This window comes from Ostrea edulis, chromosome 7, assembly GCF_947568905.1.
Source record: "Ostrea edulis chromosome 7, xbOstEdul1.1, whole genome shotgun sequence".
NCBI classification, from domain to species: Eukaryota; Metazoa; Mollusca; class Bivalvia; order Ostreida; family Ostreidae; genus Ostrea; species Ostrea edulis.
The window spans coordinates 1119238-1191326 of NC_079170.1; the positions used below are offsets into that span (position 1 = coordinate 1119238).

A 72089-nucleotide genomic window follows, 5' to 3' on the forward strand; every position below is an offset into this window, starting at 1 on the left:
GGCCTTCTACCGGTATAATAAAATGCACGTGAGATTGACAGGTAATTCACACATTTCAGAGAAATTATTGCCACCAAAAAAAATTATTTAGAAAAAGGGGGTAGTGATATCCATACTTAAGGGGGTAGTGATATCCATACTTAAGGGGGTAGTGATATCCATACTTAAGGGGGTAGTGATATCCATACTTAAGGGGGTAGTGATATCCATACTTAAGGGGGTAGTGATATCCATACTTAAGGGGGTAGTGATATCCATACTTAAGGGGGTAGTGATATCCATACTTAAGGGGGTAGTGATATCCATACTTAAGGGGGTAGTGATATCCATACTTAAGGGGGTAGTGATATCCATACTTAAGGGGGTAGTGATATCCATACTTAAGGTGCCTGTGGTCAGATGTACGAGTTTGTATGTACTACATGCATGTCAAATCTAGCAATGTACGCCACTTTTCAGCGGTACTGTTTGGAAAATGTAGATTAATATTGATAAATAAATGGATAATACGAATATTGTCACGCTTTATACTACATGTGTATGATCAAGAGCGTCCTCATATAATTTGTATCTATTTTATGTACGTGTTTGTACGTTTACTTTTAATATTAAACTTTGAAAACTCGAAATGAGGTACCAGGCATCTCTTCACATTTTCGACATCACTCATGATTTTGTTTATGTTACATGTTGATACGTGGAACCCTGCCTAACACTCGTGTCGATGTTTTATTGTGTATTGCAGTGTATTAGGGGGAAACTCCATGAGGAGGTTCCGGTACAGTACCACTTAACTAGCGGATACAAAATAAGACAAAACTCAATCTCCAACTTCGTGTAAAGTCCAATCTTACTCATTATTTTTAATTGTTTTTGTTTTTAGATATGAAATTAAATCTAACACCATGGTTACATTCGGTAATCTCAATGTCTGTGTACAGTTGATGTGTACAAAATGGCTACCTTATTTGTTGTGGCCTCATTTTACTTTTATGCAGTTTCATACTGTATCCCCAAACTCCTCGGCCCTTGTATTGAAAATTGACTAATGTATACGGGTATCGGACAACATATTGATTTGGGTTAGAATATTTTCACGGTTTTTTTGTCGTTGTCGTTTCATGCAGTTTTAAATTCTGTACAAAATACGAATTCTACATAAATGTTATCGTTATGGTCAGGGCAGTTTTGACCTACAATGAAAATAGCGAAAATTAAACAGGTCAGCAAAAATAAGACTGACAATGACTTATAATAAGACTGATAATGACTTATAATAAGACTGATAATGACTTATAATCAGGACTACTTTTGCATTTCTGTGATGTTGGAAAAAAAGTTTCGTGATACGAGTATCATATAGCATGTTTGTAATATTTTAATGTAGTAAGAGAAGTACGATGTTTTTAATACAATTTGTTTATAATTGTAAAGTTCATGTACATAAAAGTGAAGATAACAAACAGTGAACAATCTCAGAAATCCTATGAAAAATAGAGAGCAGCGCAGGGCGAACATGGAACTCTGGAAACACCAGAGGTGGGATTGGGTGTCTGGGATGAGTAAGCATCCCCTGTTGACCGGTTACACCGATAGCCCTATATCATGATCATGTAAACGGAGTAATCCGTAGTCAAAATCAGTAGGTAAAGAACAGCCTAACAATTGGTTGAAACACGTCATACAACATTCGAGCTGATGATAGATTGTATCATTGCAACGGCCATCGAATAAGCTAGCTGCAGAACTGTAGCTCTCTGAAAGAATAGTTTGACATAACAGAGAGCTACATATCCACCCTTTATAAAAACCTTCGATTTACAGCGCACAAAAAGCTGCGCACGGTTGAGGCCTTATATCGTTGTATTCTTGAGTTGCTGTCTCATAAATTTAATATCAAAAAATTCTTAACATATTTTCCTACTATACTTATGTCTAAACATACCTTCAAATATTCATTAAAGCCCCATACGACCTGAAAACTCCCAGCTTCAAATGATTTCGTTTGTTTAAGTAGCCATTAAAATACTCAAGGGTCCTTTTTGCTAGGAACGGCTCATTTTAAGAAACTGGAATTTCCTCTATGTCAGAAAACGTTCATGTTAAAGTTTTCTGGCCCAGTGATCCTTGAAAAGAAAGAAAATTTTTTAATGACCCCATCCTATTTTTGCATTTTTCTTGATTATATCTCCCCTTTGAAGGAAGGGTGCGTGACCATACATTTGAACAAACTTCAATCCCTTTCACCCAAAGATGATTTGTGCCGAGTTTGGTTGAAATTGACCCAATGGTTCTGGAGAAGATGAAATTGTAAAAAGTTTACAGACGGACGGACTGGCTTCCGGACAGACGACAGACAAAAGGTGATCAGAATATCTCACTTGATCTTTCAACTCAGGTGAGCTTAAAATAGAAGAAGGGGGGGGGGGTTACCGTCATTGGGGGGACAATTCTATATTGAGGGTTCTGTGTGTGTGTGTGTGTGTGTGTGTGTGTGTGTGTGAGGGGGGGGGGATTCTATGCTACTATACAACACTGGTACCTGTTTAAGAAACAACGAACTAAGAGATGAATTTAGAATGAGAGAAAATCGTGATCGTATTGCTATAAACATATGTGCAGATGCGTAGTCGCGAAAATAAAACCGGGTAAAAAATGCTTCAGTTTGATCATTGTTCGGTGTGAACACGGGTTGTCCGATTCTTCTCTCGGCACAGGACGCTTTAATCGCATGACTATCAGAGTGGGTGTGGTTATTCCAAGGAGTGCTGGGCTGGATTGGACAAGATTCACCACATGACCGCTAGAGGTGAGCCGGGCGAATTAGGCTATATGAAATTATGTTTATATACCTTGTTCGTCACCAAATATAATGGCTATAGAAATGACGGATTGGACTCCGAGGGATATTTTGATTGTTTTTTTTTTTCTAAAGAAGCGCAAATATGTCATCAGCTGTAGATGAAGGGTCACAAAGGACTCGGGCCAATACAGACAGTATTCTGCCTACCGTGACGTATGACCTCCGTCTTAAAGGCATAGGGTCTAAGATATTGGTGAAATTTTGCATGTTCGAAAAAGGTGGCGAAATTTAAGATCATAATTAGAAAATCACAAAACGTTCTTCAGAATGTTTACAAACACATTGGATACGATAGTAATTACAAAATAATTCCCTTTTCTCATTTGCCTAAACTGGTACCCTGTTGACTTTGCATCTCTTATATTTGTGTGTAGCCACCAATCAGCGGGGCACCAGTTTAATATATTGTCCTCCAGACAAAAAGTTTATAAAAGGCTAAAGATCAAAATGACTTCAATTTCAAAGCGCTGCAGCTATAGATAACTCATAATTAATACTACAAATTTCTTAATTTTTTTTTTTTTTTGAGTTCTTCTTGCAAAATATTGTGATGTCATTATTTAGATAATAGATAGACCCTATGCCTTTAAAAATGACAATGAAAGAAACGCGGGTTTCTCATTTGATACTGATAGCTTAGTTACACGAGGGCCTCGTATTACGGAACAATCGTTGCTGATATATTGTTAAGACGACAGTTCTCTTCTGCTCAGACGCATGACCTTCTAATCCCGGGACAAGCGCTCTACTAGCATACCATCGTGACCATTCATTCTGTTACGTCTTAGTATTGGAGACATGATTTTCCTAGTAAAAGTCCGAACGTACAGGCTTCAATTTTCAGCAGAGGCTACGACCAGGATACGTGTGTAAAAATGTCGCTATTTATCTGCGTTTCAAAAACTTTCAAATTCATTTACAGTGTAACAGAAGTGTTGCTAGAATACCAATTCGATTAAAGTAATATCATTTGATCTGCTCACTTATATCACAACCTTGTGTAGCGAAACATACGCGAGCGGATCAGGTGATCCATTTAGATTAGATTGTAGGTATACAATTGCTGGAATATGAGGTGTCAACCTTGAAAATCTCTTTTAATGTATTACTCTTCCTGACGTTCGTGTAATAATTTGTATATTACACATACGAGAAATACTATGTATATAATGTGGTAGTATCGGTCTATATTATCTCCATTTCATTATTTTCTACTTACTTGTCTACGTAAATTCCTATCTTCGTATTCGAGTTGTTTATTTCATGAAACAGGAAGAGAGTTATCTTTTATTTTCAAACGTATTTTATTACAAAATTTCTCATTGGTTACTTCTAGATTTATTATCAAATCACATTACAGGTAACTTTTACTTTCATTCTTTTGTTAAGAATAGTATTTAAACCCGAGCACAACCGTGCACGGGGCTTCTTCTGAGCCAAACCTTGCAACAAAGTAAATATCAGGAGTTGCCTCACCCTGTATTTTTGATTATTGTTTCTTTATTTTTCCTATTTAGTTATATTTTTCTCTCAAGCCACATTCATTCCCCTGGATTATTATTTTGGTATTTATCATATAATTGTTGAACTTTATTAAAGGTTTAAAACTTTATTTATTATTTTATTGCTAGCCTCACTCTAGGCGGACTCAAATTTACCTGGAAAAATCTAAAGGGTTGAATACTTTATATAACACCTATCATCATTAAAAAAAAAACCACAACGCGAAGTAAAAAGAACATATCAATAGTAGTGGCAGAATGCCCAACTACTACAGTGGTGCCGTGACCAGGATTTGAGTCAAGTTTGAATGTTGATTGAATGTTGAACTTAAAGTGAAGGTCTAATTTGTTTGAAAATGGCAACATTTGGTCCTTCGGGTAAGGGCAAACATGATGAATCAAATCGCGATTTTGATAAGTATGTTGAGGACATATTAATACAATTAAAAGACAAAAGCGACAGAAAATTCCCCTTTGACACTGATTACAATTCAATCAGCGGTGCTAGACCGAAATTGAAAAGACGCGTTCGAATGCGTCCGGGAATAGAGACCTGTCAAACAGGTTTGTTAGTCAGTCTGATCGCCATCGTTTTGATGACAATAGCCGTTTTGTAGATCCGCCACGACGCGGTATTATTTCGGATAGAACTCGGCACGAGGAGTGCAACACTCCCAGACAAACTTATGAATATTTTTCAATGATAACAATGGTTTTGTAGATCCGCCACGACGCGGTATTATTTCGGATAGAACTCGGCACGAGGAGTGCAACACTCCCAGACAAACTTATGAATATTTTTCAATGATAACAATGGTTTTGTAGATCCGCTACGACGCGGTATTGATCGGCACGTGGAGTACTATACTCCAATCCATTTTTAGTTGTGAGGCATGTCAATATGCTCTTGACTTTATATGTCAAAACAGTTGATGTTTATGAATTTATGTAACTTATTTTATTTCAATATAAATAGTTTTTGTAGATGGACGTCCTGGAAATAGAGGTGGACAGTCAGGAGCTGCAACAGTTCCATGAACTTGAATCTGCAGATAGAGACCATAAGGAACTGTCATAGTTCCCAGAAGAAAATGATTCAAGGTAGCAGTGGTGTGGCCTGGGAATGGAGTGCCAGGTTCCGGAATGTCAACCACTGGGGAAATTCTCTAATTTTCGGAAGTATATGGCCCATTGGGCAAAAGTCCATCGGAAATACGTTCCGCTATTCAAATGTACCTTATGTGGCAAATCCCGTTAGCAGAGGAAAATAGGACCAACTGCAGAGATGAAGTAATGGACATTTTCCCTGGCAAAAACAATGAAAGTACTCTTGTGATTAAAAGTTTGTTGGATAAGGAAAACAGGAAGATGCGTGCACAATAATGGACGAAACGTGCACCATTCCAGATTTTTGAATTCAGTGTCTATATTTATTTTGTGTTGTGATTTACATGGACTTTAAAATTTATATACTGTATATTGTTATTATCTATTGTCAAAAATTCTATTATATTCAATTATATATTTTTATAAATAAAAATATAGTAATTGTCTAAGGGGGGAAGAATGCGGTAGTATCGGTCTATATTATCTCCATTTCATTATTTTCTACTTACTTGTCTACGTAAATTCCTATCTTCGTATTCGAGTTGTTTATTTCATGAAACAGGAAGAGAGTTATCTTTTATTTTCAAACGTATTTTATTACAAAACTTCTCATTGGTTACTTCTAGATTTATTATCAAATCACATTACAGGTAACTTTTACTTTCATTCTTTTGTCAAGAATAGTATTTAAACCCGAGCACAACCGTGCACGGGGCTTCTTCTGAGCCAAACCTTGCAACGAGGTAAATACCAGGAGTTGCCTCACCCTGTATTTTTGATTATTGTTTCTTTATTTTTCCTATTTAGTTATATTTTTCTCTCAAGCCACATTCATTCCCCTGGATTATTATTTTGGTATTTATCATATAATTGTTGAACTTCATTAAAGGTTTAAAACTTTATTTATTATTTTATTGCTAGCCTCACTCTAGGCGGACTCAAACTTACCTGGAAAAATCTAAAGGGTTGAATACTTTATATAACACCTATCATCATTAAAAAAAAAAAACACAACGCGAAGTAAAAAGAACATATCAATAGTAGTGGCAGAATGCCCAACTACTACAATATTACACATATTTCGATAAAATTATATCCCCCCTCAAACTATTTAGGATATTCTTCTGTTATATTCTTAGAATTGTTCTACGTCCAAAGAATAGCATGATATTGCATAAAAGTTTAAAACCTCTTACAAAGAATAAAATATTTTGGAGGCCCTCGAATGGGTGTAATGAACAGAAAGGTTAAAGCTAAGGTCCTGCTTAACACTTGATGTATTTACTGTTAGTATGAATGATTTCTAAAACCGATCAACTTTTGGAAAAGCTTCTCCGACACAAATGAAATTAAATTCCTAGTTTTCATGTCCGTTCTACCTAAATACATGTTATATTCATCGAGTTTTGCAGACTATTTTATATATCCCTCAGTATGTTGTAAAGTCCATACATGAAATTACTTTTTATATCAATTAATTGTTCAAGAGACAATATTCTCCCCACAAATGTCCTCCGATACTTTTGTTCCTGGTATTCCTCATGATAGATCATCAATGACATGGATGGCAATTATTAATTCAGCAAAATACTGGGAGTACATAATTAAAATATCAATGGTTGTGCATGAAATTTGGAAGGGAAAAAGTGATTATTGTCACCTAACAACATTCGTACTATGGGATTCTAGGACGGGGGAACTGGAAGGGATATAAATATTTCCTCAAAAAGTGTTGCAGTGACCTTAACTCAAATTAAATAATGAATTATAACTTATCACAAACCATCAGAAAGTTGAGCAGGATTTTAATTATATTTTTAATGGTTTCACAACCAGCATTCATATTTCGAAATATCATCATGTCTTGTAAAAAAAAAGGTTTCTTTAATCTTCGTACCAAATTTAAAAAATAAATATTACCATAAAGCAGATATTTTAGATTCAATCAATACATGTTGAAAATGTTGGCACCCCCCCCCCCCCCCCCCCCCCCAATTACAAATACTCAGCACATGCTTTTATAATCTGTCAAAGATGAGAGACGTACATACAGCAGGTCAGTATTGAGGTGAGATCAAGTGCCTAGGATGAGTAAAAATCCCCTGTTGACTGGTCACACCCTCTATCATAATTAGGTAAACAGAGTAATCTGTAGTCAAAATCAGTGCGTAAAGAATGGTCTAACAATCGATATGAAACATGTCAGACAGAGTTTGACCTGAAAACAGTTTGTATTTGCAAATAAGATCATTATAACTATAATGACCATAGTATTTGTGAAATGCTGACTTCGAACGAGCCTGTTGAAACCCTGTAGCATTTAAAAATTTATTATATGAAGAACATGCTCTTGTGTTTTGAATCAGTTGAGAGACATTAACACTGTATGAGATGATAATGAAATACTGCTACATGAATACTGAAGTAATTCCATTTGCCGTAAAGTTGATTTGTATACATATGCTGCTCACATTTATATTCAAATTTCTAAAGGAAGTCGGCCATTATGAAAATGTACCATTCCTCCTTAATCAGTTTTAGGCAGTGTCTCTGACAATTCTCACACTAAAAAGTCCCGAGGTATTCCATGCTTTATAGAAGGTTTCAGTCTTTCATGCTGTGTAAGAAAAGTTTACATGTAATAAGAAAATAATTAAGTCCAAATTAAATTGATTTTGATATGTTTTATAGAAATACATGGCTGTCCAGCAGCCAGATGGCAAAATGTGTGGCATATATAATAAAACACAATATACATAGGAAGATACAACTCAACAACAAGATACACAATATCTAAAATACAAGAGTTGTACATGAATCTAACGAGCAGACTTAGGCGAGTATCAGAAATAATATAACAGAAAAACAGACGTAATATTGATATATTGCACAGATAATGCTCCTTAGGAATGCAGATGTCATACACGTATATCTAAAAACATTTTGAGAAACATTTGAACATACAAAATTCCTATCCACTCATACTCTGGAATCAATATATTTCGTGGGGGTTCATAGTTCACGAGTAAACTATCCCACAAACTTAACGCCTAACTGAAACAAAAAAATTATACAGCATATCAATACACGGAATCTAAATCCGCAAAAAATCACACCCTAACGAAATTAAAATATTGTTGAGTCACGAAAATTAGGCTTTGATTCCACCGTATTGGCAAAGAAGAATGATGCAGAACGTGCTAAATAGCATTACACATATACAGTACTAGATTACGCCTAAACAAACTCTCTCTCCATGAAATCGAACAATCAATAATTCTAAGAGTGTAGATCATTTTACTGTTAATTCAACGAGTATTTATTAAAAAGTGGTCACATTTCTATGTGATATGTAATGCATGTCCTTTATTGAATGAGTTTAATTACCGTCATTAAAAACGTTAATCTGACAAACACTTGCACATGTAAAATGGAAGATATAAAATTATAAATAAGTAATCTCAAACTTGGTATAACAGAGCACACGTATCAATACATGTGAGATATTTTAAGAACATCTAAGATTGACAAACACTGGTATGACTGCAATTATGACAAAGCATTGCGAAAAGCAGAGTGCACAATGTTTTAACAAAGGACTTGGTGAACTTATGGGGATAAAAATATATATATATATATATAAAGCATGGACTTTAACCCGTAAAGTTTATACATACAAAATTGAAACTTTGGAATGTTTTTCTCAGTGATATGTGGTGAATATCATAATGATGAAAACGCAGAACAAGATGACCTCATGTCAGTTATGCAAATACTGTATATTTTTGAGAAAAGATTTTATTATCTTAAATTCCCCATTACCCATTTTGTGCTACACAAGAGCAATGAAGAGATTTGAATTAGTCAAAGATGTGGGCGAATTGGGCAAAAATATAATGTATAATGGAAGTGAAAATTTTCCTGTCAACAGTTTGCATTATCTCCTCACCCCCCCCCCCCCCCCCTCTCTTATTTTATATTTATACAGGAATTTCTATCAAAACAGTATGAATAATCAAAATTAAAAAAACTACAGTCAACTCTGTTTTGTATACATGTCAATGAATCATAATAAGAGACTTTTTGATTAAATAACAAACGACTTTGATCTACAGCACCCTTCAGCTGAATGAATGAACTGACAATACTACACTGGCCGTCTTTGGTGATAATCGTCCCTGATAAGATTACAGAGGCTGTCTTTGTGATAATCGTCCCTGATAAGATTACAGAGACTGTCTTTGTGATAGTCGTCCCTCTGCTTTACACCTTATTCTGCATTGATCTTTCAGCCTTCCTCGCACCACTCTTTAGTTTCTGAAATCTTTCTGGATTTCTTCTAAAATACACGATTGTGGCTACCACAACCAAAGCTACCACCACACAGGCCGCCACAATCCCGATGATGGGGCCGATGTTTTTGTGTGACCTTGCCACATAGACACCGCCTTGGTTCGCCTGGAAGCTGGCGGTTCCTCCGCTGACTGAAGATGGAACCTGTGTCCAAGTTGCCATGTCCTGAGATTTGGAACTATAAATTTCGACGCCACTGGCATCGGGGTCAATTTTCATTTGCACTGTGAAGGTGGCACCATTCTGGGTCATCACTGTTTCTGGTTGTAGTACGATGAAGTTACTGGCGTAGTCATCTCCACCCTGTAGGGAGAAGTCACAGTTAACATCTGGTGTTCAGATTTTGACTTGGCTACGACACTATAAGTCATCAGTCAAAATACTACAGCAAAATCAAAATCTGAGATTAGGGTAAACAGTACACAATGACCAAAATAATAATAGTTAGAAACTGAATTTAGGAATACAATTTCTGTAAATACAAGCATTTTGTGTTAAAATTTCTTCACTGAAAGTACAATAAATGCTCATTATAATTTTGTGTATTATTCTAAACATTTTCCTGCCAGATAGTACTCTTATTTTACAAATTCAATGTTTTTATGTACAGTACGACCCACTGACCGGTTCACTGCGGAGTCGGCCAGCTCCCAGCGCCTGTTCCGGCGACCATTCCTCCATTCGTAAAGCCTGCAGTGAAGAGAAAACACCTTGCTTCACCATCACTTTGGCTTTCCTGAAAAAGAAAGACCACGACTTGTCATAAACATTGGCCACTCCCATACTTCAACACTAGCGAATAAAATTCTACATGTATTAAATTGAAATTTTCTTTATAAATCATTGAATAAGGAACTCTTTTATTAATTTTTAAGGAATTCTTAATTAAAAGCTCTCTGATCTGCTCCGTTTTTTATATCGTCTCATGTAGCAACAATAAAAGGAGTGAATCCAGGAGCTGATTCTAATCAGACTGTCGATATTGTAATCAGATAGTCGATATTCTAATCAGACAGTCGATATTCTAATCAGACTGTCGATATTCTAATCAGACTGTCGATATTGTAATCAGACAGTCGATATTCTAATCAGACAGTCGATATTGTAATCAGATAGTCGATATTCTAATCAGACTGTCGATATTGTAATCAGATAGTCGATATTCTAATCAGACTGTCGATATTGTAATCAGATAGTCGATATTCTAATCAGACAGTCGATATTGTAATCAGATAGTCGATATTCTAATCAGACTGTCGATATTGTAATCAGATAGTCGATATTCTAATCAGACTGTCGATATTGTAATCAGATAGTCGATATTCTAATCAGACAGTCGATATTCTAATCAGACTGTCGATATTGTAATCAGATAGTCGATATTCTAATCAGACTGTCGATATTGTAATCAGATAGTCGATATTCTAATCAGACAGTCGATATTCTAATCAGACTGTCGATATTCTAATCAGATTGTCAATATTCTAATCAGACAGTCGATATTCTAATCAGATAGTCGATATTCTAATCAGACTGTCGATATTGTAATCAGATAGTCGATATTCTAATCAGACAGTCGATATTCTAATCAGACTGTCGATATTCTAATCAGATTGTCAATATTCTAATCAGACAGTCGATATTCTAATCAGACTGTCGATATTCTAATCAGACTGTCGATATTGTAATCAGATAGTCGATATTCTAATCAGACTGTCGATATTGTAATCAGATAGTCGATATTCTAATCAGACAGTCGATATTCTAATCAGACTGTCGATATTCTAATCAGATTGTCAATATTCTAATCAGACAGTCGATATTCTAATCAGACTGTCGATATTCTAATCAGACTGTCGATATTACTTGTGTTTTTACATGAGAGCGGAGAACTGAGAAATCAATCTTACTTGTGTATTTACGAGAGTGGAGAGGTGTATTTACATGAGAGTGGAGAGGGGTATTTACATGAGAGTGGAGAGGAATGTGAGAAATCAATCTTATTCGTGTATTTACATGAGAGTGGAGAGGAATGTGAGAAATCAATCTTATTCGTGTATTTACATGAGAGTGGAGAACAGAGAAACCAATCTTACTCGTGTATTTACATGAGAGTGGAGAGGTGTATTTACATGAGAGTGGAGAACTGAGAAATCAATCTTACTCGTGTATTTACATGAGAGTGGAGAGATGTATTTACATGAGAGTGGAGAGGTGTATTTACATGAGAGTGGAGAGGAATGTGAGAAATCAATCTTATTCGTGTATTTACATGAGAGTGGAGAGGTGTATTTACATGAGAGTGGAGAGGTGTATTTACATGAGAGTGGAGAGGTGTATTTACATGAGAGTGGAGAACTGAGAAATCAATCTTACTCGTGTATTTACATGAGAGTGGAGAGATGTATTTACATGAGAGTGGAGAGGTGTATTTACATGAGAGTGGAGAGGAATGTGAGAAATCAATCTTACTCGTGTATTTACATGAGAGTGGAGAGATGTATTTACATGAGAGTGGAGAGGTGTATTTACATGAGAGTGGAGAGGAATGTGAGAAATCAATCTTACTCATCAGCTAGAGCCAGTGTTCCCCCTCCCCAGCCGATGGCCTGGTTTTGTGCGAGGTATGGCAGAACCATCACTCGACCCTTCTGATCTCGGTTGGAGAAGTCATTGTTACGTGTGCACATGTATTGGTACGTCCCTTCCTGCGAGATCATACGAAGTCCAAGGTCAAAATACGTCCCAGCGTCGTCAAGCTGGGAGAGCTCGCCGCCAAAATGTCCTACAATCAAATTAATCCGGTTAATGAAAAGTATGTCCCAGCGTCGTCAAGCTGGGAGAGCTCGCCGCCAAAATGTCCTACAATCAAATCGATCTGGTTAATGAAAAGCAATATCAGCACTGGCAAACATTTGTTGGCTGTCTATCAATAGACTTTGTGGAACCACGGAAATGTTTGGAGTATAGAAATCTTGACGTTTATTTTCAATAATGATTCACAAGTCAACCTCGTCTTTTGTCAGAATTTCACTTTAATCCAAATCTGATGACAATGTTTTAACAATACAAACATTATCAATACAGTTGTATAACATGATTGAATAATTCTGAGCTACCTGATTGGATGAGATGCAGGACCATATTGAAAACTAGTGTTTCGCTAAATATGAAATCCTGGATAAATAAAGGCTTTATTTTTATTATTATGAGATACAACAAGTCAGAAAAAATACAATGCTATATTAACCTTCACATGCCATCATGGTGAATATAACATTTGATTTTTCCAACATCGAACCAAAAATAAAGTGGGAACATGTCTGGTAACCCTTCGTCAAATGAAACCTTACGTTTCTTAACTCTTTTAACTAGCTTGCACTCTAACTGTAAACAAAGATGGCAGACCAGGTACCATTTAACAGGCTCTAGTAGCTGGCTTCAGTGTTTTGAATTATTCAATCACATAATGACACAATTATTGATATTTTTAAATCACCTCAAAAATATCCATAATTGTATAATATATATCTGGGTATGTTTTACAAGAGAACTTATGCCTTACGACCAACATTACATACTGGAATGTTCTTAAGCCTCAGAAAAATTTCAATTCATTCACTTTTTAAACTAATAACTGTGTAATACAATTCAAGACTTGCGACTTTGTCATAAAATGAGGCCCTGGACCAGGAGTGTATTATCTAACACACAGTTATACGTACCCGGGGAATTAAATGCCAGATGCAGCAGATCCTGTTGACTGAGGCCTAGGAATGATGAATTAACGGCATGGGCTGGGTAGTTCACTCCATATTTTCCATAGATAGCCCCAGGGCCAAAATTCTTTAAATCGCCCTCATCGTACGTGGCATCTCCAAGCTGGACGATATTGTTGCGATCTGACCGGGCCTGTCCATTTCCATCATTGTTAGCATTGTTTGTGTTGGATCCTGTCCATCTGAATTACCAAAAAAAAATTTGTTTAGATTCATGTTCAGGTTATAAAATATCCCCATGGCAATGGTGAAGTTAATTGTCAATAATAATTCTTATCTGTTTCAAATGAGTGTATCTTCCAAAATACATGTTGTGATCATAAACAAAGACTTGGTTAAAATCTACCCACATAAAATAGCTTCCTTGTTCTGTGCGTGTAAGAGGTTCATTACCTCATTAAAACTTTAACAGCTAATTTATTACATGCTCAATTCAGGAATCCTTCTCACATTCCCAATAAACTAAGCACAGTATAACACAGTTATAGTGAACACCCTTATAATGAATTCACACTTACAGTGAAACACGGTTACAGTGAACACACTTATAATGAATTCACACTTACAGTAAAACACAGTTACAGTGAACACACTTATAATGAATTCACACTTACAGTAAAACACAGTTACAGTGAACACACTTATAATGAATTCACACTTACAGTGAAACACAGTTACAGTGAACACACTTATACAGTAAAACACAGTTACAGTGAACACACTTATAATGATTTCACACTTACAGTAAAACATGGTTACAGTGAACACACTTATAATGAATTCACACTTACAGTGAAACATGGTTACAGTGAACACACTTATAATGAATTCACACTTACTATAAAACACAGTTATAGTGAACACACTTATAATGAATTCACACTTACAGTAAAACACAGTTACAGTGAACACACTTATAATGAATTCACACTTACAGTAAAACATGGTTACAGTGAACACACTTATAATGAATTCACACTTACAGTAAAACACAGTTACAGTGAACACACTTATAATGAATTCACACTTACAGTAAAACATGGTTACAGTGAACACACTTATAATGAATTCACACTTACAGTAAAACACAGTTACAGTGAACACACTTATAATGAATTCATGTTTACAGCAAAGTGATTTCCGTTTCCTGAAGTTTTAAAACATATTGGATGTAATGAATTAGAATTGTTTCTCCCCAGCACTTCACTATAAGCATGTTTTACAGTAATTGTTTGTCCCCAGCACTTCACTATAAGTGTGTTTTACTGTAATTGTTTCTCCTCAGTACTTCACTATAAGCGTGTTTTACTGTAATTGTTTGTCCCCAGCACTTCACTATAAGTGTGTTTTGTTGTAGTTTTAATGCTGGGTAAAAACCAACCGTGCAGTAAGAATTATGGTAAGATAACGAATTAGGAATATCTTACTGAATGTGAATGTAGTTTGAGGTTCCCATCTCCAGGTTGTTGGGAACGAAGTCGTATTCCACGGATGGGTACACTTGCACTATGTTTCCTCGCTTTCCCCGAACATTGAGGTTAGAAATTGTTTTACCTGTAGATCCGGCAGGCGGGGAACGAATCGCAAAGGCAAACGATCTGGAAATCAATCAAATATCAACAGTACAAAACTGGAAAAATGGTCACTGTGTACCAAAAAATTTCCTATCCATTAAAGGAAAAGGTAGGATAAAAGCTTTCGAGAAGTCAGCAAAGCTGTAATCAATCAGATCTTTTCTATCTCAAAGTGAGTAGCAGTTGTAACATATGGCATAACTTACAGTGTAAGTTCACAAAGTACATAACAAAAAATTTGAATTTCCTCACGTTTTACAAATTTGAAGCATATGTTGCTTCAGAAATTACGGAGCACACACACCTGCCTGCCTCTCAGATTTACATATTTTGTACACTAGTATCAGCTGCAACTTTAACAAATAAAATTGTACACAGACAAATGTGTGCTCATTGTTTACCACAGAAAGCTGTATGTAAAATTTCCAAAAATGTGCCATATTTTTTTTAAACCCAACATTTGGGACAATCCTGTGACTTATGTTAAAGAATATGATAAGGTGATTATATACAGTATTTCTGTATCTATCATCTTAAACAAGTCATTGCTAGGTTTCACAGTTTTCAGTCTATTTTCAAATTTAAGAGAAAATGGGGGCCACATGGGGCCCTTATCCTATGCACAATATATCCTCATACCTTGCTCTATTACAAATCTTTGTGGGGAATTTAGTTTACATAAGTCATACACACAGAAATAACTAAAATTATGCTAAAATCACCAAAAAAACCCTTCCATTCTGTATACACTATCACAAAACATTTGATATAAAACAAAAATATACATATTAAGGCATACTGTTTACCTGTCCTGAAAAGTACGACCAAATTGTGCGGTGTTTACGGCCAATTCCAAATCGAAGTTTGCATCAGAAAACACTTTGACTGCTGGGTTATTTTCAAATAGAAAACCTCGTTGGTCAGCCTCAGTCCGAGAAAGTCCAAGATTCTCTGCCAACTTGGCATCCACGTCTGTTCTATAAGTTGTGTTCCAACTATCATAGTCACCGGTCGAAATATTGTACCTGTAGTAACCAAGGAAATATTGTACCTATAGTAACCAACGAAATATTGTACCTGTAGTAACCAAGGGATACAGTTTCCTCCCATAACCACACGTTAGATAAAGTTCTACCACACCAGATCGCCTAATGAGGTCGGCAAATTTCACTATCACGTGTGAATAATTTTAACAGTTTGTATCGCATTGCCAGGTCAGTGTCTTCATATCCATTACATTTCCAATGATTTTGCAATTTATCCAATTTTTCCAATTTATTTCCTCATAAATGTGATGCAGGTGTGAACAATGCGTGTATGAATCTTGATAATTGTAGGCGTGTATGAATCTTGATAAATGTAGTACGTCTATTTTAATGGCTCAAAATTTCAACAGAAATGAAGTAAACTGTAAATATAAGAAGTAACTTTCAGTTTTGAAAATACATGAGTGTATGAACTGCAACGCTTCATGTTGGCGCACTTTTCATGAATGCGCTGAATGCAGTATGCCAGTGTGAAGTGTCACAATTCATACCCTCATGTGCTTTCAAAAATGAAATTTACTTCTTAAATGAATATTATTGTTTAGTCTGGCATTGTGATGTCAAAATTATGATCTTTATTTGGCACACCACACACAACATATTTTTGAAGTTTTTAATGGTAAAATCATGTTGGAATTTCAAAAAATTCAAATACATGTACATCTCAATCAAAATATCCATGAGTTTTATCAGTTACAACATGACATTGTTTTACTAGTTATGACATGTTTTTATGTGTATAATTTAATTTCACTGCTAGCATATTTGAGGCATTTTCTCCATATCTTAATGTATTTTGTATAATGCCCCTCCAACTGCTATCAGCACTTTCCAGTTTGCCAATCCGATCAAACACCAGAGAATTAAGATAAAATTTAGCAGAACTGGAAAGTTTGTGAGACTTTATTAGATTAATTTGATCAACGTATTCACAAGAAGATAATTTCTGCGTGATTAACAAATAGGCAAGGAGAGAATTTTCATGATTCTGTATAAATACACATAATCAATAAAAATTTAGCTGGAGATTTATTTCCATGTGTTATTGGCAGCAAGTATATTATGCACAAATAAATGTGATCTCCAGAGATTTTAAAATGATGTAAAAACAAATAATTTACACACCTTATTCTCATGGCACAGTTCTCGTGAATAGTATTAGGCACCGTCCAATTGTAGACCAAGGGATGACCTCCAATTCCGTTGCCTAGGTGATTGTCCCTAGAGAACTGAGTCTCCCGACAATCGGGGGCCCCGATGCCGAAGGCGGGGTATTCTTTCCACTCTGCTTGTACCCCGTCAGGGTCATTAGACGGGTATCTGTACACCTGCGACGTGTGATGGACAGTCAGAATGAGTACTGTTTCATTCTCAAATTAAATCTCTTTTAATCATAAATTGTAGTTAAAGGGGATTCGTGTTTCACCCATCAGATTTAATATACCGTATAGCAGGGGGTTTTCCCTGTGGGTCTAAAATTTGGCGTTTTGCTGGCTCAAAGGTATGTTAATAATTTTGGCAGAATAAATTTTGGCAGACAGGGAAGAGTTATCTCTCTTGCAGATGCTTAAGTCGGAATTGAGTGCATATATGGCCAGTGAAATTTTGGTGGAAAGCTACTGTATCTAACCGCTAAAATAAGCCAAATTTATCACCCTGCGGGAAAAAAACCTCTATACGGTATGACATAGACTCAAAGTAAACTCTATTACAGTGATTTCATACAGATATGAAATGAAATTACATTAACGTGCAGCATCTCCTAAATATGAAAACCGATGGGTCGAATTTTCCGAACATTTTGTACTGTAAATCATATTTCATTTGCAAGAAATATGATTGAAGTGTAATTTTGTAAGAGTAACCATTCGAGAAATTTAGTTCTCCAAAATAAAATCTTCCATATAGAGGACTTAAGCAATAAATAGTGATTAGCAAAAGTTATGTCTCGTAAAAAGTTACATCATAATATCAAATGAAGTCTCACAAAATATTAAAGATCTAAATAAAAGTACTCTCTGCTTAAAGCAGCATCAAGATAATATTTAAAATTTAAATATTTCAGAGTTATTAGTGAACAAAGATTATGATTTGTAACACAACTCTACGTATTCTTTAACTGCAACCACTCCACTCCTAAAAGGCATCAGAAATGCCTGAACTGTAAATCCAATCCTTCTAACCTTAAAAGCTATCAGAAATGCCTGAACTGTAAATCCCATCCTTCTTAAAAGCTATCAGAAATGTCTGAACTGTAAATCCCATCCCTCTTAAAAGCTATCAGAAATGCCTGAACTGTAGATAATTAATCTAATCCCATCCCTCTTAAAAGCCATCAGAAATGCCTGAACTGTAGATATTTAATCTCACCTCACAAGCCTCCTTTGTGATGGGTAATGTGATTCGACCAATGTTTTCCCGGAGCACGTCTGGTGGCATCACGCAGCCAAAGCGAGGTTTGACATTCGCACTCTCCGCCTTGTAATGAGGACACCTGGTGGCATCATTCGTCAACACAGCAATGTCCTACAGAACACATCAAAGTAAGTACATGTACAATATTCATCTCGAAAACTGATCCCTCAATCGGAGAGGGCTGCACCAAGAACTCAATTCATGTATTACATGTTCCAGCGCTAATGACACGAACTTCGAGCGCTAATGACATGGACTTCGAGTGCTAATGACACAGACTTCGAGTGCTAATGACATGGACTTCGTTAATGTTTGTTATGACAGAAAGATTGAGTTAATATGTTCTCCGAAATCTGCATTTCTGTGTCCAGCTGTAGGATCCTCTACATTGATGTAAAATACAGGAGGTCTAAGTGTAGTGATGTGTGTGGGGAGGTCTGTTTTAACCTCAACTTCGACCTCCACCCAAAAATACGCGTCTTTCTTTATTGATCAAGTAGAACTACCTTTGGATAAAATTAAGAAAAGTGATGGCAAACAGATAGACTGCTGGCTTTCTGTAGCATAGGAAAGCTGTACGCTAGTGTTGAAAAATCGGAAAAATTTCATAATTGACAATTGGTCATAATCGGAAGAACTGTATCGATCAATGATCGATATAATCAGTATTTACATGTAGTTAATAAATGTTTATTATTTTTGGAGTTATTTCTATTTAGTTTTATGGATATGTGCAACATACACACTAGCTGGTGTCACTGAATTCCCGCTTTTCAATGTGGAGTCCACTCTGACTCTCCCCCACACATGTCTCAATATAAAAGCGGGATTGACAGATGAATCTCAGATTAGATATTAATTAGTGTAAAGGTGAAAATCGATTATGAAAAATAGAATCGATAATCGAAATCGAAGAGTCAAAAACGATGGACAATCGATTGTCGATGATAATCGTTTCATCACTACTGTATGCTGTTCAACTCATTACGTCTCGATGAAAGCATATAAAAGTTACAAATTGAAGGATTTGTTGTGACTTTGACCCTTGACCTCATGACCCCAAAATCTATGGGTGTCTTCCTTTAATAATCAATACCTTCTGTATAGAATTTGAGCTACATGTTACAATGAAAACTGACTTAGATAGATGCACGTACAGGCATACAGACAAAGTGATATGATCCTCAAATTTACAGGACTGTGTAAATCTCTAATTGTTAGGTATTTCTGCATAACATTTGAAAATGTTACGGTGAAAACTGTTTGAATTATTGCCTCACAACAGAAAGTGTTGACTGACAGATGGACAGACAGACAATGTGACTCCTGTAGGGCTCCCGCATTTAATGTGGGGTCCAAATTACTTCTCAATGACATCCAATCTTGCGACATTTTTTAAAACACACTCGTCACTACGAATGCTAATCTTGTGATGAAGATAACTAACCTTCCAGGGGGAGGGGCCCCAGTAGGGGTAATAGTCACGCTCCTCCGGGCACTCGTAACCATAGCGCTGTCCATTCGGATTCTGTCGAGTATTCACTGCTTTGTTTCTGTTGTTTAAATTCTACAACAATAAATGAATTCGTAAAAAAAAAAAAAAAAAAATGAAAGTAGAGAGATTGAATATCATTAATATACTCCATTAAGTATTTTATCTATGATTATTTATGACTGTACATTAAACCAAGTACATATGTACTAATATGCATGATATTAGATTATTACAATCAGTGTAAAAAGAACTTTGATCAGATTTTGTGTACACGAATTTGCAGCATGTTCCTCAGAATTCAGCCGTCCTGATAGTGTGGGAGATGACAGACTGCTTCAGGTCTCACTTTTCAATCAGATACATTTCTATATACATACGTATTGCTTGGATGCACATCACAAAAGAATGCAGCTGACCATTACTTAATAGGAGTCAATTTCTTGCTTTGTCATGATACAATGAAATAAAACAGCATTACCGGGAAATAATTATCCCTTCAACAAGGAAACTACAACCCATGTTTCACTGTGAAGTCTTATTCAATTACAGGTAATTAATACACCCTCACCTGGTCGGCAATAAATAGCCCCTTGTTGCGCTCTCGTGACCGACAATTAAGATAATGTTCAAAGTTTTCATTCATGCCATATTCCTTGTCAGTATTACAATTTCCCAGTCTGCATTTATTGGGGTCCAACGGTATTGTGCTGAAATTAAGAAAAGATTTAATCATGAATAAAGATTTTAATCATATTAACCATAAAACACAATAGTTACCAGGATTCATAACACCCCCCTCTCCATGTTTGTAATACTGATAGAATTTAGACTTCTCTACCATTTTTTGACAATTTCTTTAGATTACTCCATTGAAATCCTGTACCACATTTGAACTCAGGTGGTCACAAATAAGAGTTTCATTTTGACTACATTCTAACTTAGCTGCAATAATGTAGCCCTCTCTGATTTCTTATTTGGGGAGAGGAAAACAAAATTAATCTTTGCTGCAGCCATTACTTGCTTATATTCATCAGTTTATAATAATTATATTAATCAATTTCTTCTCCCGTAAATAGATATACGATACTGATATAAATCCTTGTAAAAATCTCAACATCTGCAGCAATAACGATAATTATAGATGTTGACCTAGTAGATTCGTATTACCCTGTGGAGGCCCCGTCCCTGAGTTGGTCATCACACATGTACTGTAGAACAATCTCGCAGTGACTGTTTGGACTACTACACGAGTGCTGGTTAGTCCTGGGGAAAAAAAAAAATTCAAATTCTGTTTATTGCAAATCATAATTTTCATTTAGACCGAGTATAAAACTTTGTAGTTTTCTGTGTGGAATCGCCACCAATCTGAAATCACTACAAACCAAACTTTATTCATGAGTATACACACAAATATGTATTACGATAACATTCACAAACTTTATTCATGAGTATACACACAAATATGTATTACGATAACATTCACAAGTCAGTGTTCATATGCATACAATTTTTCAAATGCCTCGATTGTGTCAACAAGTATTCGCAAAAGTGGCACTTGCAAATCTTGTAGAAATTCATCCCACACTAACAAAACTTGCTTGATATATTTAAAATGCATCTGAATCAGATCTTGGGTAAGCTACATGCTGGACGAATCTTCTAGTCTGAGTTCTGTCTGATTCAGATCTTGGGTAAGCTACATGCTGGACAAATCTTCTAGTCTGAGTTCTGTCTGATTGAGATCTTGGGTAAGCTACATGCTAGATGAATCTTCTAGTCTGAGTTCTGTCTGATTGAGATCATGGGTAAGCTACATGCTAGACGAATCTTTTAGTCTGAGTTCTGTCTGATTCAGATCTTGGGTAAGCTACATGTGGACGAATCTTCTAATCTGAGTTCTGTCTGATTCAGATCTTGGGTAAGCTACATGTGGACGAATCTTCTAGTCTGAGTTCTGTCTGATTGAGATCATGGGTAATTAAGCTACATGCTAGACAAATCTTCTAGTCTGAGTTCTGTCTGATTCAGATCTTGGGTAAGCTACATGCTAGTCTGAGTTCTGTCCCTTTACAGCTGCTACTTACCATTCTATCTGCAGAGTTGACCCTGCGTAGTAATACAGTGACCCCACATTGTAACCCCCTCTGTTGTTGTTCTGGGAGTCGAACACTCTGAAAGTTGAAAAAAGATTCTGCATTCAACCATGCACATTTTTATACAAATATCAAGTCATGTTTTAAACATAAAAATCTGCCATTTTGTTAAAGTATAGTGAGGTTGTGTTATAGAGATTTATAAAGTTTGCTAATATTATCTGTTTAAAAAACTTGATGGCCCAAGCCATAAAAAAGAAACATTTACTTGGGATTAAGTGAGTATATACACTAAAACATTTAGTGATTTATCACCATCACTTTTATATAAAACATTAAATCTCTGTATACAATTGTGTAATTGTGACGAGAAATAAATTCAGCTCAGGTATACAGTTATTAACACACAACTGGCCACGATGTAAGTATATAGAGGCATTCAGTCCATCCCGAGTCTACTGTGGTTTTGAATTTAATCCTCGTTAAATCTACTCTTCAGTATTTTATATCATGACGTCACATTTACAGGAATAATGCACATGCATGTTCATGTATTGCAGTTTATTAAAATCTTAAACTGACCCATACTAAAATCAACAAAAAACAAAATGGCCTAACCATTCAGAAGTCATCTTGTTTCTAAGTCTGTCCGACGTTTCAAATATAAAAACATCAAATTATGTAATTGGGTTTAGCTGTGAGATTTAAAATTACTTAATATTGTCCATCTTGTTCATTTTTAAAATGAAATATCTTTTAATTATCATATATGTCCTAATGCAACTATGCTTACTAACTGTTACAGTTTACTTGCATTTAATATTCATGTAAATAATTAATATACATGTAGACTATGCATCATATAAAATTGTTACATCCTCAATTTGCGTCAAGACAGACCACAACGAGGGTCGATGAGCCCTATATAATAAATAATTCCCTCTATCGATTTCCTGTTACAATCCCCCTTACTAATTCTGTCAACACTACAATTTTGAAATTCTCGTAGCTAGATATCCCTATACAAGTCTAGATATAACAGAGACGGATGTTCTCGTCAATTACACACATGTATCTATTGATGTAGCAGAAATGACCTTTTTAAAAAAAAAAACAACAACACATGAAAATTCTCTAAGTCCAAACAATCAAATTAATAAAATTATCTTCCAGTTCAATATTCTTTTTTTTATCAATGACTTCATTAAATCCATTCCATGCTGGTTTTTGTTTCTTTTTGATTATTTTGTCTACATTGAGGATAAACAACTAATTCACCTGACAGAATTAGTACAAAACAATTAGAACACAGACACAGGTAATCTTAGGAATGACAAAACCACAAAACCAGTCTCACAGCAGGGTTTTCTTATCACCTGTAAAAACTAGGCCATCCTTTGTCTGAAGTGAAATTTCATTTCCCCAAAACACACAGAAGTAATATAAATGTTGAAATATTTAGCCGTAAGAAATTTCACAGCTTTCATCATCCTTTGAGTTAAACAATAGCTTGAATTTCATATATTTAAATTTAAAAAGCATCTTGACATAAAACCATGATTTCCCCAGTCTGATGTATATTTCATTTTTGACTTGGAGTAGTACTGTCTTGTAAGCTGCAAGTTAAATCAAACTTCTAAATCAAGCATATGACTTCTTTATAGATACAAATCTACAGAGTGTAGGCAGACAGTGAACTGGAACTTCCTACCCGACACCTTCATTCTCAACTTCATCTTCTCTCTACCAAACAACTTCATTATCAACTTCATCTTCTCTCTATCGAACACCTTCATTCTCAACTTCATCTTCTCTCTACCCGACACCTTCATTATCAACTTTCATCTTCTCTTTCTCACCTCTTATTGTTCTGAACATTTCTATTTTCTTCATCCAATCTGTTGTTACCTCCCCTGAAAAAAAAATCAAACTTATTAATGTATTTTATTTATGACATATTGCTGTATAACTTTGCTCAGATTTAATTAGCTGTTTCATAATGTACTGCATTCATAGAAAGTTCCAAAGATGTACACACACAAAAAGTTCAAAACTAAAGAACTAGCTACTCAGAAAACTCCAGAGATTAATGGAAATCTGAAGTCTGTGAAGATTATGTGGTAAAATATGATAAATGTTTGCCAAAAATCTATAGTATAAAGTGTTTTAATTTCCTTTCTCACATGACCCCACCCCCACTCTCTCTTTCTTAAGGAGGAATGCGACACCAGAGAAATTTGATATGGATGAAAAGTGGAGGATATGTGTAACAATATTTTGAAATTGAAGACTTTCATATTTACTTTATTTAGTCAAAAAATACAGTTTTAGTAGAAAGCAATCTGCAAAAAATGTAAAACCTCTGCTGGACTCGAACACACGATCTATAGTTCAGCAGTCGACGTGCTAACTTACTGAGCTACTCAGCTAGGCGATGCTGTTTGTAATGAATAGACAAATATTGTTGATATTTATTATTTTCATCACGTTTTAAAAGGAAGTCAGCCATTATGACACTGTAGAGTACCTCCTTAAGTCCATGACTACTGTATGTGAAAATTTGATCATTCAATGATATAATGATATTCACGCCTAGGATTAATTAAATTGTTAAAATTTCAGATCAAATCTACCTTGTAGGTATCTTAAAATGAAAATATTGTGTGGAAAATCTCTCTTTCATTAGTTTAATGAAATTAACTGATCGGAACCTGCAAAACAATATCTCGTCAACTAATCCACAAGATGCAAAAAAAGTAATTTAAAAACATATACAACAAAACATATACATATGTAACTTATATTCTTTTCCGTGCATTGTAATTTGAGACTTTATATTAGATACAAGTAGATGCTTACACTAATACACAGTTTATATACTAATATTATACACAGTTTACGTTGTCAATAAATACACAAGTGTACAATATGTCTCCCCAGTTCAAAATGTGCACTATTACAGGTCGAACAATAAGCTGATAACCGACAACAAACAGAAGCACAATAAAGTCAATACAGGGGCACTGATAGAGGGCACCTGTACTACAGCTGTTATTGTAATTGTATATAGTACTGTTAGTTAGTTATTCAGTAAGGGATACAAGACAAAGATGGTCTATTATGTCAGATACGGGACTGTCATGAACCACGTAGTGGCGATCGAGTGATCAGTCCCGTATCTGCCATAATAGACCATCGGAGTCTGATATCTTACTTAAAACATTGTTCTATCTAAAACAATATTTCTCATAATATTGGCCTGCTCTTAATAATACTGGACTATGTTCAGTACAGTATGAAAAATAAAGTACTGTCAAGACAAAGAACTAACGTCAAAACAATGTTTTAGGTGTGTATATAAACTTATATTAAATGTTTGATAATCATAATCCTATACAATATCATTCGTGACACACTGTAAAACTGCAAAAAAAAAAAAAAAAATCCAAAAAAACATTCAGTGGTAAGAGATTGTTTCTATGCACTGGATGTATACCACATATTAGAACACTTAGTCTAGGCTTTCGGCATTTTAATATAGAAATTGTCTTCAGGTAAAGAAACTGAATAGTTTGTTTAGAAGGAGACAATTTTTTTTATTTAAAACATCGAGAGCTTAGTGTTCTATACATCTAAATAATATATTATCAAAAGTTTTTGTCTCTTTAAAATGGTGAAAATTACCTAGTTTATATAAATACGCAATTACTTGATTTGAAGAAATTCACCTTAAGTTTGAGAAAACGATAGATTATAAGTACTGTAGTACTTCAAAGGGCTGAAATCTCTATCTATAGTGATAAATGACGTGAGATTAAACACTACCACTACAACGGACTAGACTAAATATCCCACGGATTGAAAATAGAGTATTGGAGAAATGGGGTATACATACTCAATATACTATCTAACTAAGCTCTTGCTATTATGGAGAGAGCTGACGGAGAAAGATCGTAGAGAATGGAAGCTCTCTACTGCCGACCCTCAAGACTGGAAAAAATAGAGATCTCAGCCATGCATGCAGCTAGCCAGATACCTGGAAGGGGGCCCACTAGTGTGGACATTACCTGTAATTCTGCATGGAAATAAAAAGGAACCGACAACAACAACAAACAACTAGTGTCAGCGTTAACAGTTTACTTTGTTAATCACACTGAACTGTCATCGGGTAACAGAGATGATATCCCAGGTTCAATTATCACCACAGACAATCATTATTGTCTTCGTACAAGCATTGTGTGTGTGTACTAAATGATAGATTTACATTCCTCTTTGTTAAGGTCACAATTTTAATCAACTTCCTTCTATGACCATTAAAAGATCTACAAGACTTTAGAACAATCTATATATCTCAGAAAATATATTTCGATTTACAATATCTATATGTATATAGCCTAATATAATAGTAATATATTATATACAGATCATATAGGCTGTTTATTGATCACTGGTTACTTAATTACATTCACTATGAATTTGTGATTAACATTTTTAATCATACCCATGTATAATATCGAGAATTATCACAATTAATATGATAAAAAAAGTTAAAATCTTGCCTTGGATTGTGTAAATAAATATCGGCTACCACAAACTGCCATACTACGGTTAGGAAAACTGCTACACGGGTAAAGTGAAAGTTGCTCATATTGTCTTCAAACACACGGTCTGCTTTAAAGTTTGGTTTCAGCTACTGAAATCGGGTGTGTCAGTATTTAAATCAACCATCCATTTCATCAAACGCCAAATTAGGGAAACTGGACACCCTGTGACGTAGGTAACTTTTACAAGCACAGCAGTAGTTAGTTTACATGTACGTGATTTTCTGACTCATGGTCATACAGTATCCTTCTGCGTAAATATTCCGCGCGTTGATATAGTTCGTATCGAATTTAAATCACGTTTGGATAGGATCGGTTTATAAATACTTCACCCTACATTTCAAATTTGACTATTTGATTGTTTTGGTTTGGTAGGTATGTGTGTCCATACATAAAATAAATTATCTTTTATTTATTAATGGACTGCCTAAGCTCCACTTTCATTTTACCGCGAATGAATATTATTTACATTTTAACAGGTGTTGCTCACATAGAGAGGAGGAGAATTAATCAAGGTAAGAGAATTTTACAGATGGAGGCTATTTTCTGGGTTTTGATATGATATGAATGACCCATGAATCCACGGGTTAGATCAAGAGAATAAAACGAAATGGGGTGAAAAATTCTATAAAACGTTAAAGAACTCACGAGTCAATTTTTTATTCCTGCTAGGCCTAGATCTATATTGTAGCATGTAGGCCTATCGAATGTTAGATTTGAAAACTGTTTAACATTGTGGCCTAGATGAAAAACGAACCAAAATATATACTCGGACAGAACGTTTAAAGTGAAGCTTTGTATAAAAGGAAAGAACTTTTCTCAATGTTTAAAGATATATGGATTTTTAAAGACAAAAAAAAATTATCATGAAAGACCGTCTTTAAACAAGGACTTAACACTTTCTGAAGGCTCTATCTCATCATCTGTAATTTTAGAATGATGTGGGTGGTTAGAGTCAGTGCCTGCATGTTACTGCTCCACCAGGTCGGAGCAGACTTGTATCTACACATGCCAAGAGGCAGCAACAACAGACTGAATGAAGCTACCGCAACGAGGGCTAATGCCAACAGAGTGTTCGATTCTCAGGTATGTGTAGTCAGCTGTCAGTCTACAGGTGTATAGTCAGCTGTCACAGTCTACAGGTGTGTATAGTCAGCTCTCAGTCTACAGGTGTGTATATAGTCAGCTGTCACAGTATACAGGTGTATATAGTCAGCTGTCACAGTATACAGGTGTGTATAGTCAGCTCTCAGTCTACAGGTGTGTATAGTCAGCTGTCACAGTCTACAGGTGTGTAGTCAGCTGTCACAGTCTACAGGTGTGTATAGTCAGCTGTCACAGTCTACAGGTGTGTATAGTCAGCTGTCACAGTCTACAGGTGTGTAGTCAGCTGTCACAGTCTACAGGTGTGTATAGTCAGCTGTCACAGTCTACAGGTGTGTATAGTCAGCTGTCACAGTATACAGGTGTATAGTCAGCTGTCACAGTCTACAGGTGTATATAGTCAGCTGTCACAGTCTACAGGTGTGTAGTGTCAGCTGTCACAGTCTACAGGTGTGTAGTGTCAGCTGTCACAGTCTACAGGTGTTTATAGTCAGCTGTCACAGTCTACAGGTGTGTATAGTCAGCTGTCACAGTCTACAGGTGTGTGTAGTCAGCTCTCAGTCTACAGGTGTGTATAGTCAGCTGTCACAGTCTACAGGTGTGTATAGTCAGCTGTCACAGTCTACAGGTGTGTATAGTCAGCTGTCACAGTCTACAGGTGTGTATAGTCAGCTGTCACAGTCTACAGGTGTGTATAGTCAGCTGTCACAGTCTACAGGTGTGTAGTCAGCTGTTAAGCCCTATTAAGGAGTAAACCTAGTAATCATGCCAAATAAACAATGGTCGTAACAATACCCATGCTAAGTAATGAAATTATCATGACCTGGAGGTTATAAAACTTTTACCGCACTCATACTCAAACTCAGACATGTTTATTTTGAGTACAACTCTGAGCATGCTCCGAAGTATATTCGAAAAATCTTGAGCATGTACTCAATTTGAGTATGAGAATGGTTTTATAATTTTTTAATAACCTTCCCTTTTCAGTATGAGTATGATTAGAACACAGAGTTTGAATATGAAAACGTGCTCCAAAAAAGTTTTATAACCTCCAGGCCTGGTTACAGTAGAATCATTAGATCTGATAGGAGCTCAATTTTTGTGGGTATAACCCCAGTACATTGAATTTTAAACCACAATGAAATGTGTACACAGAATCAATGTACAGTAACCATGGAAATGTGTACACAGTATCAATGTACAGTAACCATGGAAATGTGTACACAGTATCAATGTACAGTAACCATGGAAATGTGTACACAGTATCAATGTACAGTAACCATGGAAATGTGTACACAGTATCAATGTACAGTAACCATGGAAATGTGTACACAGTATCAATGTACAGTAACCATGGAAATGTGTTCACAGTATCAATGTACAGTAACCATGGAAATGTGTACACAGTATCAATGTACAGTATCCAGTCACTAACCATATATATCCACTAAATTATGTTCCAGCCAAACTGTAAAATCGGAACTATCCAGGAAAATTGGTTGCCACAAATTTAAGTTATTTCGCAGTATGATACATTTACATTTCAAGTGACATAATCATTTGTCCCAGCATCTGTAGACTGTGACAGCTTTTAGAAGTGTAAAATGTAAGTTAAGAATGAAAATCTAACTCAACTTGAAATTCTATTTACAGAACAACAACAGAGGAGGATATAATGTTGGAGATGAAGGCAAAGACAAGTCAGGGAACGATGAAGGAAAGCAGTATAGAATGGTGTGTACCACAAACATACACAAATATAGAATGTTAAATATCACACAGTACAGTATAGAATGTTAAATACCACACAGTAAGTATAGAGTGTTAAATATCACACAGTATAAAATGTTAAATATCACACAGTACAGTATAGAATGTTAAATACCTCACAGTAAGTATAGAGTGTTAAATATCACTCAGTACAGACAGTATAGAGTGTTAAATATCACACAGTACAGTATAGAGTGTTAAATATCACACAGTACAGAATGTTAAATATCACACAGTATAGAATGTTAAATATCACACAGTAAGTATAGAATGTTAAATATCACACAGTACAGTATAGAATGTTAAATATCACACAGTACAGTATAGAATGTTAAATATCACACAGTACAGTATGTTAAATATCACACAGTACAGTATAGAATGTTAAATATCACTCAGTACAGACAGTATATAATGTTAAATATCACTCAGTACAGTATAGAGTGTTAAATATCACACAGTACAGTATAGAGTGTTAAATATCACACAGTAAGTATAGAATGTTAAATATCACACAGTACAGTATAGAATGTTAAATACCTCACAGTACAGTATAGAGTGTTAAATATCACACAGTACAGAATGTTAAATATCACACAGTATAGAATGTTAAATATAACACAGTGCAGAATGTTAAATATCACACAGTATAGAATGTTAAATATCACTCAGTACAGACAGTATAGAATGTTAAATATCACTCAGTACAGTATAGAGTGTTAAATATCACACAGTACAGTATAGAGTGTTAAATATCACACAGTATAGAATGTTAAATATCACACAGTACAGAATATTAAATATCACACAGTATAGAGTGTTAAATATCACTCAGTACAGTATAGAGTGTTAAATATCACACAGTACAGTATAGAATGTTAAATATCACACAGTACAGTATAGAGTGTTAAATATCACTCAGTACAGTATAGAGTGTTAAATATCACACAGTACAGTATAGAATGTTAAATATCACACAGTACAGTATAGAGTGTTAAATATCACTCAGTACAGTATAGAGTGTTAAATACCACACAGTACAGTATAGAGTGTTAAATATCACACAGTACAGTATAGAGTGTTAAATATCACACAGTACAGTATAGAATGTTAAATACCTCACAGTACAGTATAGAATGTTAAATATCACACAGTACAGTATAGAATGTTAAATATCACACAGTACAGTATAGAATGTTAAATATCACACTGTACAGTATAAAATGTTAAATATCACACAGTACAGTATAGAATGTTAGATATCACACAGTACAGGCAGTATAGAATGTTAAATACCACACAGTACAGTATAGAATGTTAAATATCACACAGTACAGTATAGAATGTTAAATATCACACAGTACAGTATAGAATGTTAAATATCACACAGTACAGTATAAAATGTTAAATATCACACAGTACAGTATAGAATGTTAAATATCACACAGTACAGTATAGAATGTTAGATATCACACAGTATAAAATGTTAAATATCACACAGTATAGAATGTTAAATATCACACAGTATAGAATGTTAAATATCACACAGTACAGGCAGTATAGAATGTTAAATATCACACAGTATAGAATGTTAAATATCACACAGTATAGAATGTTAAATATCACACAGTATAGAATGGTGTGTACCACAAACGTAGAATGTTAAATATCACACAGTATAGACAGTATAGAATGTTAAATATCACACAGTATAAAATGTTGAATATCACACAGTATAGAATGTTAAATATCACACAGTACATGCAGTATAGAATGTTAAATATCACACAGTACAGTATAGAATGTTAAATATCACACAGTACAGTATAAAATGTTAAATATCACACAGTACAGTATAGAATGTTAAATATCACACAGTACAGTATAGAATGTTAGATATCACACAGTACAGGCAGTATAGAATGTTAAATATCACACAGTATAGAATGTTAAATATCACACAGTATAGAATGTTAGATATCACACAGTACAGGCAGTATAGAATGTTAAATATCACACAGTATAGAATGTTAAATATCACACAGTATAGAATGTTAAATATCACACAGTATAGAATGGTGTGTACCACAAACGTAGAATGTTAAATATCACACAGTATAGACAGTATAGAATGTTAAATATCACACAGTATAAAATGTTAAATATCACACAGTATAGAATGTTAAATATCACACAGTACAGACAGTATAGAATGTTAAATATCACACAGTACAGACAGTATAGAATGTTAAATATCACTCAGTACAGACAGAATAAAATGTTGAATATCACACAGTATAAAATGTTGAATATCACACAGTATAGAATGTTAAATATCACACAGTACAGGCAGTATAAAATGTTAAATATCACACAGTACACACAGTATAGAATGTATTGTTTTTGTACTTTGTCTTTCCGTCTGTCTGTCACAAAATCTTGTTGTGAATGCTTCTCCTCCTATATAGTGGATTTAAGATTGGTGGATGATTGTAAAATTGCCTGTGAATGCTTCTCCTCCTATATGGCTTATCCAATAGACTTGAAACTTTCTACAATACTTCAATGCCATTTGCAGATGTGCATATTGTAAGGAAAGGAGGATCCAATGTTTTTCCTTAAAGTTATAGTGGATCTGAGGGGTGGAGTGTGTAAAATAGTTTGTGAACACTTCTCCTCCTTCTAGCTTATCACAGTTCATAATGTTTATGTTCCTGCTTTCTTCTCCATACCATGCAGTCCATTAAGGGGAGGAGGTTTCATTTGGAGCACTTCCAGTTTGGGGAGCTGGGGAGACACGATAAAAACAATCTCTAGTTTTGTATGTCATTTATTAGGACCCCACCTTATATCAATGGGTTACAAATCAAGATTAAGTTTGGGCTGTGGTGAAGATGTATTTTTGAAAGAGTTATGGACCTTGAAATGTCTCAGAGCAGGGCCCTTTATGAGGCCTGCTATCCCAATGACATCAAGTTCATTATTTGGATCAGATTAAATCTTAAGTTGTGATATTATGCCTGTTTTCAATGAGAGTGACTGAGCTTTAGAATATTTGTTTCCATTGAATATAATGAGGTTGATTTTCAGTAAAAATGTGCATAAATCAAAATTTGTGGCTCTTCACCTTAAATTGGCGAAGTCTCTACATGGGTCAAACATTCTTAGTTAGAACATAAAACAATGCACAAACAAACGATATTATCTGGTTGTGTAATATAAGTGGTAAAAGTTCAGGTAAATAGTACTGTATATATTGATAAGTAGTGTTAACTCAAAAGTGATTCTCATCCTCCACAAATTTTATAGGTAAACATGATAAAAGCTCCATGGGGTGAATAAATATCTAGATAAGAGGCTGTGTGATCTGTGGTGATATTTAGGAGCATAATCAACCGATTTAGTCAGCAAATCGGCAGACACTCTCTTTGCATTTGTTAGGACGATATTCATTGTAGACACTCTCTCTGCATTTGTTAGGACGATATTCATTGTAGACACTCTCTCTGCATTTGTTAGGACGATATTCATTGTAGACACTCTCTCTGCATTTGTTAGGACGATATTCATGGCAGACATGGTCATTGTAATTTGCTGTTAAGAAAGATGATAACAAATAATAACTTCATATTAAATAGAAGTTGAATGGATATTCTTATATTTGATTTAGATAATTTTGAATTTCTTTATCTCAATAACTTCTATCCTTAAGTCGATGTACAGTTTGAAACTAATCCACATTATGAATGAATTGTATAAGCAGATTTGATGGGGGTGGGTGGGGTGGGGAATTATTGACATCCACTGAATTGTATAAACAGATTTGATGGGGTGGGTGTGGTGGGGAATTATTGACATCCACTGAATTGTATAAACAGATTTGATGGGTGTGGTGGGGAATTATTGACATCCACTGAATTGTATAACCAGATTTGATGGGGGTGGGTGTGGTGGGGAATTATTGACATCCACTGAATTGTATAAACAGATTTGATGGGGGTGTGGTGGGGAATTATTGACATCCACTTACACCTTTTGTGGATTTCATTTCTAGCATCTTGATTACCCCCTTAACATTCAATTTGAGATCCTGCTGAAGTGTAAACTTTGTGTGACAAGATGCTGTTTTATAAGGCTACATTGGAAATAATTGCCACCTGTCATGTTAACATGCAAGCTTTCACTGTCCTAAATTCATTGTCACAAGAAAACGAGGAAATTCTCAAAGGATTAGGTGGTCATAAGGGCTGAGGAATGTTCTCAGCTTTTAATTGGTCATTTAAATGGCAAAGTCCACTCTTCATGAATACATTTAACAGTGCAAATTTCATGGCATGTTTCACACGAATTCAAAGATAGCAATAACTAAGAGTTGACAGTTTTATTCGCAATCAATAATTGTCAAGTTAAAATTCGCTCAAACTGATACTGCTTTATGAATACGCTTGCACTCAAAGTTCTAATTAAATTATAAAAGAGGCTTTTGTCATCTTACGGATGCAGATTGATACCGCTAACACAGACTGAAATACTCACTGGTTTTTGACCTCAGTGGGTCCAGCTAAAAGGAAGCTGAAAGGAAGCTGTGTTAATTTCAATTATGAGATCCAGGAAGCATGCAATCCTGTATGCCTAAATGGCTGTAGTTAGTGAAACACCGGCAATGTTATCAAGTACCTCTCCTCACTGACGCACCCGATGGTGTGACTCACGTGTCATTTGCGTATTACAAGATTTAAACATGTAAATGCGTTAAATTCTACATGCATGATAATGATAAATATGATGATACATACGTCTTTATGTAAATTTCTGTACGGGTAGTAATTCACACAACTAAGTACTTTATAAGTAAACATTTAGACGTGTCAAGCAAGATTAAGATAAATAACATAAAATGAAAATTGAATACTACAATCTTAACATGCAGACAAGTCTCTTATTTACAGTAAAACATTTGACATTATGTATACTTCAATTTTAGGTCAGATGAGTCACTCAGTGCTATTGGTCTGCGTCTATTGTCCTTTGTTGTACATTAACTATTGAACATTTAACTTCTTGATAACTATTGTTCCAATTCTTTTCAAATTAGGTATGAAGCATCTTTTGGGCCAGGGGACATAATTTAATTATTAATGTCAGGATTCCTGCACCCCTGGGGCCTTTGGGGCGGGGCAAAAACTGCCCAAAATTGACCAATTTTCAAAAATCTTCTTCTCTAGAACTGCACATGTTTGAGAAAAACTAAATGCATAGTGATGTAAAGCAGGAAGGCCTCTACTAAAATTGTAAATTGCATGATTCCCGGAGTAGGGGTTCTGACCCCAGGGTGGGGCCAAACTTGGTATATAGTGTTTATGTGTAAAACACTTAAATAACATCTTCTTTAGTGCTATTAATACTAAATTGAAACTAAATGGATAAAGCAGGTAGTCTTTTACCAAAATTGTAAATTTAATGATCCCCAGAGTAAGGGTTCTGACTCCAGGGTGGGGTCAAACTTAGTATATAGTATTTATGTGTAAGTTTGCTGATACCTTATAAAATCTAAATGCATACTTAGGAATAGCAGAAAAGGATGTACAAAAAAATGGTGAATTTCAATCAAAACTCAGGGTTATGACTTTAGGATGAGTCCAGATTAGTCATATCTTTTGATAGCGATACTTTTTCACTAATATTCAGGTGACTGATAAGGCCTGTGGGCCTCTTGTTTAGTATGGATAGTATAAAACTTTATCAAGTAAATTACTGCACTCATCATAGGAGTTGTCTCTCATTTGACTTTGTCTGAAGCTGCTTTTGTACTTTTTACAGCAATATTTTCAAAGTGCATCAGCAACTCCTGATGTGAAAGACAAGACCTACCTGGCCGTAGAATGGACCAATCAACACGGCTGTGGGGGAAGTGAGAGTACAGACCCGCAGAAACAGAACTGTCACATGGTGCTGCAATACATGTGTCAGGACGACGTGTCATCACCTGTAGGTAGGTTACCATAGCAACTGTCAATTGTCATCACCTGTAGGTACGGTAAGTTACCATAGCAACTGTCAACACCTGTAGGTAGGTTACCATAGCAACTGTCAATTGTCATCACCTGTAGGTACAGTAGGTTACTATAGCAACTTTGAAGTGTCATCACTTGTTGGTAGGTTACCATTGCAACTTTCAAGTGCTGTCACTTGTTGGTAGCTAAGGTTACCATAGCAACTTTTAAGTGCCGTCACATGTAGATAGGTTACCATAGCAACTATCAAGTGCATTTAAAAAATTAATCTGCATTATGTGATGCTTGGCTATAAGTTAATAACAGATACCAGTAATATATAGGTAGGAATCAAAGATACCAGTAATATGTAGGTAGGAATCAAAGATACCAGTAATATGTAGGTAGGAATCAAAGATACCAGTAATATGTAGGTAGGAATCAAAGATACCAGTAATATGTAGGTAGGAATCAAAGATACCAGTAATATATAGGTAGGAATCAAAGATACCAGTAATATGTAGGTAGGAATCAAAGATACCAGTAATATGTAGGTAGGAATCAAAGATACCAGTAATATGTAGGTAGGTTACTGCTAGACTTGATCTCACTGTGTGGAATATTGCTCTCAGGTACCGCAGACACTCTTAGAAATGGTGTCACCACACAGACCCCAAACCACAACAGGGCCCAGAGCTTACAGGAAAATAAGAACACCGCCCAGAACAGGAAAAATAACAACATAAATACTCAACGCGTGCTGCAGGAGTCGTGGGACTGGTATGATAAGTGCTACTTGAGAGAGAGAAATAAAGGTACGGAACAGATTGCATCAGGTAGAACATTTCTAAAGTTTTCAGATTTAATCAGAATCAGATGGATGTTCCACATTTAATGTAATGTAAATCCTGTATAAACAATGTAATGTAAATCCTGTATAAACAATGTAATGCAAATCCTGTATAAACATTCATGAAAAATATTGTAACAAAAGAGTTCATGAAAAAAAAGAGGGTTTTTTAGTTTTGTGGGGTTTTGATTATTAACTGACTTATTGTAAATGTTGAAGTAATTGACTTGTTATAAATGTGAGTTAACACTGTACATCACTGGGCGCTCTATGTATCAGCTCAGGACATCAGGGAACATGTATTGGTTGACTATCCACCCATGCAATCATTTTGAATTTCCTGAGATGCAACTTTTATTCACATTTCCTAATATTTAAGAAGAAATGAATGTCTTTCCTGGCAGGTCTGTTTACTGCTGATCAGAAGCTGAAGACCAACAATGGACTGGGATTTAGCAGCGCCATCTATACTCGTGAGAATCCCAACGGTAATCGCTATGGTTACGAGTGTCCGGAGGAGCGGGATTATTTCCCGTACTGGCACCCCACCCCTTGGACAGACATAGCCATTCTTACAGACAACACAACTCTTTGTGGGTACGTGACACTGAAAACGATGAGGATAGTGTACATTTAATAAATCGCGTATAATTCACGAGACTTTATGTCAGTAAGGCACGATATTTTGAACATTCAAATCCTTCATCAATAAATGTCTATTTACCATATAACAGGTATTTTCTGCAGACGTTGTCCATTTTTTTTTTGTGTGAATAGGTTAAATCTGCAAATATTGCAATCGCAAAATGTGTATAGGGACAGAAATTGGAAACACATCGAGTATAATTTACTACCATTTACGGATCAAATTAATCACAGAATATACTGTTATATGGTATCACAGATTATACTGTTATATGGTATATGCAATGAGGTGATTTATCTTGAAAATTTCGCAAAAGTAAAAAGGGATATCTTTTAAGCTTTCTGTAACAATAAAAGTTTTTCTAACTAAATATGATCTTCAGGTTGTTGAATTTTGAAATTGTTATGGCAGTAAAGAATGCTTCTAAGATTTGATAAGCTTTTTAAAGTTAATACCTATATGTACATACGATTTTGCAATGAAAGAAAAATAAAACTTTAGTATACCAACAGAGACACAAAAAGTGTTATGCCCAATATTAACCCTCATTTCTCTTTACTGCAGGCAGTTTGAGGAGGGTAGTTTTAATAGGAAGGCGTACGGAGAGTGCGTTGAAGAATACGGGGACGGCAGTCGTAAGCACTGGTCTCGATGGAACAACAGACAGAAATGTACGGAGAACGGGGGTCAGTGGGTGGAGTTCAGCAGCTTCATCGAGAAAGCTCCTCGTAAGTTTATACTGCATCTGACACTAATTAACTAATTAATCATTAGTATTAATGCAGTTATAATTCTTACTCCATCATCCTGTCCATTAGATTGTTTGCGGTGTGGTTTAGTTTAAATCGTCTCCTAAGTCTCACTGTTGTTGGTTGACTTGACTTGTCCCAAAGGAGGAGGATGGAAACTGAATTGATTTGAAATTATTTTTTCCTGCTTGTTAACTTTTTGAGTGGTGTGTAACATAAAGAACAGCACCTGACAAAATCCATGTCTCATGCTATATTAACCAAAACCAGCCCTCAGGCCAAAATGTTATTTTGTGTTTATTGTTACATATTTGATCTGAGAATATTGAAATGCTCAATATTTACAATACATAGACCTAAATACTGTGAACTTAAATTTTAAGTATATTAATGTCGCACAAACAGTTTTAAATTCATTACAGTACAGTGCCACTAGTTTTTAACGCTAACGATATCAAGGGCAGACTGTCATAAAACTAATAACCAAATAAATTAGGAGTCTGAATTGTGTAAATCCAATAATTACAATTGTTCATGCAAAATAATGGAAGAGGAATTGAACTGAAACCTACATTGGTATCTTGAATGGGATGTGAATAAGAATGGGATTATAAGAATGGGATTATAAGAATGGGATGTGTATAAGAATGGGATGTGTATAAGAATGGGATTATAAGAATGGGATGTGTATAAGAATGGGGTGTGTATAAGAATGGGAGGATACAGGACATGTGATGAAGGGACATGCAGCCTACTATACCAGGGTTCTGTAAGCCTGTATTCTGTAACAAATATATGAATAAAGTGTGATATTTAGACTGAATTTGTCAATGTTTGTTTTTCAGAGTACACTACGGAGTCTCAGTGTACATCGCAACCGGAACGTGGAAACCGATTCGTCTGGGCGGTGCCATACGACGCCACCGACGTCAACAAAAAGGAGTGTCTGGTGCAGGCCCCACCGCTGGACTGTCGACAGGCCGATTACTCAAGGTGGGAGGATGTACTCACAAAAACTATTGATGATGTTCATCAGATCACTTAAATCTCGAGCTAATTAAAGATGATTTGAAAGAAAAACCGTTTTGAGTCCCTAACATTACTGAGGTATTTCTTTATGTTGCATAGATCAAATCACCTTGGTAACGGTGTGAATGGAGAGGCCAATCGCTATCAGTGGACCCTGCCGTTTTTCCCATCCAATAAGGACAAACGATGTGTGTTTAGAATGAGGTAATCTGATGATGTGTGTTTAGAATGAGGTAATTAAACGATGTGTGTTTAGAATGAGGTAATCAAATATGTGTGTTTAGAATGAGGTAATCTTCAAAATGTGAAAGAGTTCCAGAAAAGCATTCTAGGGTTTCACGGACTCTCTCTCTCTGACACATTCATGACTTCATAATCAAATACTGTTACATGTACATGCACAAGCATGTGACTTTTAATGTTGAAAGGTCACATTACTGTAAAATAACATCAGTTACACTTACAGGTGTTCATTTCATTACATCTATAATAATATATTTACAGGTGTTCATTTCATTACATGTATAATAATATATTTACAGGTACAACATTTCTACAGATGACTATGCTCCTTATTCCACCGACAGCTCCAGAAATTTGTAAGTTCCACGGAAAGATTTACAGATCTTTAGATCAGGATATTGAAAAGACATTTTAGTTCCAGTTTTAAGCATCAATATATTAAGATTTTCATAGTAATGCGGAGGAAATAACTGAAGTATATTTCTTGCAGAAATAATGGAATAGAGGGTATAGCTTCTCCTATTGAACAAAATCCGTACGTTGACGTCGGCGGTCGATCTGCCCTTCGATTAAACATCAACACTGACCAGACAGGACGTATATTCCAGGACCGTAGTCACGTCTTCAAGCTTCTAACTCGCCCTACTGCCATCAAATCAGACAACATTTATAACATCAATGTCCGAGGAAAGCGGGGAAACATAGTGCAGGTGTACCCTGCAGTGGAGTACGATTTCATCCCTAACAATCTGCGTCTGTCTGAGACTGACTCTGTACACATACAGTGGACCGGCTCAAACTCCCACAATAATGGTGGAAATGGGGGTGATGGTCAGGCCGGGGATGAAGGTCAAGGTCAGGGAGGTGAGTGACCTTAAAAATTAGCATTACACAGATATATCGACTGTGAGATAATGTCCAATGGAAATTCTGCTGTTGGTCAGCAAAACTTTATTTTGGGAACATGATCTCCAGTGTCTTTTTACACGGTTGTTGTTGTTTCGAGTACTTTATATTCATGCCTGAGACATAATAATGTACCTCGGTGCTGATCGTCTTAAGCAGATAAAAATAATCTCGGAAATAAAAGTCTGATCTTCTCCTAATTAAAGGGAGACAACCACCGGAACTGAAAATTGTAACTGTGTGTAGGTTTAAATTTTTCTTTCCTTGTCTGTCAGACACTTCACAGAATGTAGAACTCTGTACATTTGTTATATAGACATGATGGTGATTTTATCTTTTACTAGGCACAGACAGAAGTAACATCGTACAGATTGCCGACCTGAACGATAATTTCCCTATGCCCTTTGAGAGGACCACCATGTGGGCAAATGCAAACATTCGCTGGATTTATCATGGCAAAACTGACATCTCCCCAGAAAACCTAGCTGTTTCTATGGCATCTGCTGGCTATTACAGGTAACCTGACTTGTCTGCTGTAAGATATGTCCATTCTTAATCAATGTGCACAACGAATACCTTTGTCTATGTTTTAGTAAAGAGAGCTTCAAGATGTCAACATTTCCTCACTTTCATGCAAGGGAAAACAAAACATTTCCTCACTTTCATGCTAGGGAAAACAAAACATTTCCTCACTTTCATGCAAGTGAAAACAATCTCTGTTGGGTTTCACAATCATGTACATACATGTATATTCATTTCTTGGAACAAATTTTGTGGTATACAGTATGTATCTTACATATAATCTATGAATACATAATAATTATATTTTTATATTCTGTATTTAGGGGTATGAATGGTCTTGGCTTTACAGAAACCACATTCACAAAATTAAAACCCAACAAAACTGAAAAGTCTTGTCTTGTCAGTCCATAAAAATTGGACTCCCTGAGATTTAAAAATTCAACAATTAATAAGACCTTCGATACTTTACGTTCATTTGATTACTACTTAGTGATAATGTATACCGATATATTCTAAATTAATATCCTGTGTCTTTTATACAGACCTTCAGTACTTTACGTTCATTCGATTACTACTGATAATGTATACCGATATATTCTAAATTAATATCCCGTGTCTTTTATACAGACCGTCGATACTTTACATTCATTCAATTACTACTGATAATGTATACCGATGGATTATGAATTAATATCCTGTGTCTTTTATACAGAGCTTCAGTACTTTACATTCATTCAATTACTACTGATAATGTATACCGATGGATTATAAATTAATATCCTGTGTCTTTTATACAGAGCTTCAGTACTTTACGTTCATTTAATTACTACTTATTGTACTGGTGTATTATAAATTAATATCCTGTGTCTTTTATACAGATGTGTGAAGAAAGTTGATTGTCCGGAGACCACACACAATGATTATATAGTGGAAACCAAGACGAAAATGAACAATTTGCTAAACAATGCCCCCGCCTCCTTCACCGGGGCCGTCCTGAAGTTTAGAAGGGGAACCTACCACTACGCATCAACCAGGAACAATAACTTCTCCAACAGAAGTCAGAAGTCTACACTCATCGTAGTGTAGGGTTACCTCCCTTGTATTGTTTTAAACCATATGAGATTATATATCATACAACACGTATCATTATTGCCATATTAATCCAAAGATGCTCAAAGAGAAAATTTCTGAATGATATTTATTTTCTATTTTTGCTTTACACCAAAAATCAGGACAACTGTCTTACATTCCTTTTGATGCATTTACATGCAATTTGGTCTCACATGAACTTGTGATAAGTTTTCCCATCCACACATATTTCTTGAGACAATATGCTATCATGATTCAGATCATCAAAATGTTATTAAGGATGCATAGCAACTGATATTCTGCTCATTCAGGGTTTTTTTTATTATATAAAAAGGTTGAATTTGAAGGACTGGCAATTAAAAGATTGAAAAAAGAACACTTACGAAAGTTTCATTTCTGTTTCATATGCATTCATTTTTATATGTTTATCGAGATCACGGCTACTCTTCATTCATTCGGTTTGTATGTGTGGAATTTTACGTTTTGTGCAATATTTGTCCGCTACTCAGTGTATGAAATCGTCCTCTTCCATCACGATCACACTTCACTAAATTTTTGTTTTAGAATCGGAAAGAAAGCATTATTGTGTGAGGATGTAAATTTGATGTGTGTGTCAGAGGATGTAAATTTGATGTGTGTGTCATTTTCCATTTTGATAACGATTTTGTTAAACTGTTATTGTTTGTTTATCTTGCATAATTCCATGGCTCTACAAAGACTAAGCGCTGTGTTAAAACACTATCCTGCTGGATCAGGACTACGTTATCGTAAATTATTTGTATCCAATGTTATCGTAAATCATTTGTATTGAATCTTATTGCAAATCATTTGTATCAAATATTATTATATATTATTTGTATTGAATTATTTAATATTCAAATAAAAACTACTTGAAAAAACTTAATAGATGTTGTTCTGGGGTTTTTTTGGATGGGAGGGGTAGTTTTTTTTTAAGGAAAAATACTAGACGTGGAAATGTTTGTCTATTGGGGAATGATTGTGGGATTTTGCAATACTACATATATACTAATTATGTCTCCCATCTTCCAGGGGAGACATATTGTTTTTGTTCTTTCTGTCCGTCTGTCTGTCACAAAATCTTGGGAACGCTTCTCCTCCAGTATGGCTTATCTGATAGATTTGAAACTTTGTACAATGCTTCATTGCCATTTGTAAATGTGCATATTGTTGGGACAGGAGGATCCAGCTATTTTCCTTTAAAATATTGTTGATCTAAGTGGGGTGAAGGGTGTAAAACAGCTTGTGAACACTCCCCCTCCTACAGGTATATGGCTTATCAGATAGCCTTGAAATTTTGTACAATGCTTCATTAATGATTTTTCCTGTATATTCCCATGTAAGACTTAAATCCTTTTGGCCTCACCCTACCCCCTGGGGCCATGATTTGAACAAACTGAAATCTGCTCTACCTGAGAATAAATGCATTTTTATTTGATTAACCATAACCCTGCTTGTCTTGTGAAGAAGATATTTAAAGACTTTTATGCCTCCTTTGGGGGCGTATTGTGTGCTCCTGTCTTTGGTGTGTAGAAGTCTTGTCCGCTCAATATCTAAAGTATCCTCCACTTGATGATTATCAAACCTGGTACAGTGGTTCTCCCTAGATGACCCCAATTGATTTTAAGATCACAAGGTCAAGGGTCAGTGTATCAGTCTGTAAACCATGTCTTGTCTTCCTTGATCCGGATTAGAATAGGTCCTCGGTGCCCTATGTTTGTCGGGAGAAGCAACTAAATGGGGCAGTCCTTCGGATGATACCCCCAAAACAGAGGGCCCGTGTCACAGCTGGTGTGGTACGATAAAGATCCCTTCATGCTGAAAGGCCATAAGTGTCAAGCATAGGCCTAAATTCTACAGCCCTTCACCGGCATTGGTGAGTTTCCATAATCATGGATGAAAAATTCCCATGCAGGATGTTAAACAATACATGTACAGTCCACCACACTTATATTGAAGTCGGTTATATTGAAGTATCTGTTATACAACCAAACAATACATGTACAGTCCACCCCACTTATATTGGAGTCGGTTATATTGAAGTATCTGTTATACAACCAAGTCTTGTCTGCTCAATATAAAAAAAATCCTTTGCTTGACAATTATCAAACTTGGTACAGTGGTTGCTCATAGAGAGTAGATGGCTCTTATTGATTTTCACATCACAAGGCCAAGGGTCAAACTGGACATAGTAAGATAATGTGTGGTCAATATCTTGAGAACCCCCCCTTTTTTTTTTTTTTTTTTTTACAGAATTCGAACTTGGTACACTAGTTCTACTTAAAGAGTAGATGACTGCTATTGATTTTGAAGTCACAAGGTCAATGGTCAAGCTATGGACATAAGATGTTGTCTGCTCAGTCTCTTGAGAACCCTTTGCTTGATTGACAGCAAACCTGGCACAGAGTAGATGACCCCCACTAGTTTTAAAGTCTCAAGGTCAAAGGTCATAACTCAAATGACTGGCTATTTCAAAATGTCTGCTCAGTATCTTGAGAGATCAAACTTAGTAATTATGGTTGAGTAACACATATCCTATAATGTATTTTAAGACACAATGCCCTTCCTTTCTTTCAATAACGCTTGACTGGTAAGCAATAGTTTCAGGTTCGACCGCCAGGCCATGACGTGCCCGAGTGGTTAAAATAGACAGCTACATTGTTCCCTGGCAAATCGCTCAACATAAGTGAAAGTTGTGGGTCTTTGAAATCCGACATCTCCTGTCAATACAACATTTCCAATTTATATGTAAATTAAAGAAATTGTCCACATTTACAGTTCATATTTTTTGACGTGAAAACAGTTTGGTTCAATATAAAATCCCTACATTAAAGGGAAACACGTTTTGTTTCACCAGATCTGGAGGTTATAAAACTTTTACCACACTCATACTCAAACTCAGCCATGTTTGTTTTGAGTACAACTCTGGGCAAGCTCCGAAGCATACTTTAAAAATCTGTAGCATGTACTCCATTTGTGTATGAGAATAATTTTATAACAGTTTTACAACCTTCACTTTCGAGTTGAGTACAATTTAGAGCACGGAGTTTGAGTATAAAACGTGCTCAAAAGAGTTTTATAACCTCCTGGCCTGATTTTCAAATTAAAAATATAAGTTTTGAAAGATTCTAAAACGTATACTGTGACATCTAAATTTGCTTGCTCCTCCACTGGTACCACAAATTATTTTGGGCGAACTGCGCTTTAATACGCTGGCATACAACAGCACGTTACTTTAATACGCTGGCATACAACAGCACGTTACTTTAATACGCTGGCATACAACAGCACGTTACTTTAATACGCTGGCATACAACAGCACGTTACTTTAATACGCTGGCATACAACAGCACGTTACTTTAATACGCTGGCATACAACAGCACGTTACTTTAATACGCTGACATACAACAGCACGTTACTTTAATACGCTGGCATACAACAGCACGTTACTTTAATACGCTGGCATACAACAGCACGTTACTTTAATACGCTGGCATACAACAGCACGTTACTTTAATACGCTGGCATACAACAGCACGTTACTTTAATACGCTGGCATACAACAGCACGTTACTTTAATACGCTGACATACAACAGCACGTTACTTTAATACGCTGGCATACAACAGCACGTTACTCCTCCATTAAAAAGTATGGGGGCGTGAAGCGTCACAGTTTATGCCCTCATGTGTTTTCAAAAATGAAATTTATTTTTAATATTTATATTCTCCCATCATTTCTGTTAAATAGAAGTACTACACCTTTGTTCATTAAGATTCATTCGCACATTGTTCACATGGAAATGTCTATCATTACAATTTATAAAGAACTGGAAACGTAAACTCAACCTTATCAAATAAATCACAATGTTCCCCTAAATATACAAGACTGCTCTAAGTCAAGAAACGTTTTAATATAAAGCATTCACTATTATATGGATACCTACTTCCGCACCTACCCGGGGTTGAACTCACGACCTACGGAATCAAATCTCCTACCTATATACAGGTATATAATATTTTTTTTTTCGTTACAAAAATATCCTGATTGTGGTAAATACAGTACCTTTGAATTGCTTTCAGTTACTATAAATTCTTTAGAAAATTATCAAATTAACTGGCATGATGAACTATGTGAATGTCTTTTATGAATGTTTATCATTAGGAATGATATTAAGAAGAACCTTGTACAAAATGTAAAACCGCAAGATTTGCCCATACTAATATGACTGGGATCGCTTTTCGTCCCCTAATCCTCTGGAGAAGTCTAACAGATTTTAAATGACTGCGAGCAACTAATGCGAGTTAGTAGTAACAAAAAAGAATAGGATCCCTTTGTCCCGATGAATCTAAAGTAGAGTCAGTAATTTAATCATGCATTAAATATTGTCATTACAACCAGTAGAATAAATCCGATACCCCGGAGAACGAACTTACGATGGAACGATGCCAGATTTACAGAGCACACGGGGAGTCGTCCTAAAACCGCACACGCTCTCTAAAGCGATAACCCCAAGGAAACAGATGTAAACACAGTTTTGGAAAAGTACAAAAGTATGGGTTTTTCCCTGAATCTCAAGGACATTCGCGCTCATGAAATATTTCTAGTGTTTATAACGATGCCTTCGCAGAATTTCAATCGATCGGTCTCCTCTTTAATTGAATCGGGTCTCCATTTTGATCCATTTAACTGGATGTGCTAGACTCGTGGATAAAGTCAGGGAAACAATGAAGATGGACATTTACGACCGTGCTGTGATATTTATGCATTGCGATGACACATGTAAGTAATTTTGCAAATCTCAGCGCGCATTCGTGGAAACAGAGATGCTGCTGCGGGTAAGATGAGCTGCATTCTTTGTAAATTTGATTGAACATGTTTATTTTTAAGATTCTTTAGTTAATTTACGATATTTGATAATGCTATATACATGTATATATGGGCGGTCAGAGACATGCATAACAATGTATCGGTGAACGTTGGTTTTGCAAGGGAGTCTGTTGATCTTATCCTAAGCTGGTTTGGTTTGTATTACAGTATATTTTTGATAATTTTAAAATTCTTTGTCTTGCATTAACGGCTTTTTAACCCTTTCCACCGCCCATATCCTCCGAATGTCTAATATTCGATAAAGTAAATAATAATCATAGCTAAGTTTTGGCATCGTTCATGTTAAGAACTGTGGTGCAATTGAAAGGAGGGTTATACCCTGGGCCCTTCTCGGCCAACCTCGGATTATTCGTATCGGGTTCCGGAATCAGCCGAGGTTGGCCAATTGCCCCCCCCCCCCAATCCCGTTTTTATTGGAAACTATCAGCGAGATGAGTGCATGTCATTTAGAGGTCTGTAGCCATCCATTTAGAGGTCTGTAACCATCCATTTAGAGGTCTGTAACCACCCATTTAAAGGTCTGTAACCACCCATTTAGAGGTCCGTAACCATCCATTTAGAAGTCTGTAACCACCCATTTAGAAGTCTGTAACCACCCATTTAGAGGTCTGTAACCACCCATTTAGAAGTCTGTAACCACCCATTTAGAGGTCTGTAACCATCCATTTAGAGGTCTGTAACCACTGTAACCATCCATTTAGAGGTCTGTAACCACCCATTTAGAGGTCTATAACCATCCATTTAGAGGTCTGTAACCATCCATTTAGAGGTATATAACCATCCATTTAGAGGTCTGTAACCACCCATTTAGAGGTCTATAACCATCCATTTAGAGGTCTGTAACCACCCATTTAGAGGTCTGTAACCACCATTTAGAGGTCTGTAACCACCATTTAGAAGTCTGTAACCATACATTTAGAGGTCTGTAACCACTGTAACCACCCATTTAGAGGTCTGTAACCACCATTTAGAAGTCTGTAACCATACATTTAGAGGTCTGTAACCATACATTTAGAAGTCTGTAACCACCCATTTAGAGGTCTGTAAACACGCATTTAGAGGTCTGTAACCACCATTTAGAGGTCTGTAACCATCCATTTAGAGGTCTGTAACCATCCATTTAGAGGTATATAACCATCCATTTAGAGGTCTGTAACCACCCATTTAGAGGTCTATAACCATCCATTTAGAGGTCTGTAACCACCATTTAGAGGTCTGTAACCACCATTTAGAAGTCTGTAACCATACATTTAGAGGTCTGTAACCACCCATTTAGAGGTCCGTAACCACCCATTTAGAGGTCCGTAACCACCATTTAGAGGTCTGTAACCATCCATTTAGAGGTCTGTAACCACCCATTTAGAGGTCTGTAACCACCATTTAGAGGTCTGTAACCATCCATTTAGAGGTCTGTAACCATACATTTAGAAGTCTGTAACCACCCATTTAGAGGTCTGTAAACACGCATTTAGAGGTCTGTAACCACTCATTTAGAGGTCTGTAACTAACCATTTAGAGGTATGTAACCACCCATTATGGAGTGGAGAAGGAATCACCTTGACTCGCAACCTCTATATCCGTTGAAAGTGTTCCGGATCCGCTCCTTCAATATATAGCTAATGCCGGTGATTTCAAGTACACGTAATCACGCATGCTCGGTAATCAACACGAAATAACCCATTTTTATAGAATTTATTGCACATGTAATTGTGTTTTATAGTTCCTTATCAGGCTGACTGAAACAATCATATTGAGCGATATTCAAATAGTTGTGACGCTGCTAAAATATAGACACGACAATCTAATTTGCATGCATTTCTGTCAATGTAGCTTTCCTCAAAACTATAATATAAGAACTTGATTTTATGCTGTTCACATCTTGTTTGTAGAGAACTCGGTACTGAATGTCAATTAAAGATATTTAAAAGAACATGGCGCATTCGGGCTTGGTACACCCTAATTTAACATGTGATGTGTGTGAGGAGAGATCTGTCCTGATGCATTGTGGATCCTGTCATATCAGACTCTGTGGAGACTGTGTCGGTAAACACGTGTCATCTCAACACTCCAAACACCATGACGTGGCGGGATTCAAATACCGGAAACATGACGCAACACTTCCGGTATGTCATCATCACCCGTGTCAGCGATGTGACGTACACTGCAGTGACTGCGATGAACCCGTATGTAGCAAGTGTATGGCCACATCAGAACATAAAGAACATCATCTTGATGAGATAACGAAAATTTATGTCGCCAGACGGTTACTCTTGTTACAGGAAATAAGCTTTCTGCAGAATACAGTGATTCCACATTACGATAAAATGGAATCTGTGCTCGATGCAAAGATGTCCAAACTGTCTCATGACTATTCCTCGGTGTTTAATAAGATCATTTCAGAAGAGGAAGTTCTCCATGAAACTATACAAAAGTTTTTCCATCGCAAAAAAGGAGAAACTTTTGCGATGAAGGAGAGAGATTTTAAAGTTCTACAAGAGCAAAGGAATGGCATTTCTTGTTCAAAGTCAACAGTGGAGACATTGTTGTCCAAGTACAAACACGTCTGCGGCTCCAACAACATCGACGAAATACTGATGTGTCCTTTTGAAAAGGGTCAATACAGAAGGATTCCTCCGATTGCCGATATCACTCCGCCTACTTTTTCTCCTGTTGATGTTGATGAGAAATTTTGTGAACAGTTTGTGAAACTATCACCATCAGTCCAAAAACTGAAGTCTCGAGGACAACGCCTTGAGAGTGCCTCAAGTATTAAAGAAGAGAAGGAACTTTTAGCAGAAGTTGAGCTTATAGGGTCATTTCAGAGTGTTTACGAAGAATTGCGACGAGTGCATTGCATCGGAAACGATCAAGCATGGTTGAGTGGAAGCGCTCATGGCACGCTCATACGGATGGACATCAATGGAAAGTCGCTTGAAACGGTTCATGTCACCCACGGTTACGCCCCCAAAGACATGGTTGTATCCACTGATGGTTCACTGATCTACTGTGACGTGGGAAGTTTGAGTGTCAACGCCTTCAAAGATGGAAGTTCCAAAATCATCGTCAAATTAACCAAGTGGATGCCTACCTCTCTATGTGTGACAACAGTGGTTGGACACCTACTTGTGGGGATGATTTCTAAAGATCACAAATTTGGCCGCGTTGTTCGTTATGTGGGGTCCAAAGCCAGACAAAAGATACAGTTCGATGACAAAGAGCAGGACCTTTTCAAGAAGCCATCATCACTGGCTGAGAACGCAAATGAAAATATATGTGTGATCGATTCTAGTGCACAGTCGCTTGTTGTGCTCACCAAGTTCGGGTTGTTTAGATTTAGATATAATGGAAGTCAAAAGACTCGCACTTATTCCTTCCAACCAAGTGGCCTGGCAACAGATAGTATCGGCCAGATCATTGTAGGGGATCGGATGAATACTTGTCTGGACATCATCGACAGAGATGGTCAATTCATCAGATCTATTGCTGGGTCCTTACTGAACATCCCGTCTGCAATCAGCATCGACGATAACGAAAATTTGTGGGTAAGCGAATTCCACACCGGACACGTCAAAATTATCAAATACCTCGAATTTAGTGAAAGCAATTGCTGCAGCCAAGCCGATTAAACAGTATTTACCTTTACTTTGTTTAATGACTGCATTTCCACGTTGTGGATGTACCTTGTGACTGCTTTAGTACATAGCTATTTTGAAAAGAAATACAGTACCGTCTTACAAATGTAAGGATGATTTGAATTGTTTATCAAGTATGTCAAAATTTCGTCGTTGAACCAGCAAAGCTGTTTGAGAAAAATTAAAATTACTTTCCTGTCATAGGTATGTTACTGCAGCACTTTAGTGGTTGATAATTATTTAAGGGAAACGAAAGAATTCATTTTCGGTCCAGATTCTTAGGAGATGATAAGCTAGATATTTTGAATTTGTTGTATATAAAACTGTACCATACGTGTATTTAACATTTCTCCAGAACCACCGGGATCGCCGTGACACCTCAGGCGGTAGAACGCGTGGATTGTTAAACCTGAGAGTGACTGTACCATCACCAACAGTCATCATCAATACTTATATAGCAATATTCCTTTATCACCTGTATATAATGTTTATGTCTCTCAACTGATTCGATACGTGAACAAGAGTTTCCTGTGCGTATGGTCAGTTTTTAAATCGAGACATGCTACTGACAAATACGTTGATGTTACAGAAAAGTCAGCATTTCAAATTTTAAGGTCGTTATATCGATCTTATTTACCAATAAAACCTGTCATTGGATCAAATGGTGTTTGACTTCTTTCATATGGATCCGGGTTATAATAGGTCCTCGATACCCATTGCTTGTTGTAAGAGAAAACTAAATGGGATGGCCCTTTTGACGAGACTGCAAAAAAAACGAGGTTTTGTGTCACAACAGGTGTGGTACAATAAAGATCCATCTCAGGTTAGAAGCCGTAAGTCCTGAGCATAGGCCTAAATTTTGTAGCCCTTCACCGGCAATCTCCATATGAGTGAAAAAATTCTCGAACAGTACACAACCAACCAACCAACCATACCAATTCAGACCGTTCTTTAAACAGATTTCGACAACGGGTTACTCCGTTTACCCGATCGAGATTTAGGGCTCACGACGGGTGTCAACCGGTTGACAGGGATGCTTACTCCTCCTAGACAGCTGATTCCACCTCTGGTATGTTCAGGGATTTGCCCTTCTCTTAATGTTGGTTTCCTGATAGGGCTTATGAAATTGATCACTGTTAGTTATTTTCACCTTTCCACCCTTCGTTGACTGGTCACATCAACCGTGAACTCTCTATCTTGATCAGGTAAACTGAGTAATCCGTAGTTAAAGAACGGCGTAACAATTGATATGAAACACAGACAACATTCGACCTAACGACAGGTTGATTTGCAAATAAGGTAATTATAACGACCATAGTATTTGCGAAATGTGAAAAATGGTGAAAGCGAAACCGAAACAGAAGATACAGTTTGATGAAAAGCGGAGGGTGGTGTCTAAGACTACACTCTATCACTGAGAACCTCAAAGGAGATACCTCTGTTGTCAATGGTAGTTCCAAGGGTGTCGTAATTATAACTAGGTCCAGGATTCTGATATTTCACATTTGTACTGGTATCAGCTGGACTTCATTTAGATGAAAATGAAAATCTTTGGATTGGAGAGCTGCCCTTTAGAATGATGAGGGTTTTTAATTATTTGACAACCTGTCGTAAAGATCAAAATATAGCAAAAGTAGAATAGAACCTGAAAATATAGCGTTGGAAAAGTAGAATGAAAAGATTTTTGCAAGATGCAGATTTATTTAGATAGCAACAACGGATACATTATGTACCTTATTTTAAATTTGACAGCCGAATTCTTCACACATCGAGAACGACAGACTCCAACATTGATGTCATTGTAATTTTTCATATTTTATTTTCCTTTTAACACAGTTTAGTACCTAAAAGACAAGTAATTTGAATTGTACATTTGATTTCTTTTATCAATCACGTAACTTTCAGTAGGCTTATCTATTAAACATTATATACTTTCCCAGATTTACGAATTCATGCATCATATTAAATACAAATTCTATAATTCTAACAAATCAAGGATTTTCGAGGCTAAAATATTTTGCGGAGATTTGGTATGTACAAGTGACATGCGAAGTACTGTTACTTAAGGAAATCACACACCCACCCACCCACCCACCCACCCGCACACTCCATGAGCCTCACAATGAATTGGATGCAAGATGAAGATAACGAACAGTGATCAATCTCATAACTCCTATAAGCAATACAAAATAGATAGTTGGGCAAACACGGACCCCTGGACACACCAGAGGTGGGATCAGGTGTCTAGGAGGAGTAAGCATCCCCTGTCGACCGGTCACACGCGCCGTGAGCCCCACATCCTGATCAGGTAAACGGAGTTATCCGCAGTCAAAATCTGTGTGGCAAGAACGGCTTAACAATCGATATGAAACACGTCAGACAGCATTTGACCCAATGCGAGGTTGTATTGACGAACTAGATCGTTAAAACAACCATAGAATTTGCGAAATGCTGACTTCAATCGAAACTGTTGAAACTCCTGTACCATCAACTTGTTTGTCAGTAGCTTACTTCGATTTAAAAACTGACTATAAGCAGAATAAGCTCTTGCATATCGAATCAGTTGAGATATATAAACACCATATGCAGGTGATAATGGAATATTGCTACATAAATATGGGAAGTTGACGATGAAGAAGCTGAAATCATCCCGTTCGTCATACAGTTGAGTTGTCAGTTTGCCGTTAATGTCTACTTTCATTAAAATATCTAAGTATGAAGCAGAAGTGGACGACTCTCTGGTGTCCTTTATTTCGAGCTCACAGGGATATATAAAATCGACATATGAATGAAAGCTATTATTGTTAATAGACAAAACGTCATCGATATATCTAAATGTCGAATTGAAGGCCACAGCGAGAGATTTTTTCTTCTCACGTAGAAGTTTTTGAATAAATTCTGCTTCATATGAATATAGAAACAGGTCAGCTAACAAAGGAGCAAAATTCGTGCCCATGGGAATTCCAACAGACTGTTGGAAGACCTGATCACCAAAGACCAAAGATTTTATATGGAAATTTCACATACACTCTCCATGGACCTCACAATTATATGTAATAAAGGAAACACCTTATATAGAAATTGTAATATTATTTCTAGGCCTGACACAAACTTAGATATCAAGGAAACATCGTGTGATTACTTCTATACATGTATTGTGACGCCACAGAAACATCGATACAATGACCACCTTTCCTCTCCGCTCATTATCCCATCTTGATTTTTGCATAAATACTCGAGATGTTTCGTACAGTCTACTTCTATAAAGGCCAACTGCGCCAACGCCAAAACGCTGTGTAAGTAATGAGTGAACCAGAATAGTGAGAATGACGTGTCAGAAATAACCAACTTGATGCAACATCTAAATGAACGTGACTGTTAGTCTGGCATTGTGACGTCACAAAACAGTTAAGACCTGTGATTGTCTTTAGAAGTGTTTGTTATACACCTTAATTTGTTTTCCATGCAAAAATAATGCAACCTAGAATCAACATTTAGGCTGTTAAACCAACTCTCACACTCGTGGTCTATAGACCGGTTAACAGTTTACAAACTGCTGATCGGGCAATAGTCTCCCCTATTTCTGTTGGCTATGTAAATCACGTGGTTCTTGGTCTACCGTACTGCTTTGTTTAGGTAATGGCAATGTCCACTGATTTGATGATGAAATACAGAATTTATCAGGATATAGGGCTCACGACGGGTGTAACAGGCCGCCGTGAGATGCCTTTATCTATTTTCTATTGCTTATAGGAGTTATGAGATTGATCACTGTTCGTTTTCTTCACCTTTCATGAAAGATATAGCAGAAACATGAAAAATATGATTATTAATTAGGATATTGGGTATATTTTCTTCTGAACAAGTCATGGAAATGTAGGTAATCACACACAGTCCCGTTAAAAGTTAAAAGTAAAAACCAAAAACCCATATGCATGAAGTAAAACAACCTTAAAAAATGAAAGTGTATAACGAAACAGTTATAGAACGAAACAGTTATAGAGTGGGTCCTCGGACAACAGCTGTTATGTTTGACCTTCGAACGAATATGTTGCCCTCAGTCTACGGCTTCGGGCAATAGGTCCATTCTCGGGTCAAACAAAACAGCTATTGTCCTCGGACGCAGTCAATAACTGTATATTGCTTTATCAAAGAAACGATTGATGAAATACATACATTGTTACATTTGTACATAGAAAACGAGACACAAGAAGGTTGGTATCGCAATTTAGTATTGGAATAGTGGGCTAAGGGAGCATCGACATAATGCAATACAGCACACACAATTAATTCCATTGACGAGTGTTTAAAACCTATCACATTTTTAGTCTTAGTCACCTTTCGTAAGTTCTGTTGTAAAACACGGTCCATATTTTGAAGTATCTCATTAACAAAACACACCTCCTTTGCTTAATTCATGCAGATGATGTCCTCTTTTCCACATCCACTCCATAGATTCAAGAAAATCTTGCTAGATTAAAAAATCTATTGTCGTATCTGGTGTCTAGATATGTACTATAACTAAGATAACTATATTTGATAGATTAGGTGCTTATGTGGGGAAATTCATGATAAAAACGTTTCTTATTCTCTTCTACTTCTGACAAAATGAATTGACCAAAATTGTTGATAACACTGCCTCTATATGCCTCAATTCCAATCACCTGTACGAATGTTAAAAACTAGTTTGGATACACAAATGGTTTGATCTGCAATTATTGCTATCAGTAAACAATATATGAAACTTCGATTTAAAACCTTAGTGTAATCAATTTCGGAGCTTAAATATTGTTCTCTTCTCTGCATTAGGTACACTAATACAGGAATGTCGCTACTCACATAGTAAATATTGTTATCTGTGAATCGATAAGCGAGAGCATGTTCTGTGTAATCAATTTTTAAATCGAGGCAGGCTACTGACAAATTAGTTAATGAGGGGTTTCAACACTTTCAACATTCTCGTTTAAAATCAGCATTAGGAAATTCTATGGCCATTATAACGATCATTTTACCCATACAACCTGTCATACAACCTGTCATTGGGTAAAAGTTTGCTGTCTGATATATTTCATACCAATTGAGGTCGTTCTTTACACTGTGATTTTGACTAGGGATTACTCCGTTTACCCGATCACTATATAAGACTCACGGCGGGTGTGACCGGTAGACAGAGTATAGAACTCTTTTATTTTCTGAAGCAAAATAAAGAAATCAGACAAAACAACACTTTTGTCTATTGTTATCAAAGGGACTGATTCACGATCCCCCCCCCCCCCCAATTTTTTTTTCACTTTAAATGATCAAAATCTATAGTTTAATATGTTTAGAAGGTTTCACCAAAAAATTAAGGTTATTCATCATAGCAGAAGTTCATTATAGAGAGTTTAGCATTTGTTTTGAAAATAAAGATTGATGTGTGTTATTGTTTACGAAGTGTTCAAAGTAAATGGATATTGATCCAAGTTTATTAAATATATCACATTTCAAGTATACTTTTGGTAACATTTGTCATTTGAAGGAGTGCTACCTTAACTCTAAAAGCTTTAATACAGTTAAATCTCAGTTGTTTACAAGTCATATCCCACATCAATAAAAATGAAAACCTTTCTAACACTCTTTCTTATCAGTTTAATGATTGATTGATTGTATGCAAGGTGAAGATAACGAACAGTGATCAATCTCATAACTTGTATCTTGCTTAACGTCTCGCTCGAGAATATTTCACTCATATGGAGACGTCACCAAGACCGGTGAAGGGCTTCGAATTTAGGAGCAGTGAGGGTTCATTAGCGTGTCACACCTACAGTGACGCGGGATATCCGTTTTTAAGGTCATCTCCGAGGGCCCGTGACATTCACACCTGATGCCGAAAGTTTGGCGATGGAACTGTCACTACCTGTTGTAATGACTTAAGTCTGTCGCGGCCCGGACCAGTCTAAAGCATTATTGCAAAGTGAAATGTTCTAATGAAAAGGTCACCTTTTACCAAAAATGTTCTAATGAAAAAGTCACCTTTTTTCAAAATGTTTTTATCTTTAAACTATTCAACTCAAGTACCACCTATTCATTTCACTTTGAATATTATCAAAATTTACCAAAATTCTAAGAAAATTGGTATAAAGACAGATAGCAATTTTGCATTGGTTAAATGTTGCCTAGATATCAATAGAAGGATTATCATTATTTAAAATGACTTCTAACAAAAGAAAACAATATACTTGCATGAAATGTTGATCCTCATTTATATACATGGATATCATAAACTGACATGAAACACCAATGTAATTAAAATTAGATTTGTAAATCCGCTCCTCTACTATATGCCCTGGCCATATTCACAAAAGGACAAAAAAAATCATTAATTGCTTTGAAACTGAGCTAAACACCAAAATAGAAAATAGTGAGATCAAAGTCAGAGGGAAGGTCAAGGTGATAAAAGATGCCACATTTGAATAGCTACCATCATTATGTATCAGTGTAAGAGTTTTCATAAAAATATTGTCAATAGTTGCTTTGAAACTGAGCTAAAGACCAAATATGGAAAAGTTAGATCAAGGTCAAAGGAAATGTCAAGGTCAAAAATATTGATGCCGTTGAATAGATGATACCAATATGCATAATGCATGTAAGGTTTGATGAAAATATCTTGAATAGTTTCTTTGAAACTGAGCTAAACACAGAGCTAAACGCAAGTGTGACGGAGGGACAGACGGAAGGACGGAAGACGGACATGACAAACACTCTATGCCCCGGCCATATTCATAGCGGGCCATAAAAATTGAAAAGAGACAGGTCTCATTTAGATTAAATAAGTGAATCAGAAAAAAGGTGAATAGCTTTACATGGAATGATAGTATGGAATAAAATAATTCCTAAAAATCTAGGAAGATGTATAACAATACCATCAGACAAAACTAATGTATGAAAAAAAAAGTCTACCAAAGGATGGACAGGACTTCATTTGTGTCAGAAAATCACACAGTAAGATCTGTTATCAACAAGATGTACTGTGAGCAATGCTCACTAAGAATACCCCCCACTTACCCCAATCTCCCAAAGGGTGTTGTTAATAGGTATAAATTACCTCTTTCCTGAGTGTAAAAATATGGTATGCCTTTGTAGAAGAAAATCAAAGATATAGTCCAAACACAAATCCATGGTATAAACTAATAATTTTGACATTGAGATCAAATGCCAAGGTCATAAAGAGGTCATGAATGTACATGACACATAGTCTCATGATGATACATCCATGTCTTATGGTATGACTATGTAAAAACCCTATAATCAATTTTGACCTTGAGGTCAAAGTTTATGGTCATAATGAGGTCATGAAGGTACCCAACACATCGTCTCATGGTGATACACTTATGTGTCAAATATGGTATGCCTATGTCAAAGAACAAAAAAGTCATGGCCCTGACACGAATCCATTGTAAAAACCTTTAATTTTGACCTTGAGGTCAAAGTTTATGGTCATAATGAGGTCATGAAGGTACCCAACACATCGTCTCATGGTGATACACTCATGTGTCAAATAAGGTATGCCTATGTCAAAGAACAAAGAAATTATGGCCCGGAGATGAATCTATTGTACAAAACCTTTAATTTTGACCTTGAGGTCAATGGTCAAGGTCATATAGAGGTCATGACACATCGTCTCATGGTGATACACTCATGTGTCAAATATGGTATGCCTATGTCAAAGAACAAAGAAGTTATGGCCCTGACACGAATCTATTGTAAAAGACCTTTAACTTTGACATTGAGCCTGGTTGAGGTCAAGGGTCAACGTCATATAGAGGTCAATAAGGTACTCGACACATTGTCTCATGGTGATCCACCTGTGTGCCAAATATGGTATGCCTATGTCAAAGAACAAAGAAGTTATGGCCCGGACACGAATCTGCACAGACAGACGAACGGACGGACAGACAGACAGAGTGATTCCTATATACCCCCTTGTTTGTTGTGTTTTAGAAGTAGGACATCCATTACCATTATTACAGAACTAACTAGTGTCATCCAGATAATTTCTAGAGATGAGACAGGAAGTTAAGTCTGGGATGGAGTGTCTAAAGTTGAGATCTCACAATCTCCGCATCACTCTCCGCGCATCCTGGCTGATTAAACGAGTTTTAATCATTTACCTCAATATTTTAACTTGCCTATAAATAATAGTATTTATTGTAGATATTTGATTTTCTTCACATTTCCACCATTAAACTCAGCAACAAACAAATTGTCACTTTTGTCCACACATAAACCTAATGGGTCCTTCAGATCACAGTTATCTATATAGCGGAGGAACTGTCCATTCTGGTCCAGGATGTGGATACAGTGGTTATCACAGTCTGCTGTCAGAATCTGACTCTGACTGTCTGTTGTGATTCCATGGACACTGAATGCTTTGTTTTTGGAAGTAGAAGAATGACCAGTGTATCTAAATCGAAGTTTTCCGGCGTGATTGACCACCACTACTGCACCAGCTCCTGTGTCAGCCACACATATATCCAGGTTTCTGTTCTCACTGATATATTTAATGGTAGCATGTCCTGAATATAGAGGTTTACCCTCATCATCATACTGGATTGTTTGTTTCTCTGTGGAACCTGAGTAACGGACAACTTTGGATTGTGTTTGATAATCACTGTACACAGTAACCAGGAGATCACCAGAGGAGGTGAAACAGAGATTGAGAGGTGTCCAGCCCGCTAGTCTGATCACCTCCTCTGTCTGTCCACTCTTCACTTTATTCACAGTGTTTGTTGTATTATCAGAGTACACTAGATCCCCATCACTTGTCACTGCTATATCATTTGGACATCTCCCTGATTTTGTTTTGATTATATTGATAACTGTACCTTGAACATTAAAGCATTTCATATCACTGACTCTTGCACTTGTCCAGAATTCTTCTTCACTCAGACAGGTAACACTGCGGAAGTTTTTATACCCAGTATTTATTGTAGCGACGAGTTCTGGTTCATCCATCAGTTCTTTGGGTGAGGTTTCTGCTTTCTTCAGTGTGTAACCATTTTCATTTGTGGTAAATGATAATGGTCTCAAAGATCCCAGTGACTTGTAAAGCTGTTCAATGTCTATCGGACTAAATGTAGGTTGTGATACTCAGACTTTGGGGGGAAGTTTTCTGAATTCTTTGTTTTGGGATCTGTATTCCATGGTCACAGACACTTCATTGGATTCCTCCATTTTCTGTAGAGTAATCAGTGAAAGAATATGAAAAGTATTAATTGTCTCACTATAGTTTTGATTAAGTAAGTATACAAGTTAAAGAGTTATATTTAGACCTGCTATATAAAACAAAATCATACACATAGTCATAAATCATACATATCACCAAATCTTAATTCAAAGCTGTCACAGAGTCAGACAAATGTTTCAAATAAAATGAAGTGAATTGAAAATGGTTTTTTGACTCTTTGTTAGAGAGCAATATACATGTATCTACAAGAAAAATATAACGTAAACATAACAAGAGGCCCATGGGCCACATCGCTCACCTGAGTAACCTTGGCCCATATCTGAAGACTTTCCATATATATTTGCATGTAAAACCTTAGTCCCTATTATGGCCCCAACCTACCCCTGGAGGCCATGATTTTACAAACTTGAATCTGCACTATGTCAGGAAGCTTTCATGTAAATGTCAGCTCTTCTGGCTCATTGGCTGTTGAGTAGAAGATTTTTAAAGATGTTCCCAATATATTTCTATGTAAAACTTTAATCCCCTATTGTGGCCCCAATCTACCCCCGGGGACCATGATTTGAACAGACCTGAATCGGCACTATGCCAGGAAGCTTTCATGTAAATGTCAGCTCTTCTGGCTCATTGGCTGTTGAGAAGAAGATTTTAAAAGATTTTCCCAATATATTTCTATATAAAACTCTTTGATCCCTTATTGTGGTCCCAATCTTCCCCCGGAGGCCATGATTTGAACAAACTTAAATCTGCATCTACACCATGTCAGGAAGCTTTCATATAAATTTCAGGACTTCTGGCTCATTGGTTCTTGAGGAGAAGATTTTTAAAGATTTTCCTTATATATTTCTATGTAAAACTTTGATCCCCTATTGTGGCCCCAACCTACCCCGGGGGCCATAATTTGAACAAACTTAAATCTGCACTATGTCAGGAAGCTTTCATGTAAATATCAGCTCTTCTGACTCATTGGGTCTTGAGACGAATATTTTCCCTATATATTTCTATGTAAAACTTTGATCCCCTATTGTGACCTCAATCTACCCCCCGGGACCATGATTTGAACAAACTTAAATCTGCACTGTTAGGAAGCTTTCATATAAATTTCAGCTCCTCTGACACATTGGTTCTTGAGGAGAAGATTTTTAAAGATTTTCCCTATATATTTCTATGTAAAACTTTGATCCCCTATTGTGGCCCCAACCTACTCCCGGGGGCCATGATTTGAACAAACTTGAATCTGCACTATGTCAGGAAGGTTCATGTAAATGTCAGCTCTTCTGACTCATTGGCTCTTGAGACGAAATGTTTTAAAGATTTTCCCTATATATTTCTATGTAAAACTTTGATCCCCTATTCTGGCCCCAATCTACCCCCGGGGGCCATGATTTGAACAAACTTGAATCTGCACTGTGTCAGGAAGCTTTCATATAAATCTCAGCTCTTCTGGCTCATTGGTTTTTGAGAAGATGATTTTCAAATATTTTCTCTATTTATTCTCAAGTAAAACTATCGTGGCCCCAATCTACCTTCAGGGGCCATGATTTGAACAAACTTGAATCTAGAATATGTAAGGAAGCTTTCATGATAATCTCAGCTCTTCTGGCTCATTGGTTCTTGAGAAGAAGATTTTTAAAGATTTTCCCTATATCTTTCTATGTAAAACTTCACTATGTCAGGAAACTTTCAATGGTTCTTGAGAAGATTTTCCCTAGATATTTATGTTCCCCAAACAAAGTTTCTACTCTGTTTCTTCTTCTTATTCTCTGGTACTTTTTTGTCGGTAGTGTTCTCAGAAACTACAAAAGGGATCGATATGAAACTTTCCAGGATGATAGTATAGCGTTTGTAGATGTGCATAGTATAGTCATTTTGTCTGCACGTGCATGCACGCACGCGCACGTGCACTGCAATTTTGGTACAAAAAATGGAAAATCAGAATATTAAAGTGATCAATATGAAACTTAAATAGGATGGTAGCATATCATTTGTAGATATGAAAAATAATAGTTATTTTGTCTGCACGTGCACCAACTTTGGAATCAGTCTAACTTTTTTGTTGTTCATTGAAATGGCTTGATATTCATATCATAGGTAGATATTGAGACCCTTAACTGATTTGACATGGTCAAAATTACCAATTTGCACGTGCGCTTCATTTTATTTGGATAATACTAAAACGTTTGTAACTATCTTATTTATGAAGCGAATGAGATGATATTCACAGCATACGTAGACAATATGTGTATCTATATATTGGTGTAACAAAAAATGCCAACGCACACGCGCATGCGCGTGCAACATTTTTCAAATGTTCAATTTTTAAAGGACGATAACATTTTTGTTTTTCATCATATTCTATTGATATTAGGGATTTAGATGTGTCTTGGTACTCCTTACAAATTGCTGTGGTTAGAATTACTGCTAAGCACGTGGATGCACGTGTGCTGAATTCTGATTGGACGATTTTAAAATCGCTATAACTCCCTTATATTTGGTGGAAACGTTATGAAATTCATACTGTGGGTATATGATACAAATGCCTGTTGAACGACATCAACAAAAATTCGGAATCATACACGCGTGCGCGTGTATGCACGTGCAACGCTTTCTTTCATTTCTTGGTAATGAAATGACCATATTGAACGTACTACATGTAATTAAAGGCTAAAATAAAATGATTTTTCGCTATAGATTCACAAGGACATCACTTTTTAATTGGGGGAGGTTTGGGGAACATATGTAACGGTTCCCGTTACATTTAGAACTAGTTGTATGTAAAACGTTTTTTCCCCTATAGTGGTCCCACTCTACCCCCCCCCCCCCTTCCCAAAGGACGTGGCTTTACAAACTGGAATCTACACTATGTGAGAAAGTGTTCCTGTAAATATAAACTTTTCTGACCCAGTGGTTCTTGAGATGATTTTAAAGATTTTCCATATGCAAGGTGAAGATAACGAACAGTGATCAATCTCATAACTCCTACAAGCAATACAAAATAGATAGTTGGGCAAACACGGACCCCTGGACACACCAGAGGTGGGATCAGGTGCCTAGGAGGAGTAAGCATCCCCTGTTGACCGGTCACACCCGCCGTGCGCCCCATATCCTGATCAGGTAAACGGAGTTATCCGCAGTCAAATCAGTGTGCCAAGAACGGCTTAACAATCGGTACGAAACACGTCAGACAGCATTTGACCCAATGATAGGTTGTATTGACGAACTAGATCGTTATAACGACCATAGAATTTGCGAAATGCTGACTTCAATCGAGACTGTTGAAATCCCTGTACCATCAACTTGTTTGTTTCCTATATATTTGTATGTAAACTTTGTTCCCCTATAGTGGCCCCACCCTAACCCTGGGGATGATGGTTTTAACAAACTTCAATCTGCACTACATCAGGAAGCTTTCATATAAATATAAACTGTCTGGCTCAGTGGTTCTTGTGAAGAAGATTTTCAAAGATACATTTGTATGTAAAATTTGATCCCCTATTGTGGCCCCAATCATACCCCCCTGGAGCCATGATCTGAACAAACTTGAATCTACTTTATAACAGGAAGCTTCCAGGTAAAGCACCACTCTTGTGACCCATTGGTTCTTGAGAAGAAGACTTAAAGATTTTCCATATATATAATGCACATGTAAAACTGTGGTCCCATATTGTGGCGCCACCCTACCCCCGGGGATCATGATTTTCACAAATGTGAACTTCCTATACGTCAGGAATCTTTGATGTAAATTTCAGCTTTTCTGCCTCAATGGTTCTTGAAAAGATTCTTAAATGGCCTCAACATATTTTTGCATTTTTATGATTATCTTCCCTTTGAATGAGGAATTGTCCTTCATTTGTATAAACCTGAATGATGAAACCCCGTCATCCAAGGATTATCTGTGTCAAGTTTGGTTTAAATTGGCCTACTAGTTCTGCAAATGATTTTCCTATATATCAGCATGTAAAAGTTGGATCCCCTATTGTAGCCCCACCTTACCCCAGTGGTCATGATGTGAACAAACTTGAACTTACTTTATAACAGGAAGCTTTCAGGTAAATCTCCACTCTTATGACCCAGTGGGTTTTGAGAAGAAGACTTAAAAAGATTTTCCCTGTATATTTGCAAACAAATAATTGACCCCCTATTGTGGCCCCACCCTACCCCCGGGAATCATGATTTTGACAAACTTGAATCTCCACTATGTCAAGAAGCTTTCATGTAAATTTCAGCTTTTCTAGCCAAGTACGTGGCTCTTGAGTTCTAAGATTTTTAAATCACCCCACCCTATTTTTGCATTTTTGTGATTATCTCCCCTTTCAAGTAGACATGGTCCTTCATTTGAACAAACTTGAATCCCCTTTACCCAAGAATGGTTTGTGCTAAGTTTAGTTAAAATTGACCCAGTGGTTCTGGAAAAGATGGAATTCAATGTTTTTTAAAGTTTATTTATGAATAGGCACATATACAATATAAAAACAAGACAATATCAGAGAGGAACGCATAGTTAAAACAAAAGTTGTTGTTAGACACCAGATAAAAACGTAAATTTTAACAGCTATTTGACTTTAAGAGCACCGTGAATAAATCAATGTAAATGCCAATGCCAAGGAAACAATGTAACCCATGAAAGCCATATATATGGCTTATTTCCAATGTGGTCCTTAAGCTTTTAAAGTCTTCTTCTCAAAAACCACTGGGCCATAAGTGTGAAGATTTGAAAGCTAAACAGTACTCGTCTTCAACCATTGATAATCTTTGCAAGAAGAAGGTAATATGCACGCCACTGTACATGGAGTAGTTCTATACGCCCCTTAATATAAAGGGACTGGTTCACGTTTTTCGAAAGAAATATCTTTTTCATTTTTGATGTTAAAAATTAAAAATAAAACTAATTTGGACTGCCGGAATGCAAAGATAAGAGAAATAGTTTAGCTTTCATTCTGTGTTATGTAAACAAAGACTCGGGTCTTAATATGTACATTTGTAAACAGTCAGTGAAATGCCAATTATGTAATTTAAAGCATCTTCATTTTGTATAATCACAAATTTTAACTTTTAAATCACACATTTTACCTAAAGTATACATGAGAAGTGATAGATATAATAAACTTAGTTCAATATTCATTTGTTTTGAAAACCTCGTAAACAATAACACACCTCAATCTTTGTTTTCAAAACAACAGTCTTCACGAAAAACTTTGTGAAGCATAGGCCCTTCGGGCCTCCCAGTATAATAATTGTGCAAGCCCGAACAATATTTTACAGGCCCAAAATGTTTTTTTCTAATTTGAGCACTTGTCATTTGCAAGGTGCTGCATGTTTATTCTACTCTATAGATACATGCACAGTTCTACTGTAGGAAAATACAGGTCAAGATGATCATAGTCAGAGAACAACTGACATTAAAAGGATTATCTTATTTTATTTTTCAACATATTAAAGTAGGTAAATACTATTATAAATTTCTGTCAATCAATTTTTTTTCTTCATTTAAATAACTTTAACAACTCATAAACTAACTAAAAAGCCCATATAAGACACACCTTTGCAGGTTTATTTTTATACTATGTGCTACAGAGCACATATACCCCCAAATGCAAAAGCCAAATTCTAACACAAGAATGCATCATCTCATGTTTTATTAAAAATATGCACCAAAGCGCATCATATTAAGCTATAATATATAAAAACCAATAGCTATTCATTTACTGAGAGAATTTTTAAAGATATTCAATTGAAAATATAAACAATTGCTGTTTAATCTGCTCACATCCTTCAGAAAAAAATCACAGAATATCGCAATTTTGAAAACTTCTCAAAATCTAAATTGTTTACATGCCAGTTTTTCTTTTAAAATATTTAGAATTATATCTAAGGTTAACAAAAAAACATATTTTACTATTGTTGACCAGAGATATTTTGCAAAATGGTCTCTTGAATATGTAAACCCCCATTTTTAAATTCAAGTTTTACAATTATTCTTTGCACACTTTGAAAATAGTAAATTGTAACAGCAAATACAGTCTTAAAATCAAGATTAACAGAATATGACAATATATATGTATGTAAAACATACTGAAAATTTTGTCCTACCAGACAATTAGAACACAAGGAGTGGGGTGGGGGGGGGGGGTGGGGGGGTGAACCCCCACCCCTTCCTTTTTCTCACAATTTTTTGGGTGTGTGTGTTATTCTTTTTTTGTTTGGCTATCAATCATATAATACATAAAAATACATACATGCTATCTCATACTTATAGAAAAAATAAATATAGTGTAACATATATGTAGATTCTAGCAACTACAGCTCATGTACAAATAATTTTGTTTCTTGAAAGTACTTGTGAAGAAAAGTTCAAATATTCAACAACTTTGCTGATGATTTTCTGAGGATTTATAATTCTGGGTTTCTTTGAACCAAACACATTCCCTAAAATTCAGTTTGAATTCCACTGTGTATGATTTTTAACTTGTTCAGGCTTAGATTGCAAGCTATGAGCCTTTTAAGCCTATGAGCCTTTCAATGTAGATATTACATTGCTTTGTACCATTGGAGCTAGTGAGGACTTCACACTATAATAATTCATGGTAAATATATCTAAGATTCACATTTGAATGCTAAATTTGACTCGTACAGTTCTCGTAAACCAGAAACATCAAACAAAGAAGTTATAACTGGAACTTTCTAGTCGGTGTTTAAAATTTAAAACCGGATACGTAAAAGCACGGACTTTCCTTAATCTCGCAGATGACATCAGCAGCTCATGTTCTACTTTGTTTTGTATGCACCACGTACATAACATTTTGTTTTCTCCAGAATCAAATCTTAGCCAAGGCCTACCCTCTGTCTAATGGGGCATAAATTTTCGTTCTTTTCTCCTCGTATGATCTGATGGTTGTTATTGTGAAATATGCTTGGGTGGTTTTGAATTTCCCGGACGAGCCCCCTCCCTATATTTCAGAAAAGGCAGCATGGTTGATCGTTTTTCTATGCGAAATTTGACTACTAAGTCATGACAAAGTCTGAGTCAATCTCACGCTTTATTTGTAATATATACAGAACATAAAAGAAAACATTATAGGTATCACACCGGTAATTGTCCAATCAAAATGAACTTAGTCAATTGTAGTTCCATATATTTAAAGAAATATTTTTTTTCCTTGCGCGATTTTTCTCATTTCCTCTTCTTCTTTTCTCTTAATTTTTGTACCCCTGATTAGGAAATTTTGTGTAATTTGTAGAAATAATCAAGTGTATACAAAGGAACTATTTGCTGTTGGTAGCTGAGGCTACTTCCTGAGGTGCACTCCGGCTGTTTACACACATGTGAAAAACACGTGGATTTGAGGGTAGTCCTGTTTGCGGGTAATTTTTTTTCGAAAATGCCGCGTAGGGTGTTGTTTTTCTGGTGTCGGCAGACGAGATAGGTAACATAGAACGTGTCTGACTGCGTTATTCGGCATCAATTTTGTAAACTGATTTTTAATGATTTTTTCCCCTCTATAGTAATATATAGTGAAAATAATTACCGGTGTGATACCTTGAAGGAAGTCATGAATTTCAGAATTTCCCGTTTTTCTCAGTCCTTTCCCTTTTCATCGGCTCAAAATCAGCACTGGATATCAAAACAAGAGGTTTGAAAAACAAAACGGTGGTTTAATAGGTCATTCAAGAAACATGACGCAATACACAATGCGAAATTTCAATTACATCTAAATACGTATCAACAACGTATTTTTTGTCTTATACAGCTAGAAAATCGTAAATATTTGTATAAACACCCATCTATATAGCATACACCGACGGTTTTAACACTTAACACATCCAAAAGACGTATCAAAATTTCCCATCGATTTTACAATACGCATATTGCACAATAACCCCACCCCCCTCCTCCTGCCTTGCGCAACTGTTAGATTGACTTTCCTTGACATTCATAAGCATCATACATAACTCTATGACTTCTTGATTCAATGTCCTTATTGTAAATTAACCCAATTAAGAGATTTCGTATTTCTGCGTAGAGTTTAGAAATTTTATTTTATTTTTAATTTTATGTCATAAAGAGAAATTCAGATAATTCATGGTAAATGCCCGTCAAAGTCACTCATATGAACATCAAAATGTCTCCTTAACACAGAAGATATCAAATTATTCGTTTTAAGGGCCCAACACGCGAGGTAATATTTCTGGCACGATTTACGACAGTCCCCTCCGTAGCAGGATATCAAGGCTCTGACGACGTAGGCCATAATTCTATTGCCGGCTTCTAAAGCGTTGACCAAAAATTTGTGTTCTGTCCTGCATATCAAGTTTGTCACTAGATATTCTTACCGTTTTGAGCATTTTGAACACTTGCAATTCAACGTCACTATACCTAGCGCCCTTGATATTTGACCTACATCTTCTTTAGAACCAAAATTTAGGACATGTTTTAGCTTAAATTTTTTGTAATGAACAGTTACATGGATGATTCTGTATGATTTGTGTACACGTTTAAAAACGTCATATTATCCAGTCAGACTTTAGTCTTATTTATTTGTTTTAATCAGTATTTAGTCTTCTTAATGTGTTACCCTTGCTTTCAAGAAAGGCTAAATACGCACAACCCCTGCCAGATCAGGGGGCCATTATCTGAAACACTAATCACCCGTGAGTATCAACTTGGTTTAATCTGTTAAGCGTAATTAATGGGCTCTTCTAGGATACCAAATTGACCAGATGCAGATTCCATTATAGTACCGAAAAATGAATATTTTCACAAAACCAAAGATCTCACTCATATGAAATTTGAAATAATTAGCAATTTAAAAAAATGTATAAATAAATTTAGGATTAATAAGTGATTAAAATAGCAAATTTCATCATTCTTCTTTCCAATGAAACCATTTTTGCGGAAATATCTTGATTTTATACAAAGTTATTTCAATTTAAAAAGTACCACACGCGCCTCATATTTCACTGATGAAACAGGCAGAAATCACGATAGTCCCCAGGGGAAGTAAATCACCAGTTACGTCAGTTATCTTGCTCCGATCGCTGTGTGCATGGGGTATACTACTGATGAATAAAACGGGCACCTGCTGTGCAAATTTGACATTTTTTGATGAAGATTTAGTTGTCTTCAAGGTATCACACCGGTAATTGTCCAATCAAAATGAACTTAGTCAATTGTAGTTCCATATATTTAAAGAAATATTTTTTTTCCTTGCGCGATTTTTCTCATTTCCTCTTCTTCTTTTCTCTTAATTTTTGTACCCCTGATTAGGAAATTTTGTGTAATTTGTAGAAATAATCAAGTGTATACAAAGGAACTATTTGCTGTTGGTAGCTGAGGCTACTTCCTGAGGTGCACTCCGGCTGTTTACACACATGTGAAAAACACGTGGATTTGAGGGTAGTCCTGTTTGCGGGTAATTTTTTTTCGAAAATGCCGCGTAGGGTGTTGTTTTTCTGGTGTCGGCAGACGAGATAGGTAACATAGAACGTGTCTGACTGCGTTATTCGGCATCAATTTTGTAAACTGATTTTTAATGATTTTTTCCCCTCTATAGTAATATATAGTGAAAATAATTACCGGTGTGATACCTTGAAGGAAGTCATGAATTTCAGAATTTCCCGTTTTTCTCAGTCCTTTCCCTTTTCATCGGCTCAAAATCAGCACTGGATATCAAAACAAGAGGTTTGAAAAACAAAACGGTGGTTTAATAGGTCATTCAAGAAACATGACGCAATACACAATGCGAAATTTCAATTACATCTAAATACGTATCAACAACGTATTTTTTGTCTTATACAGCTAGAAAATCGTAAATATTTGTATAAACACCCATCTATATAGCATACACCGACGGTTTTAACACTTAACACATCCAAAAGACGTATCAAAATTTCCCATCGATTTTACAATACGCATATTGCACAATAACCCCACCCCCCTCCTCCTGCCTTGCGCAACTGTTAGATTGACTTTCCTTGACATTCATAAGCATCATACATAACTCTATGACTTCTTGATTCAATGTCCTTATTGTAAATTAACCCAATTAAGAGATTTCGTATTTCTGCGTAGAGTTTAGAAATTTTATTTTATTTTTAATTTTATGTCATAAAGAGAAATTCAGATAATTCATGGTAAATGCCCGTCAAAGTCACTCATATGAACATCAAAATGTCTCCTTAACACAGAAGATATCAAATTATTCGTTTTAAGGGCCCAACACGCGAGGTAATATTTCTGGCACGATTTACGACAGTCCCCTCCGTAGCAGGATATCAAGGCTCTGACGACGTAGGCCATAATTCTATTGCCGGCTTCTAAAGCGTTGACCAAAAATTTGTGTTCTGTCCTGCATATCAAGTTTGTCACTAGATATTCTTACCGTTTTGAGCATTTTGAACACTTGCAATTCAACGTCACTATACCTAGCGCCCTTGATATTTGACCTACATCTTCTTTAGAACCAAAATTTAGGACATGTTTTAGCTTAAATTTTTTGTAATGAACAGTTACATGGATGATTCTGTATGATTTGTGTACACGTTTAAAAACGTCATATTATCCAGTCAGACTTTAGTCTTATTTATTTGTTTTAATCAGTATTTAGTCTTCTTAATGTGTTACCCTTGCTTTCAAGAAAGGCTAAATACGCACAACCCCTGCCAGATCAGGGGGCCATTATCTGAAACACTAATCACCCGTGAGTATCAACTTGGTTTAATCTGTTAAGCGTAATTAATGGGCTCTTCTAGGATACCAAATTGACCAGATGCAGATTCCATTATAGTACCGAAAAATGAATATTTTCACAAAACCAAAGATCTCACTCATATGAAATTTGAAATAATTAGCAATTTAAAAAAATGTATAAATAAATTTAGGATTAATAAGTGATTAAAATAGCAAATTTCATCATTCTTCTTTCCAATGAAACCATTTTTGCGGAAATATCTTGATTTTATACAAAGTTATTTCAATTTAAAAAGTACCACACGCGCCTCATATTTCACTGATGAAACAGGCAGAAATCACGATAGTCCCCAGGGGAAGTAAATCACCAGTTACGTCAGTTATCTTGCTCCGATCGCTGTGTGCATGGGGTATACTACTGATGAATAAAACGGGCACCTGCTGTGCAAATTTGACATTTTTTGATGAAGATTTAGTTGTCTTCAAGGTATCACACCGGTAATTGTCCAATCAAAATGAACTTAGTCAATTGTAGTTCCATATATTTAAAGAAATATTTTTTTTCCTTGCGCGATTTTTCTCATTTCCTCTTCTTCTTTTCTCTTAATTTTTGTACCCCTGATTAGGAAATTTTGTGTAATTTGTAGAAATAATCAAGTGTATACAAAGGAACTATTTGCTGTTGGTAGCTGAGGCTACTTCCTGAGGTGCACTCCGGCTGTTTACACACATGTGAAAAACACGTGGATTTGAGGGTAGTCCTGTTTGCGGGTAATTTTTTTTCGAAAATGCCGCGTAGGGTGTTGTTTTTCTGGTGTCGGCAGACGAGATAGGTAACATAGAACGTGTCTGACTGCGTTATTCGGCATCAATTTTGTAAACTGATTTTTAATGATTTTTTCCCCTCTATAGTAATATATAGTGAAAATAATTACCGGTGTGATACCTTGAAGGAAGTCATGAATTTCAGAATTTCCCGTTTTTCTCAGTCCTTTCCCTTTTCATCGGCTCAAAATCAGCACTGGATATCAAAACAAGAGGTTTGAAAAACAAAACGGTGGTTTAATAGGTCATTCAAGAAACATGACGCAATACACAATGCGAAATTTCAATTACATCTAAATACGTATCAACAACGTATTTTTTGTCTTATACAGCTAGAAAATCGTAAATATTTGTATAAACACCCATCTATATAGCATACACCGACGGTTTTAACACTTAACACATCCAAAAGACGTATCAAAATTTCCCATCGATTTTACAATACGCATATTGCACAATAACCCCACCCCCCTCCTCCTGCCTTGCGCAACTGTTAGATTGACTTTCCTTGACATTCATAAGCATCATACATAACTCTATGACTTCTTGATTCAATGTCCTTATTGTAAATTAACCCAATTAAGAGATTTCGTATTTCTGCGTAGAGTTTAGAAATTTTATTTTATTTTTAATTTTATGTCATAAAGAGAAATTCAGATAATTCATGGTAAATGCCCGTCAAAGTCACTCATATGAACATCAAAATGTCTCCTTAACACAGAAGATATCAAATTATTCGTTTTAAGGGCCCAACACGCGAGGTAATATTTCTGGCACGATTTACGACAGTCCCCTCCGTAGCAGGATATCAAGGCTCTGACGACGTAGGCCATAATTCTATTGCCGGCTTCTAAAGCGTTGACCAAAAATTTGTGTTCTGTCCTGCATATCAAGTTTGTCACTAGATATTCTTACCGTTTTGAGCATTTTGAACACTTGCAATTCAACGTCACTATACCTAGCGCCCTTGATATTTGACCTACATCTTCTTTAGAACCAAAATTTAGGACATGTTTTAGCTTAAATTTTTTGTAATGAACAGTTACATGGATGATTCTGTATGATTTGTGTACACGTTTAAA

At 36.0% G+C, this 72089-nt stretch overlaps 4 protein-coding genes and 1 long non-coding RNA gene across 9 annotated transcripts in view; 2 read left to right on the top strand and 3 right to left on the bottom strand.

The window, feature by feature from the left end:
* Window positions 1-8141: 8141 nt before the first annotated feature.
* LOC125653749 (protein DD3-3-like) lies at window positions 8142-26926 on the bottom strand. The gene is made up of 14 exons (XM_048883340.2): window positions 26787-26926; window positions 24087-24140; window positions 22219-22305; window positions 21302-21397; window positions 20703-20841; window positions 20087-20206; window positions 18595-18750; window positions 17350-17552; window positions 15985-16203; window positions 15032-15202; window positions 13551-13786; window positions 12394-12610; window positions 10450-10561; window positions 8142-10128 (listed from the first exon to the last, which is right to left on the bottom strand). The coding sequence occupies exons 1-14, from the start codon at window positions 26873-26875 to the stop codon at window positions 9736-9738; spliced, it is 2292 nt and encodes a 763-aa protein (XP_048739297.2). The 5' UTR covers window positions 26876-26926; the 3' UTR covers window positions 8142-9735.
* A 50-nt stretch (window positions 26927-26976) lies between these two features.
* Window positions 26977-42633, top strand: LOC125653750 (protein DD3-3-like). Of its 3 annotated transcripts, none has more exons than XM_048883341.2 (14): window positions 26977-27203; window positions 27308-27343; window positions 27764-27914; window positions 29586-29666; window positions 35523-35694; window positions 36328-36510; window positions 36950-37142; window positions 37756-37919; window positions 38786-38933; window positions 39069-39173; window positions 39512-39568; window positions 39703-40076; window positions 40463-40634; window positions 41519-42633. In XM_048883341.2, the coding sequence occupies exons 3-14, from the start codon at window positions 27765-27767 to the stop codon at window positions 41724-41726; spliced, it is 2007 nt and encodes a 668-aa protein (XP_048739298.1). In that variant the 5' UTR covers window positions 26977-27203; window positions 27308-27343; window position 27764; the 3' UTR covers window positions 41727-42633. The 3 variants fall into 3 exon arrangements, with proteins under 3 accessions (XP_048739298.1, XP_048739299.1, XP_048739300.1); XM_048883342.2 differs by having other exon boundaries at window positions 27047-27199; XM_048883343.2 differs by lacking the exon at window positions 36328-36510 and having other exon boundaries at window positions 27049-27203.
* On the bottom strand, window positions 32519-35276 carry LOC130047621 (uncharacterized). The gene is made up of 2 exons (XR_008796450.1): window positions 34239-35276; window positions 32519-33296 (listed from the first exon to the last, which is right to left on the bottom strand). It is a non-coding gene; the product is annotated as an uncharacterized LOC130047621 (long non-coding RNA).
* A 1348-nt stretch (window positions 42634-43981) lies between the features above and the next one.
* LOC125657082 (uncharacterized) lies at window positions 43982-50931 on the top strand. Of its 2 annotated transcripts, none has more exons than XM_048887716.2 (2): window positions 43982-46585; window positions 48527-50931. In XM_048887716.2, exon 2 carries the CDS (start codon window positions 48569-48571, stop codon window positions 50261-50263), a length of 1695 nt encoding a protein of 564 aa, XP_048743673.2. In that variant the 5' UTR covers window positions 43982-46585; window positions 48527-48568; the 3' UTR covers window positions 50264-50931. The 2 variants fall into 2 exon arrangements, with proteins under 2 accessions (XP_048743673.2, XP_048743674.2); XM_048887717.2 differs by having other exon boundaries at window positions 43982-46529.
* Window positions 50932-58438: 7507 nt separating this feature from the next.
* The window catches only part of LOC125667229 (uncharacterized), an 18293-nt gene continuing 4642 nt past the window's right edge, over window positions 58439-72089 (bottom strand). For both annotated transcript variants that reach the window (XM_056142991.1, XM_056142990.1), the window contains one exon: window positions 58439-59485. In XM_056142991.1, coding sequence (XP_055998966.1) covers window positions 58454-59263 — 810 coding nt within the window. In that variant the 5' untranslated portion in view covers window positions 59264-59485 and the 3' untranslated portion in view covers window positions 58439-58453. The remainder of the gene's footprint in view (window positions 59486-72089) is intronic.

Bases quoted from the DNA above. Each gene is read 5' to 3' on its own strand.
- LOC125653749 (XM_048883340.2), bottom strand. From the start codon at position 26,875: ATGAGCAACTTTCACTTTACCCGTGTAGCAGTTTTCCTAACCGTAGTA. The intron at 24,141-26,786 runs GCAAGATTTTAA...TTTTTTTTTCAG, and splicing joins ATTTATTTACACAATCCAAG to GGGAGGTAACAACAGATTGG. The intron at 10,129-10,449 runs GTCAGTGGGTCG...TTCTCCCTACAG, and splicing joins GCCGACTCCGCAGTGAACCG to GGTGGAGATGACTACGCCAG.
- LOC125653750 (XM_048883341.2), top strand. From the start codon at position 27,765: ATGATGTGGGTGGTTAGAGTCAGTGCCTGCATGTTACTGCTCCACCAG. The intron at 29,667-35,522 runs GTGTGTACCACA...TACTTTTTACAG, and splicing joins AAGGAAAGCAGTATAGAATG to CAATATTTTCAAAGTGCATC. The intron at 39,569-39,702 runs GTAAGTTCCACG...TATTTCTTGCAG, and splicing joins ACCGACAGCTCCAGAAATTT to AAATAATGGAATAGAGGGTA.
- LOC125657082 (XM_048887716.2), top strand. From the start codon at position 48,569: ATGGCGCATTCGGGCTTGGTACACCCTAATTTAACATGTGATGTGTGT.